The sequence below is a fragment of the Canis lupus genome, chromosome 12 (genome assembly GCF_011100685.1).
Source record: "Canis lupus familiaris isolate Mischka breed German Shepherd chromosome 12, alternate assembly UU_Cfam_GSD_1.0, whole genome shotgun sequence".
In the NCBI taxonomy this organism is placed as follows: Eukaryota; Metazoa; Chordata; class Mammalia; order Carnivora; family Canidae; genus Canis; species Canis lupus.
In genome coordinates this window covers 5,039,172-5,090,668 of record NC_049233.1, presented here as the reverse complement: position 1 = coordinate 5,090,668, position 51,497 = coordinate 5,039,172, and the positions used below count along the sequence as shown (strand labels likewise).

At 49.1% G+C, this 51,497-nt stretch overlaps 3 protein-coding genes and 1 long non-coding RNA gene across 5 annotated transcripts in view; 2 read left to right on the top strand and 2 right to left on the bottom strand.

Annotated features, from left to right (window-relative positions):
- Nucleotides 1–1,888, top strand: part of CLPS (colipase) — a 2,065-nt gene extending 177 nt beyond the window's left edge. The window contains exons 2-3 of the mRNA NM_001003287.1: nt 1,109–1,231; nt 1,644–1,888. Coding sequence (NP_001003287.1) covers nt 1,109–1,231; nt 1,644–1,775 — 255 coding nt within the window. The 3' untranslated portion in view covers nt 1,776–1,888. The remainder of the gene's footprint in view (nt 1–1,108; nt 1,232–1,643) is intronic.
- Nucleotides 1,889–13,782: 11,894 nt separating this feature from the next.
- On the bottom strand, nt 13,783–16,445 carry CLPSL2 (colipase like 2). Its single transcript, XM_038553322.1, has 3 exons — nt 16,138–16,445; nt 15,408–15,530; nt 13,783–13,993 (listed from the first exon to the last, which is right to left on the bottom strand). The coding sequence occupies exons 1-3, from the start codon at nt 16,219–16,221 to the stop codon at nt 13,898–13,900; spliced, it is 303 nt and encodes a 100-aa protein (XP_038409250.1). The 5' UTR covers nt 16,222–16,445; the 3' UTR covers nt 13,783–13,897.
- A 17,034-nt stretch (nt 16,446–33,479) lies between these two features.
- ARMC12 (armadillo repeat containing 12) lies at nt 33,480–44,648 on the bottom strand. Of its 2 annotated transcripts, none has more exons than XM_038553846.1 (6): nt 43,382–44,648; nt 42,620–42,765; nt 42,258–42,392; nt 35,655–35,828; nt 35,435–35,506; nt 33,480–33,855 (listed from the first exon to the last, which is right to left on the bottom strand). In XM_038553846.1, the coding sequence occupies exons 1-6, from the start codon at nt 43,623–43,625 to the stop codon at nt 33,523–33,525; spliced, it is 1,104 nt and encodes a 367-aa protein (XP_038409774.1). In that variant the 5' UTR covers nt 43,626–44,648; the 3' UTR covers nt 33,480–33,522. The 2 variants fall into 2 exon arrangements, with proteins under 2 accessions (XP_038409774.1, XP_038409775.1); XM_038553847.1 differs by having other exon boundaries at nt 43,463–44,634.
- Nucleotides 44,649–47,885: 3,237 nt separating this feature from the next.
- Nucleotides 47,886–50,868, top strand: LOC119874152. The gene is made up of 3 exons (XR_005367606.1): nt 47,886–48,058; nt 48,208–48,318; nt 50,592–50,868. It is a non-coding gene; the product is annotated as an uncharacterized LOC119874152 (long non-coding RNA).
- Nucleotides 50,869–51,497: the final 629 nt, after the last annotated feature.

Here is a 51,497-nt window from a genome sequence, read left to right as displayed (position 1 = left end):
AAGTAGGGACTTTTTTTTTTTTAAGATTTTATTTATTTATTCATAGAGATGCAGAGAGAGAGAGAGGCAGAGACACAGGCAGGGGGAGAAGCAGGCTCCATGCAGGGAGCCTGACGTGGGACTCGATCCTGGGTCTCCATGATCATGCCCTGGGCTGCAGGCGGCGCTAAACCGCTGCGCCACCAGGGCTGCCCCAGGTGGGGACTTTTTAAGCTTAGATCTTTACCTCTCACGTCTCCACCTGGGGCTGCCCGGAGGCTGAGAGGTGAGGCATCTTCTGCTTTACTGTCCATGCCCACCCTGCGCCTCCTACCGGGTTGGGGGAGGGGGGCTCAGACAAGGCTGATCGGCACGGAGCATGCGCAGAGCAGGGGTTTGACCTGGCTGAGGGACAGTCCCAGGCTCCTGCCCCGGAAGCCCTGGCTCAGAAGGTCCAGTAGTTCAGAAAGCTCCCCCGGTGATTCTGGCTTCCGACCTAGAGTGACACACGGACACGGTTCTCAATGCCTCAGGACCGTTTACTCATTTAGTCCCCATACTGACCGCATGAGGCAGGGACCTAGTATCAAACCCGTTTTCAGATGGAAAGCAGTTCTAGAGAAAGGTGAAGCCACCTGCCTGAGGTCGCGCAGCTGGAAGCTCTCAGCGGATCAGAGGCCGCAGGGCGGATGGTCCCCCCCCCCGCCCCCCCGTGCTGCGTCTCTACCCAAAATTTCTGAACTCGCGGCCTTGCAGGGCTCAGAGGGGCCAGGATCCCCCTGAGGTCATATGCCTTCCTGGGGGATGGTCCTCAACCTTCACAGGCTTCTCAGTGGACTGCAGGACCCAGGGAAGTCTGGACACCCTGTTTTGGGTCACATGTGCAGATTCCAAGGGGACACTGAGGCACGGGGGGGGCAGGGTCTTGCCCGGATCACCCCGGGAGTCGGTAGCGTGGCGGGGTCCTGTCTCGCAGCTTCTCCCGCGGGTGGGGCTGGGGGTGGGCAGACTGGCCGCCAGCCCCGCGGGTTGGGTCCTTTACCCGCGCCCCCGCGGGGGACGCGCTGTGGGCGGTGGCGGTGGCGAAGGGACAAAGGGCGAGGGCCCTCGCTAACTGGCCGCCCGGCAGGAAGACGGCGAGCTCTGTCTGAACAGCGTCCAGTGCAAGAGCAAGTGCTGCCACCGGGCCACCGGGCTGAGCCTGGCCCGCTGCGCACCCAAGGCCAGCGAGAACAGCGAGTGCTCTGCCAAGGTGGGTGCCGCGGGCCGTGCGGTGCTGGGGCACGAGGCACAGCTGGGGGGCGGGTCAGGGAGGGGGTCAGCAGGCTCCAGGCACTGCCCCATCCGCTCGGCCCTTTCGAACCTCACGACTGACCAGTGAGGTGGGTGGGGGCGGAGATTTGTTATTCCCATTTCACGGATGGGTAACTGGAGGCTCCCCAGGGAGATCTAGTTAGTAAGCACCAAGGAAGCCGAGTGGGGGAACCTGGGCCGGGCGTCCTCCAGGCCCACAGCGCCCCCTGGCGTGGCAGTCAGGAGGGGACAGTCTGAAAAGAGCCTGGCCCGGGGTGAGGCGGGGAGCGAGGGGCAGGCTATGCCCAAAGTAGCCCCCCCACCCCACCCCCGCGACAGCCTGTGATTCCACTGTTTCTGTGTCTTTGAAGACGCTCTATGGGGTTTACTACAAGTGTCCCTGTGAGCGGGGCCTGACCTGTGAGGGTGACAAGTCCATCGTGGGCTCCATCACCAATACCAACTTTGGTGTCTGCCACGATGCTGGGCGCTCCAAGAAGTAAAGCCACTGAAGGATGCTCCTCATCCACCACCTCTCCCTGGCTGGCCACCCCCTTAACCAGCACCTCCCTTTTCTGATTGGATTCTCAGCAATTAAAGCTCTTCCTGCAACCTTCCCCGGGCTCCAGAATGTTCTTGAGTCAGTGTCTTCCTTGATGTCCCATCAAGCCTTCGCCTCGTCAAGGCAGGTGTCAAACAGGTCAGAGGAAGAACGGATGGGTCTGGGACCAGGCGGGATGAGGCTGGACAGACTGGAGACAAGGTTTTGAAGCAGCCATGCTGGGAACCTCTCCATTGGGGGACCAACCGCACCTCCCTGGGATGCCCCACTTGCCCCTCCAGTTCTCAGACAGGTGCACGTGTGTGTGCACACACATGCGCACCCTTCTAGTGGGGAGTTAGAATGGCCCATATTCCTGCCCTGCATCAAGCTTACCAGTCCCTGGCCTGGGCTCATACCTTCTTTCTGGGCCCAACTCTCAGATGTGCCAGCTAGTTGACACGACCCATGTGTTAACAGGACAGACCACTAACAATTGCTGTGGGCTTACTCTGTGCTAGCAAATCCTCAGAGTGACCCAGGAGGGAGAATTTATTGTCTCTAGATAAAAGAAACTAAAGTTCAGAGAGGTTCAGTAACTTGCTCAATGTCACATAAGTAGAAAATGTTAACACTACACCCATCTAACTCCACCCCTTACCCTTTCTACAACTCCCGGTTCTTTCCCAATTAGTCATACTAAGACAAATAGGTGGAATTGTAGGGAATTTGGTTTTGGTTTAATATAATAATTTTATGGGCAACCCTGGTGGCCCAGCAGTTTAGTGCTGCATGTGATCCTGGGGGCCCGGGATCGAGTCCCACATCAGGCTCCCTGTGTGCAGCCTGCTTCTCCCTCTGCCTGTGTTTCTGTGTGTGTGTGTGTGTGTGTGTGTGTGTGTGTGTCTCATGAATAAATAAATAAAATCTTTAAAAATTTTATATATATATATATAATTTTATATCCCCTGGAGCCATCAAACCTGGATTGCTTTGGGCAGGACTGAAGTCCCCATCACTGAGATAAGCAGGTGGACGTCCACTGCCCCTTAGTGGAGATGCAGGAGAGGAGATTCATGCAAAGAAGGAAGAGAGTGAATTAAAATCGAGATGCTCTCCCAGCCCAGGATTTTGTGGTTGGTGATCAATGCCTCCCTAGAGTAACCATTAGGTTTTTTTTTTTTTTTTTTTTTTTTTTTTTTTTTATTCATGATAGGCACACAGTGAGAGAGAGAGAGAGAGGCAGAGACACAGGCAGAGGGAGAAGCAGGCTCCATGCACCGGGAGCCCGATGTGGGATTCGATCCCGGGTCTCCAGGATCGCGCCCTGGGCCAAAGGCAGGCGCCAAACCGCTGCGCCACCCAGGGATCCCAACCATTAGGTTTCTGAGTTAGGACTGGATTTACCTGAATGTAACAAAAAACCATGTAATGATGGCTTAAATAACTAGGGACACACATTTCTCACGAATCAAGAAGTCTGGAGATAGCAAGTGCTGGCATTTGTTTGGCTGCTGGCAGACCTGCCGTTCTCGTGCCTCCTCTCAACTGGCAGCTGCCTTCCCAGCAGCTCCTGGGAGTGTCATCTTGTCTCCCCCTATTCTAAGTATTCTAAGGTAAGAAGCGTGGAGTAGAGGCTGGGCGCTTAGGGCAGGCCATCTTATCTTGCGAAAGCCTCCGGGCTTTTTTTTTTTTTTTTTTTTTTTAGTTTATTTTATTTATTCGTGAGAGACACACAGGCAGAGGGAGAAGCAGGCTCCACGCAGGGAGCCTGACGTGGGACTCGATCCCGGGACTCCAGGATCACGCCCTGGTTCAGCTGAAGGCGGCGCTAAACCTAAACCGCTGCGCCCCCCGGGCTGCCCCTCCAGGCTGACTCCTTATCCCAATGGCTCCAACCGGGTCATATGACCACCCACGGCCACAAGGGGGTCTGGGAAAGCAAGTGCTGGGCAAAGGGAATGGGACGGCCATGACCGGCTTGGACTAACGTGATCCTTCTCCTCGGGCTGGACACCTACTGTCCAAACAGTACTGGGGTTTGGTTCGCAAGGAAGGCGCGCAATGGCTGTTGGGGAGCTGGGCTCTGTGGAAGCCAGCAGCAAAGACCCCAACCCCCTGTTCCCTGTATTAAATCCTTTCTACTTGAACCCCCTGGAGTGGTTCTTGTTTTTCTGCACTGACACTAATACAAGACTGCCAGAAGGGGAGCATCTCTTGTTGTGTTGCTGTTGTTCAAAAGCACCTTCTCTCACTGTCTGTAGCCAAGACGGGTCATCATTTTCTTTCTTTTCCTTTTTAAGATTTTATTTATTTGAGAGAGAGAGAGAGAGCAAGAGAGAGCACGTGTGGGGGTTGGGGAGAGGGAGAAGCAGACTCCCCATTGAGCAGGGAGCCAGATGCCAGGGCTCGGTCCCAGGACCCTGAGATCATGACCTGAGCTAAAGGCAGACACTTAACCAGCTGAGACACCCAGGCGCCCCAGGAATCATCATTTTCTAATTCCCAAAGATGTCCTCTGCAGGGAGCACCTGGGTGGCTGGGTTAAGTGTCCTATTTAATTTTAGCTCATGTCATGATCTCAAGGTTGTGAGACTGAGCCCCAAGTCAGGCTCCACACTGGAGACTGCTTAAGGTTCTCTCTGTCCTCTCCCTCTGTCCCTCCCCACTCCCCACCCCATCCTCCACATGCACTTTTTCTCTATGAAAAAATGTCCTATAAGTTTTAGCTTTGCCAGTGACATGTGCCTCTTTAATATCCTAATCCCAGGGGCTCCCCACTTTCTGTGACTTTTTTTCTAGATCTGCTAGAAATAGAAGCAGGCAGGAGTATCTGCAGGCTTGAATCCATAAAAAATTCCTAATTCTGGACCTTGTAGACATATGCTGTCTAATATGGTATCGACTAGCCACATATTGAGCACTTGATGTGTGGCTGACTTGAATTGGGATAAGTGTAAAAATACAAATTGGGTTTGTAAAACCTATTACCAATAAAAAAGAATATGAAATATCTCAAGTATTTTCCATTTTGAAATAACTTTTTTTTAAAAGATTTTATTTATTCAGGAGAGACACACAGAGAGTCAGGGACACAGGCAGAGGGAGAAGCAGACTCCACGCAGGGAGCCCGACGTGGGACTCGATCCCAGGTTTCCAGGATCACATTCTGGGCCAAAGGCAGGTGCTAAACCGCTGAGCCACTCAGGCATCCTGAAATACCATTTTTGATTGGGTTACAAATAAAATATATTATGCTATGACTTAGCAATTGCACTACTGGGTATTCATCCAAAGGATACAAACATAGGGATTTTTAAAAAAGATTTTATTTATGTATTCATGGAGAGAGAGAGAGAGGCAGAGACACAAGCAGAGAAAGAAGCAGGCCCCATGCAGGGAGCCCGACGTGGGACTTGATTCCAGGACCCCCGGGATCACGCCCTGGTCTGAAGGTGGTGCTAAACCGCTGAACCACCACCAGGGCTGCCCCAAACATAGGGATTTGATGGGGCACCTGCACCCCCATGTTTATAGCAGCAATATCCACAATAGCCAAACTATGGAAAGAGTCCTGATGTCCACTGAAGACAAATGGATAAAGAAGATGTGGTATACACACACACACCACACACACACACACACACACACACACACACACAATGGAATATTACTCAACCATCAAAAAGAACGAAATCTTGCCATTTGTGACATGGATGGAATGAGAGGGTATTAGGCTAAGTGAAATAAGTCAGTCAGAGAAAGACAATATCACATGATTTCACTCGTGGAATTTTTTTTTAAAGTCTGTTACTATTTATTTATTTATTGATTTATGATAGACATAGAGAGAGAGAGAGGCAGAGACACAGGAGGAGGCAGAAGCAGGCTCCATACTGGGAGCCCAATGTAGGACTCGATCCTGGGACTTCAGGATCACACCCTGGGCCAAAGGCAGGCGCTAAACCGCTGAGCCACCCAGTGATCCCCATCACTCGTGGAATTTAAGAAACAAAATAGATGAACACAGAGGAAAGGAAGGAAAAATAAAATAAGATGAAAAGAGAGGAAGATAACCATAAAAGACTTAACTCTAGGAAACAACCTGAGGAAACTGGAAGGGAGGTGGGTGGGGGGATGGGATAACGGGGTGATGATCATTAAGGAGGGCACTTGATGGAATGAGCATTGGGTGCTACGTATAACTGATGAATCACTAAATTCGACCCCTGAAACTAATAATACAGTATATGTTAACTAAATTAAACTTAAAGAATTTTAAAAAATAAAATACATTATCAAATTTGAATTATGGCTAATAGAAAATTTAAAATTACTTATGTGTCTCATGTTTCACTTCCACTGAATAGTGCTGCTACTGTAAGCTGAAGGCATTTGAGAATTGGCTTTTTTCTAAAACTCCTTATCTGCCTAAAAGCAGAGCCTCCCCAAAGAATTCAACCATCATAAATTCCCTCCTGGGGAGGTTTCTTGCAACCAGGAAAGATTGACTCTTCTCACTGGAGTCTTACCATTGGTGGATGTCAGCACTACATTGTCACAAAACTATCACGTACTCTCCTAAGGACCCATCTACTCTCCTAAGGTCCCATTTAGCTTTCTTAAAAATAATTTGCTTTTTCCTACATGCCCCTTCTTCCCATCCCTCCCCCTATTAAGAAGCCATTTTCCAAAGTGTCGTCCTCCCATTCCCCTCCCCCAATTAAGGTGGCGTATATGCCCCAAATTCCAATTGCCTCATTGAGTCACCTTTTTCTGTGAATTCCCTCCACATATGTATGTGAATAAAAATCTGACTTGGGGCACCTGGGTGGTTCCGTTGCTTAAATGTCCAACTGTTGATTTTGGCTCAGGTCATAATCTCTGAATCCTAGGATATAGCCCCACATCAGGTTTCCTGCTCAGTGGAGAGTCTGCTTGTCTCCCTCCCCCTCCTCCCCCCCCCAAACAAACAAACTAATTAACTAATAAAACAACTGTCTTTTCTCTTGCCAAGCTATCTTGTGTCCGTTTAATTTGCAGACCCCAAAAACTGAACCTAAGAGAGTAGAGGAAAAGTTTTCCTCCCATCACATGAAGCCAGTTTAATTGTATCAGCAACATATCTTCCCCTCCCCTTCTAAATTTGAAGGCATCAGGTATTTTTGGAGGCTGGGTTTCCAGCCTGCAATCTCTCTTTCCAAGGGCATTTTGTAGACTTTCTCCAAATGAGGGGAGCTCCTGTACCACTATGGACTGTAACCCTGTATCTATCTTTCTTTCTTTCTTTTTCTTTCTTCTTTTTAATTTATTTATTTATGATAGTCACAGAGAGAGAGAGAGAGAGAGAGAGAGAGGCAGAGACACAGGCAGAGGGAGAAGCAGGCTCCATGCACCGGGAGCCCGATGTGGGATTCGATCCCGGGTCTCCAGGATCGCGCCCTGGGCCAAAGGCAGGCGTCAAACCGCTGCGCCACCCAGTGATCCCACCCTGTATCTTTCTGATGTGCATGTAACACCAAGTATCTGTCTGACACATTTAGTACAGAAGCAATTTCTACCAAGACATGGGTTACAGTGTCATTAAGACTTACAGGGGGTGCTCTAAGTAAACCTCAGCTTCTATCTCAACTCCTGAGCTCTTGCACAATAAGCCCGTCATCCTGGAGGGCACATTTGGCTCAGGACTGAGGGCTCACTTAATCAGAAGTATAGCTGAGTATGGAACTTTGGGTCCAAAATCTGAATTATTTATCTCCAAAATGTAATCCGATTATAGCAGGGCTGCCTTGAAACCTGCTTCTGCTGAAAACTCACGACACACAGCCAGTAAACTAGCATCTGGCTCTAAAAGCCTCCCAGCCTATGCACAACTTCCCAAAACTCCTCTTGATTCATGCTCTCCCCGGATTTCCCCCCAGCATAGGAGGTGCTGCATTCTTTCTTTTCCTTAAGCTCTTTCCTTCTGCCTCATACCTCCTTTCTCTTCTGGTGTCCCAGAAGAGCCCAATTCATCACTTTCAAGCTGTGTGACTAGGAGCAAATTGCTCAATCCATCTCAATTTTCCCTCTCTCAAATAGGGGTGATAATAGCTCTGACCCCTCATAAGGATTTTTGTAGGATTAAGTGAGATCATTCATGTAAAGCATCTAGTGCTGCCCCTGGCATATAGTAAATGCTCCATAACACTCTATTTATTTAAAATAATCTAAAAAATAATAAAAATAAATAAATAAATAAAATAATCTCTACATCTAATGTGGGGCTCATACTCATAACCTGGATGGAGCTCAAGCGTTGCACGCTCTATGGATTGAGACTGGCAACTGTTATACACATTTGTCTTCAACTTTTTTTAAAAAAAGATTTTATTTATTCATGAGAGACACAGAGAGACAGAGGCAGAGACACAGGCAGAGGGAGAAGCAGGTTCCACACAGGGAGCCTGATGCGGGACTTGATGCGGGACTGGATCCCAGGACCCCGGGGATCACGTCCAGGGCCGAAGGCAGGTGCCAAACCACTGAGCCACCTAGGTGTCCCTGTCTTGTACATTTTCTTTAACATTTCTGATATTTAAGGTCAGGGGAACCAAGAGTTCAGGTGCAAACTGAGCTTTTGGAGGGTGGATTATGGAATGGGCTGAAGCCCATCAGGGTGGGGAGGGGAGCACAAGTCTCTGGGAGACTTTCATTCATGCCCCAACAGAGGAAAGGCCCAAGCCTAAGCTTCCTGCCTCTCTGACCCTTCACACACACACCCACACACACACACACACACACACACACATGCCCCAGCAACCTGTGTACAGCCCATTTCAACCTGCATCTCCAGTGGGAGTGGATGGAGGAGGGGGAGGCAACAAAGAGAGAGCATTAGAAGAAAATGTTCTTAGCTGACTACTTCTCCTCCCCCTCCTCCTCCTCCCTCTCCTCCCCTCCCCTCCCCCTCCTCCTGTTTTCTTACAACAGCCACAGATGATTTTAAATGATTTCTCATTCTTCAGAAATACCCAAATCAGGTCCAGCAGACAGGAACAACTCGTTATCCAGGTGCAAGAATGTCTGGGAAAGACAGGACTTTGACCTTCCCCTTGGGGGTTGCTTTGCCCTCAGCCCTTAAGGGGCAGCCCCCACTCCCAGCCCAGTCTAGTTCTGGGGCCCATCTGCTTGCACACAGCAGAGGAGCCTGAGCTGAAGGGACCCCCTCAGACACAGTTCATTCTGGTTGCCTCCTCCAGGCTGCCCCCTAGGATTGTTGGTGCCCTCCTCCTAGTTTAATCTCTGGCATCACTTTTCACGTCCTGAACCCATGTGCCTATCCTGAGGGAATGAACACCCACTCCCAGGCGGCTTCCGCCTTTTCTCCTTAAGTCCTTCAGCGGGCAAACCAGCTCCCGTCTCCTGCGCACCCCCTGACCTGGAGCCACAGCCGAAGCCCTGGGGCTGCTGAGGAGGGAGGGCCGGGAACCACGCTGGGAGCCGACCCTCTAGCTGTGCCCACTTACAAGGCAACTTTCGAAGTTTGCTGAGATGACCTCTCGAGAGCCCGAGCCGGAACCCACATTCGAAAGAAAAGCCCCGCCCCCCGCCCCCCACCTGGGGTTCCCAGCCTTTGGGGGCGGTCCCCACCTTGGGCCGGTCCTCGGGCTCCCCCAGGCGTCTGGGACGTGCAGTCGCAGCGCGCATTCCGGCTCCGGGGCTGGCCGCTCCCCTCCCCTCCCCCTGCTCCGTCGGGTTCTGGGTCCCCCTCCCTCCTTCCTGGGGACCCCCTCCCCGGGCTGTGACACGTGCTGTCCTCGTGCGCCCGGCGGCAGCCCTGGCTCCTGCGCGGCTTGCGCTGGGGGCCGAGCTCCCGGGCGTCCTGCGGGGAGACGGCGCCCTGGTCCCGGCCCCTGCGGCTGCCCGCGCTCGCCGCGCTGCGCCCTCGCCCTCGCCCTCGCCCTCGCCCTCGCCCGGGCCGGGCGCTCGGGAGCTGGTGCCCGAGGGGACTAGAGAGATGTGGCAGGTTTGCCATTCGTGGCACCCAAACAGGTGACTTCTCTCGCACGCACCGGCCGAGCCAGGCCTTCCTGTCTACTCCCGGCGGTTCCCTCCGCGGCCCGACCCTGTCTCTGCAAACTCCTATTCACCTTAAAGCGGAGCCTGCTTGTCACCTCCGGGCTCCCTCCTCCCCGACACTCACACACGTCCTGATCCCCAATGCTGCGTCTTAGGAGGTCACACGATCTGTCACTGCCGCCATCGTCTCTGTCAGACGAGCCCAGTAGTCAGCAAGTAGCACCCGAGCACCCACTGAGTCCAGGCAGCGTTCCGGGCCCTGGGAACACAGCTGGGAGCAAAAGGAACAGAAATGCCCAGAAATGCCTGCCCTGCGGGAGCTGACATTCCAGAACAGCTGTCCCACAGGACTTGCACCAATGCAAAAATGTGCTTTTTCTGCATGTTCCCATTTGATGATCACTAGCCACATGTGGCAGCGGATCTCATTAGCTCTAGAATTCAAAGGTCTCCGAGTTCCAGGGATTTGAAAAGATTCTTTCGTGTAATTCGATTGTATGTTATTATTATTATTTTTAATAGAGCTCATTTTTTCCAAATATTTATTTATTTATCTATCTATTTATTTATTTATTTAGCGGGGGGGGAGAGAGAGAGAGAATGAGGGAGCACAAGCAGGGGCAGAGGGAGAGGGAGAAGCAGACTCCCCGCTGAGCAGGGAGCCCAATGCGGGGACTCCATCCCAGGACTCCAGGATCATGACCCAAGCGGAAGACTCAACCGACTGAGCCACCCAGGCTCCCCCTGATTGTATATTATGATTAATAAACAGCATCATGAATATTTTCTCAGATGAGGTGACTGAGCCCCAGAGAAGTTGCCAAACTTCCCCAAAAGTCACAGAGCTATCAAGTAACAATTAGGTTCTAGTTTTCATCTTTCCACTCTCTTTCCCCAGAGATCTTCAATTAGAATTTTTTTTCTTTTTCTTTTTCTTTTTCTTTGAGAAGGAGAGAGTGCATGCAGTGGGGGAGAGGGGTTAGGAGGAGGTACAGAATCAGGACACTCTCTGGGGTAAACCGTCCTTCATGGGTGACTCTAGTGATCCAGGCACCACCCAGCCACCCACCCACCACCTCATCTGACCGTCTGGCTGTGGCAAGAGAGAACTAGGAACTCAAAGCTTTTGTGGGTGCTTCATGGAGGGGGAAATCAACTCTCATCCAAAATTGGTTTGGGGGATGCCAGGGTGGCTCAGTGGTTGAGCGTCTGCCTTCAACTCAGGACGTGATCCCGGGATCCTGGGATCCTGAGTCCTGCATCGGGTTCCCTTCAGGGTGCCTGCTTCTCCCCCTGCCTGTGTCTTTGCCTCTCTCTGTGTGTCTCTCATCAATCAATCAATAAAATCTTAACCAACCAACCAACCAACCACCAAACAAAATTGGTTCAGATGTTGGGACTGATCATACACATAACAAGATGATATGAAAAGATTTATTAGTCGAACACAGGAACGTTCCCAGGACAGCAGGGCAGGTGCGAGGAGGTGTGAGTAGCAAGGATGAAGGGGTGTGTGGCTTTGGCTGTTTTTACTGTGGCTAAGCATTGGGGCCAGAGTGAGGGTTTCCCTGGGCAGGCTGGGGGCATGTGGTCTGCACAGCCCACCAGCACCAAGGAGAGTGTGTACCTTTATATGGACTTGCCTAGATGTGGCGCAGAAGGGGAGTGAGGGCTTAAAAGCTGTCATTGCCCAGTCACCAAAAATGGAGACTTCCTTTCCAATGTGTCACACTTGGGCTTCTCTGCTTAGGCCTAGAAGTCACACCTGTCACTTTGCTGGCTAGAAATATTCACACAGCCCAAGCTACCTGTAGGAAGGCAGGCCTTCTGGTGCCAATGGTGAAGAAAATGAAATGGGACTTGAACTCATAACATTGTCTGTTGTCTTGCATTGGAAAAAAAGGAGGAACCTATGGGGGTAGAGACCTCACCTTAGAAATAAGGCTTCTGAGAGATGAGAGCCGTGTCTGGGCAGAGAAAAGGCTGATCAGATGGGAAGAAAATGATTTGGTTAAATGAAGGTGACCTGGAGCTTTGGTCTTCTCAGCATTAGGATTATTCCTCTAAAACTTCCATGTGAGGAACATAGTAATATTTGAATGTCCAGATGCAGAAAAATAATGCCTCTGAATCTGCATATTAACTCCTGTAATGCAACAAAGAAACAAATGAGGAAGGAGGGGAGGACAGAGAAGGAGGATGGAGAGGAGAGCAGCAGATGGCTGAGCAGGAAGCTAGAAGGTGGTGAGCACAAGGACAACCTCAACCAGCAGAGCCCTCGTCCTGCCTCTTCCACCAGCAGGTGCAGGAGAAGTCATCTACTTTGTTTGAGCTATCTTTACAGCAGGTTTTTGTGTCCTTAGCCAAGAACTTGTATCTTGAATGGATGGTTTGGATTGGGAAATGTTCCTAATGGCTACCCATAGAGAAATGGTTGAGCAAGACATGGTCCACAATAAAATGAGGCAAAGACTTTGGGGACGCCTGGGGGGCTCAGCGGTTGAGCGTCTGCCTTTGGCTCAGGTCGTGATCCTGGGGTCCTGGGATCGAGTCCCCCTGCAGGGAGCCTGCTTCTCCCTCTGCGTGTGTCTCTGCCTCTCTCTCTGTGTGTCTCTCATAAGTAAATAAATAAAATCTTTAAAATAAATAATAAATAAATAAGATCCTGTCCTCTAGAACAAGACAGCCTGGGTTCAGATCCCAGCCCCATCCTTTATTCTGAAATCATGAGAAGGGTACTCAATACCCTATTTGTAAAATAGGTTTATTTGCTTATTTTGTTTAGTGATCTTTACACCCAACATGGGGCTCGAACTCATGGCCCTGATATGAAGGGTTGCATATTTTCCTGACTGAGCCAGCCAGGTGCCCCCCATTTGTAAAATAGGGATAATTATAGTACCTACTCTAAACTTGCTGTAACAATAACATGAATTAATATAGATAAGAAAGCATTTAGGGAATCTGTGGGTGGCTCAGCGGTTAAGCATCATGCCTAAGGCGTGACCTTGGGAGTCATGTAGCTCTCTGAGCCTCAGTTTCTTTTTTTTTAAGATTATTTATTTATTTATTTATTTATTCATGAGAGACACACAGAGAGAGAGAGAGAGAGAGAGAGAGGCAGAGACACAGGCAGAGGGAGAAGCAGGCTTCATGCAGGGAGCCCGACGTGGGATTTGATCCCTGGTGTCCAGGATCACGCCCTAGGCTGAAGGCGGCGCTAAACTGCTGAGCCACCCGGGCTGCCCGAGCCTCAGTTTCTTTACTCGTAAAATGGAACCGATAATATCTGAGAGAGTGGAGGGACATCTGGGTGGCTCAGTCAGTTAAGCGTCTACCTTTTGGCTCAGGTCATGATCTCAGGGTCCTGGGATCGAGCCCCACGTCAGGCTCCCTCCTCAGCGGGGAATCTGCTCTCCCTCTCCCTCTGTCCCTCCCCCTGCTCATGCTCTCTCTCTCAAATAAATAAAATCTTGAAAAAAAAATCTGGGAGAGTGGAGACCCGAAAGCACCAGGTCTTTCCCACCACAGGCTTGAACATTTTTGCATTTATACTTTACACACTTTACACACCTTCTCATAACATTCTCTCAATGATCTCCACCCTCTGCTCCCCTTGGAAAGCATTTCAATATTCCCTTCCAGTCCTTCCTACCATATAACCCATCCATGGGCACCCCAACATACACCTTCCAGCCATATTCCCCAACCCTACCCTTCCCATACAGCCAGCCCTCCACACCTTCCCGGGACCCAGCCTCTTCGCTCACTACCCTTATCCCATCCCCTTCCTGCAACTCGGTCCCAAGACCACCAGGCCTCTAGATAGAGCCAAACTTTCCACCCCGGACTAGAATAATCCCTCCCAGGTATCCTCTCCCAGAAAGTGCAAACAGAGGCCAGAGCCAGGAAGTGACTTTAATGTCTCAGGAGCTGGAATGTGAGCAAGACAGGGCTCTCCAGGCCTCTGGCCCCAAGGGACTGAGGGAGGGTGGGGTGGCAGCGACCAGCCTGGATCCTCCTCTAAATCAAATGGCAACGGCGGGAACAGATTGGGTCCTTGGATATGCAACTCAAGCCGCTTTGGCAGGGGCATATGACGTTGAGGGCTCCTTTGGTCTGTGGGAAATGTGAACGAGAGGTGGGAGTCACCAAGGTACAGGGAAGAAGGGGGTTTACACCTCTCGGGGAGCAGGAGCCTGGGGGCTCTCAGCTGTACAGTGGATAGCTCTATGACCTTAGGCAAGTTAGTGAGTTCTTGGTCTCAGTCTCCTCATCCGTCAAATGGGGGTGGCAATAGTAACCTGCCTCATGGGGTGACCATGAGGACTGAATAAAATAGATCCAGGGCCCATCATGAAAAGACCCTCTGGCCACCCCAGCTGTACAGTCAGGCCATCGGCAGCTCCCCAGACAAGGAAGTGGAGGCCGAGCCCATTCTTCCTAGAAAGGTTTGGGCCCAGGGCCAGATAAGAAAGGAAGAGGAGTAACGACCCGTACTATGCGTTCTGCATTTCTATCAGCTCAGAACCAAGCCCGGATGGGCACTGTCGTTGCCAGGACAATATTGGTGAGGTTGTCACTTTAGCACCATCTTACAGGTGAGGAAACTAAGGCTCAAAGAGCAGAAGTGACCTGGCTGAAGTCACAGAGACAGGGGATGGAAAATCCAGGATTTAAACTCAGGGCATTGGGATGCCTGGGTGGCTCAGCGATTGGGTGTCTGCCTTCAGCTCTGGGCATGATCCTGTTTCGGGGATCGAGTCCCGCATCGGGCTCCCTGAGGGGAGCCTGCTTCTCCCTCTGCCTGTGTCTCTGCCTCTCTGTGTTGCTCATGAATAAATAAATAAATAAAACCTTTAGGAAAAAACAAAAAAACCTCAGGTCCTACTCCCAAGCTCTGGTCCCTGCTGCCTCAGTGCCAGGCTCTTCTCAAAAAATTGGAGGTGGGTCACCTGGGTGGCTCAGTGGTTGAGCGTCTGTCATTGGCTCAGGATGTGATCCCGGGGTCCTGGGATCAGGTCCCACATCGGGGTCCACGAGGCGGCCTGCCTCTCCCTCTGTGTCTCTCATGAATAAATAAATAAAATCTTTAAAAAAAAGAGAGAGAGGGAGGTGGGGACTGGTAGGGAAAAGGTCTTTTCCCATCTCCTTTGCCTCAGTGATGTCAGGGTTGAGATATTCATTCAACAAACGTTCAGTGATCACCTACTGTGTGCAGATACTAAGTTGGAGGTAGGGGGTTCAAAGATGGCCATGCTGCAAGCCTGCCCTGGGCAAGCTCCAGCCAGCTCATGCTCTGGACGGCACCCACGGAAGACTGGGGCAATCCAGGCTGTGCTGAGAGTGGGAGCTGCAGGCTTCCCAGAAGAGGCAACCAGAATTGTGCTGCAAGATGAGTAGGAGTGGCCGGGTGAGGAAGGGGTGAGGGCACTCCAAGCAGAGGGTGAGAAAGCAGAGGGCAGCCCCAGAGGCCTGTTTAGCCTCCCCCACCCTTCAGGCCAGAGCTGGCTGCCCCAGCCCAGAGCCTCACCTGGAACAGGCACAACATGGCTATTCTGGCCTTGGGGGCACAGAAGGCGCCTCCGTGGTCCAGGTTCATTAGGCAGCAGTCACTGACGCACTCGGAGTGGTGGGAGCACTCCACTCCGTTCACCTGTGGGGACAACTCTGGTGCCACCAGCTCTCTGGCTGCATGGGAAGGGGAGGGAGGACCTGGGACGTTGCTAGGCCCCTGGGGTCCGGGAAGAGAGGCCATGAGATGGTGGCCACCAGGGGCCACCCCCTGCCCTGCACCTGACCCAGGAGAGGAAGGGGGGGGGTCAGTACTTTGCCTGTGTCTCTCCTTTTCCTGGGCTCCCTCTATGCTCTATACCCCCAGTTCACACTTGGTAGGAGGGGTGGGAAGAAAGGGAGGGACAGAAAGATGGGGAAGGGAATGAAGAGCGATTGCTCAGGAGAGGGGGAAGAGAGATTAGGGCAGGTTGGTAAGGCCGGGCTGGGGGGCAGGTCTGAGACAGCCTGGGGTGGGCTCGGCTCAGGGGAGGGGGGGCTTGGTGCTGGTCATAAGGCCACTTTCTTTCACCTCCGGGGCCACCAGGCAGGTGAAGCAGCAGGGCTCTGAAGCCCTTTGGGGGACTCAGTAAGCTTCCAGCCCTGGGAACAAGTCCCCACCCCCTACTCAGCTCTCCAAACCCAACCAGTGCCTCCTGGCTGGTCTAAGGCGACTACAGTGGAAGGTTCGAAATGCTCTTTTGGCTCACCTTCATGAACCTCTTTTTAAAGGGCAGGAACTCGCCTGGGCAAGGGAGCAGAACCCCCGCGAGGAGCACAAGGGCCATGGCCATGAGCCTGGGCACCGAGGATCCTGGCTCTGGTGGGGCCGGAGGGGCCCCAGGGACAAACCCCTTGCCTGGCACGTGACCCGGGGCCCCAGGTGCCCGCCCTGGGCCGGGGGTGGAGGGTGAAGAAGTTAATGGTCACAGGCTGCTCTGCAGCGCAGGCAGCAGACAGGATTCTCCCAGGCCCTGGAAGCAATGGCATAAGGAGGGCAGCTCCCGTGATACCCTGATTCAAGCCTTGGACAGGCTGGATCACACATTTTAGGGGGCCCCAAATGCATTACTTTCAAATTAGGGGGGAAAACCACTCGTGGAATAAAATTTTGTTTTGAAAAATTATGTGAAGTCGATATACTGAAATGAAAGTCAGCTTCGTCCTTAATAGTCTGATCCTCTCCTGTCTCTCTGTCCCTGGTGCCCCAGACTGCCCCCTACCCCTTATCTTTTGGAGAAGCCAGCCCCGGCGTCTGGTGCTTCTGAGGCCTGGTGCTTCCAGGTCCAGTCTTGTCAGTGGGAAGAATCAGGAGGAGAGGGACCCTGGGTGGCTCAGTAGTTGAGCATCTGCCTTAGGTTCAGGGCATGATCCCCAGGTCCCAGAATCAAGTCCCGCATTGGGCTCCCTGCATGGAGCCTGCTTCTCCCTCTGCCTGTGTCTCTGCCTCTCTCTCTGTGTCTCCCATGAATAACTAAATAAAATCTTTAAAAAAAAAAAAAAAAAAAGAATCAGGAGGTGAAACAAGATGGCCTTGAAGACCTAGGAATTGTCTAGTCTTGATGAGTCAATTAATTGTCTAAGGGTTTGTCTGTGAATCTTATGAAAGTCAGGATGTGCAGACAATGGAAGAAAGGAAAAAAGACTCAGAGGGAAACGGGGTTTAAGGGACTGCGTCATGAGGCTAACAGTGGAATGGTGGGGGAGGCAGCCTTCCTCAGGATGTCCCTCTCCATGAAAACTTCACCTCACCTCGCCCTTGCCTGCCTCTGCTTTTTACAAAAATTTGCTCTTGGGGGCAGCTGGGGTGGCAGAGCGGTTTAGCGCCACCTTCAGCCCAGGGCGTGATCCTGGAGACCCTGGATCAAGTCCCACGTCGGGCTCCCTGCATGGGGCCTGCCTCTCCCTCTGCCTGTGTCTCTGCCTCTCTCTCTCCTCTCTGTGTTTCTCATGAATAAATAAATAAAATCTTAAAAGAAAAAAATTGCTCCTGGGGCGCCTGGGTGGCTCCGTGGTTTAGGTGTCCCACTCTTGATTCTGGCTCAGGTCATGATCTCAGGGTGGTGAGATTGAGCCCTGCATGGGACTCCCTGCTCAGTGTGGGGTCCATTTGAGATTCTCTCTCCCCATCTCCCTCTGTCCCTCCCCCTTCTTGTTCTCTCTCCCTCTCTAAAATAAATATATCTTTTAAAAAAATTTTGCTCTTAAGAGGAGATGTGAGAAACCCTGGGTTAAGGGGGTATTACAGACTTAATTGTACCCCCTACCAAATTCAGATGTTGAGGCCCTGCCCTGCAATGTGATGATACATATGGAGATGGGAACTTTGGGAACTTTAGGTTTAGATGAGGTCATGAGGGTTCTCTCCTAAGGGGTTTAGTGCCCTCATAGGAGGAGACACCAGAGGGACACCTGGCTGGCTCACTTGGTGGACCATGCTGCTCTTGATCTCAGGGTTGTGAGTTTGAGCCCCACCCTGGGTGTAGAAATTACTTAAAAGAGAGATAGAGAGACCAGAGAGCTTGCTGTCTCTTTCTCTCTGCCATATGAGGGCAAAGCACAAAATGCAGCCATCTACAAGCCAAGAAGAGGGCTCTCACCAGAACCCAATCATGCTGACACCCTGATTTTGGGGTTCCAGGTTTCAGAACTCTGAGAAATACATCTCTCTCATTTAAGCTACTCAATCCGTGATATTTTGTTATGGCAGCCGGGCTGACTAATATAGGAGTCTTAAGTCTTTTCTCTGAGAATAACACCTCCACTGTACTCAGAGGGCTTGGGATCCATCATCTCAATCAGCTCTCTCTATATTAGGGTAATTAATACTAGCTGTCACAACAGAGAGCTCCTGAAATTTTGGCAGTTTGGCAAAATAAAATCTTATTTACTACTCATGTAAAATCTGATACGAAACAGAAGACCTTTCTTCCATCTTGTAGTCACACCATCTGGAAGACTGGCCTCCAGGGTCATTCTGGAAGATGGAGGAGACAGATGGAGGAAGTACACAGACACATTAATGCCTCAGCCAGGAGGGACACATGCCTCTTCCACTCACAGACCATTAGCCACAACTAGTCACATGACCCAACCTTCTGCGAGGGAGGCTGGAAAATTCAAGGGAGTCCCAGAACATTCAGTATGTTCTATCATTTCTGCTGCATGACATTTTTTTTAAAGCTTTTATTTATTTATTTGAGAAAGAGAGAGTACACGAGAGAGAGCAGAAGCAGGATGGGGAACAGAGGGAGAAGCAGACCACCCCCCACCCACCTTGAGCAGAGAGCCTGATGTGGGGCTCCATCCTGGGACTCCAGGATCATGACTCAAGCCAAAGGCAGACGCTTAACCAACTGAGCCACCCATGTGCCCCTCTGCTGCATAACCCATATCCTCATTTTAACAGATGAGGACCCCCAAAACTCAAGGCACAGTAACCTGTCCAAATAACACAATTAGGTCGCAGAGCCACATATAAATGCAGGACATTCTAGCTATTGAGCCCAAGCTCTTACCACTGTCCCACACTGCTGTGGTGGCCAGGGGCCTTGCTCTCAGGGAAGGACTCCTGTTATCACTGTGTCCTCTCCTTCCAGGAGCCATGGTCTACAGCTCTCTTCACATCGGTGGTCTGCTGCTCTGGGCAGCAACCCATCCACAAAGCTCACCGTCTCTCCCAGCTCCACCATGCACTAGAGGGGATGCCCAGGCACTAATAATTCTTCCTACAGAGTTCCCTCCTTCCCTGACATATTTGCTTGTGCCCTTGTGGGTATTAGATAACTGGAAAATACTGTTAACTGCACAGGAAAGGGCAGATTTGGAGGCAAGAGGTCGGCAGCTGTGTGTCAAGACTGGCAAGGTGGGATTCTTCATCTGGGGTCCGAGGGCCCCTGGGAAGTTCGTGGAAGGCCTGGAGGGGAGGGTGGAGCCCCTGAAATTCAAGTCATAATGTGCACGACTTAAAAAAAATTTTTTTTAAAGTCTTCCTCAGAAATGACTTAAGACTGATTCAGAACCTTCATTTTAAGGTGAGGACACGGAGGCCCAGAAAAGGCAGACGTCCACAAGTGATGCAACAGAGCCAGGCCAAGACGCCAGGCTCTTGACTACAGGTCCCGCACTGTTTCTCCTGTTCCAGGGGCTTGTCTCCCCAATCCAGCTGGTGCTGGTCACAGGCATGCATCCAGGACACCTGTGCAGCATGAAGGGGGTGGGAACCCGATCACCAGGGTGGCCAGGGCCAGGGGTGTGGGAGTGGTCGCTGGGCACCTGACCAGTGAATGTGGCCACAGCCTTGTGTATTGGCCAGGGCCCAAACACAGCCGCCCCAGAGGAGAATACGAGTCAGTTCAGGGCAGGGGAATACTTCACTGGGGGACCTCTGTGATCTCCCCCCTGGCCCCTATTCCCTGCCCCTCATCTTCCCTCCTCTGACATTCTCCAGTCTCTTCTGCACCTTTCTGGTGGTTTCCATGACAATGTTCTCACTGGTCTATTTTTGCTATAAAAATTAAGGGTAATGTAGGGTTTTTTAAAGATAAATTTAAAGAATGATTCTTTGTTCTGAAATTATGCCCTTCCTATTTTTTTTTGGTGTTCAAATATATTTTTATGAAACAATGGCAATAATACAATGGTAGTTTTGTTCAGTTTGCCCTGTTGTTACGTGGCTGTTATACACATGTTGTTAATATGTAAATGCTGTCAGTCCCCACAGTTTTTTGGAAGCCTTTTTCCTTTTAAAGATTTTATTTATGGGCAGCCCTGGTGGCACAGCGGTTTAGCGCCGCCTGCAGCCAAGGGTGTGATCCTGGAGACCCTGGATCAGGTCCCGCGTCAGGCTCTCTGCGTGGAGCCTGCTTCTCCCTCTGCCTGTGTCTCTGCCCCTCTCTCTCTCTCTCTGCATCTCTATGAATAAATAAAAATAAAATCTTTTTTTTTTAAAAAAGATTTCATTTATTTGAGAGAGACAGCTGGAGGGAGAGGGAGAGAAAAATCTGAAGCAGACTCTGTGCTGAGCGCAGAGCCTGGTGTGAGGCTTGATCTCATGACCACAAGATCATGACCTGAGCTGAAACCAAGAGTCGGAGGCTCAACTGACTGAACCACTGAGGTGCCCCAGAAGTTATATCAGCTTGTGAAAATACAAAATAAAGTTCTGGAGAAAACTCATGTGGTAGAAACTGTCTGTTACTCAATTCATTCCTGAAGGGATTCCTCTCAAAGTAATCTGGGGAGATTGATGAGTAAGTAGGTGCCTGAAAGAGTTTGAGATGTGGAGACACCATAGCTTCCTAGAGAAGATGGGCAGCAGGAAATATTTGGAGGTGAAGGGGTGGAGACACCAAGGTCCTATGTAGAATGCCCAGCACAGCCCTGGATGCCAGCAGGAGGGGGCAGTGCTCTTTTTCAAAGTCTTGAAGAGAGACTAAGATTCAGGCAAGCTGCGAATAAAGACCTTCCAAGTAAGAGTCCAGAGTGAGCAAAGATTTGGAGGTAACAATGAGCAGAGCACAATGAGGACAGGCTGTCTGCTTGTGGAAGGACATAGTGGAGTCAGAGCAGTCAATGCTATGGGAAACTTGCAGGGTCATGAGGGTAAGCCAGTTGAGGTGGCTCCTTAATGGACAGCTGGGCTGGTGGTGGCAGTGGGGAGATGGGGGATTGCTGGTTCCTGACAAATGAAGATGGATGTTGGTGGGCAGAAACACAGCTATCTAGAATATCCCAAGTTATGACACATGAGGATTGCTCTAGATCCAGGAAAGGCTCCCCTGGGGGCAGGAGTGAGTCATGGACATGTTTCTTTGGCCAGGGACAATGCCAAAGGAAGGGTGCTTAGAAATATGTGCTCACTGCCTCCCATCCTCTAAAAGCATTAAGCTACAACGGACCAAAGAATTTCACTTTTTTCAACTAAAAGAGATACATTTTTTAAAGATTTTATTTATTTATTCATGAGACACACACACACACACACAGAGGTAGAGACACAGGCAGAGGGAGAAGCAGGCTCCATGCAGGGAGCCCGACGCGGAACTTGATCCCAGGATTCCAGGATCAGGCCCTGGGCCGAAGGCAGGTGTTAAACCGCTGAGCCACCCGGGCTGCCCAGAGATACACTTTATATTGGTATTCAGACAACCAGTAGATATTGTTGGCATCCATTCCAATCAGTTGATGTCTGTGTCATGCTGATGGTTGAATATTTGGATTACCACCACTGTGAATGTGCGTGTGCATGTACACATTCATAATGTGTGTTTGTGTGTGCAACTAAAGTTTCACAAAATAATACTTACATATACTACATGCAACCTGTTCTGAGATTATTTATTGTATTCCATCTTTTAAGAATGTTGGTTAGGGGGCACCTGGGTGGCTCAGTCAGCTAAGTATTCTACTCTTGGTTTCAGCTCAAGGTTGTGAGATGGAGCCCCACATCAGGCTCTGTACTCAGTGTGGAGTCCACTTGGGATTCTTTCTCTCTCCTGGTCCTTTACCCTCTGCCCCTTCCCCCACTCAGGTGCGCACTCTCTCTCTCTCTCAAATAAGTAAAATAAATACAATCTTTAAAAATGTTAGTTAGAATCCACCAAATTGCTTTCACCATTCTATTGAGTCACACTGAATTCTATTGAGTCCCAACTCATTGCAGACCAGTCTCAGTCCCCATTTGCCCACCGATTCATTCATTCAACAAACATTTGCCCATTAATTCACTCTTAGTCTCTATTTGTCCATCAATGCATTTTCAGTCTTCATTTGCCCATTGATTCGTTCATTCAACAAACATTTTGTGACACTTGTTCTATGTATGTTAGGCAGTTTATCACCAGGCTGCAGTTGCAGATAACAGACACCACTGTACTTATTCTAAGCAGAAAGGAATGTAATACAGATAGTTTGGGGCTTACGAAGTCACTGAAAGGACTGGAGGAGAGGAATGAGATCCAGCCTGAACCTCCAGGAATGAAACCCTAAAAACGGGGATCCCTGCGTGGCTCAGCAGTTTAGTGCATGCCATTGGCTCAGGGCATGATCCTGGAGTCCCGGGATCAAGTCCCACATCGGGCTCCCTGCATGAAGCCTGCTTCTCGCTCTGCCTGTCTCTCTCTCTCTCTCTCTCCCTTTCTCGCTCTCTCTCATGAATAAATAAATAAATTAAATCTTTAAAAAAAAAAAAAGAAAGAAACCCTAAAAACCCTGCAGAACTGAGCTGCCAGGGAAGCTACTGCCTCAGTCAGTATCCGGAAGGTAGGAGTCAGGAGGCCATCACTGCAACCTTTGGCACCAAGAACACACACTTTAGCTGTGATCTCAGGATCAGGGAGCTGCTATCAAAATTATTGTCTGTGTCTGCTATATCTTCTCTAGCCTAAAAAAAGAATGCCTCTCACACAAATTCCTCTGCTCCACTTAACTCCATTCACATCACTTCTTGGGCAGTGCATATGATCAGTGATACCTAAATCACATCTGGAGTCCTGAGTGTGACCGTCTAACATTTCGTTTTCCAGCCCAGCTATACAAGAAGGCACATCAGAGGACAGCACAGAAGCTAAACAAGCCAATCGACAGCAAACCCCCTAACAGCGACAAAATGTCTGAAAGTGGCACAGGTTACCTGGATGGTGTGAAGGTAGGTTTCTACTCCCTGTCTGAATGGAAAAAGTCTGAAAACTTTTCCATTTTTACAGCTGCACATCACTTTGAATGCCAACATAATGCCTTTTATTTCTATACTTCTCTCTCATATATATTTAATATGTCAGGTTTTTAAAAATCATCAATTTGATGGTCAGGGTTTTTCCTCTCTGGCAATTTGGTGGGGAAGTTCCACGCCCCACAGCCTGCCCGCTTACCAACTGCACTATTTTTATGCACCCATCCTGGTTCACTCTCAGAAAGGGCAGTGGAAGCTGCTTTGTCACTTTGTTCTAGCAACAATCAAAAGTGATTGCTCCCTCTGCTCTGTGCCATTAACCGCCTTGCTCACTGTAACCTGAACTTGCTCATTGCCTGCAGACTTCCATGGTAATCATAGTTCCTCTCCCTAAAACCAGTTGCTTCACAGACAAAAGATGTAATCTGCCATTTGCGGAAACCAAGGCAAGAGATGGTTCTGGGAAAGACAGGCAGATAGATGAGCTCACCTCCCCTTTCTGTATTCCATGATGGACCAAACTCACTCTCTCCTCTGGTAGCTGGCTCTGTGCTCACCTGTCACCTCTTATTTAAGAGGCTACAATAAGAACACTCAAAGTTCAATAACTGTCTATTTAATAAGTAAATTGTAAAACAAATCACTAATAGTGTAATCTCATTTAGCAAGACAGGGCTACAGGACATACAAATAGGTATAGCCTATTTTTTAAAAAAGATTTTATTTATTTATTCATAAGAGGCACAGAGAGAGAGAGAGAGAGAGAGAGAGAGCGGCAGAGAGAGAATCAGGCTCCATGCAGGGAGCCTGATGTGGGACTCAATCCAGGGTCTCCAGGACCAGGTCCTGGGCCGAAGGCGGCGCTAAACCGCTAAGCCACCCGGGCTGCCCAAGGATACTGGTTCTTTATCAGGTATGTGTTCTGCAAAGCTTGTGCTTTGTCTTTTCATCTCTTAACAGTGTCTGTCACAGAGCACAAGTTTTTAATTTTCAGTTTTCCAATTTTTTCTTGTTCATCATGCTTTCGGTGTTCTGTTTTTTTTTTTTTTTTTTATTCATGAGAAACACAGAGAGGCAGAGACACAGGCAGAGGGAGAAGCAGGCAAGGAGCCTGATGTGGGACTCGATCCCGAGTCTCCAGGATCACACCCTGGGCTGAAGGCAGTGCTCAACCGCTGAACAACCCAGGCTGCCCTGTATAGCCTATTTTTTTATTTTTTTATTTTTATTTTTTTAAATTTATTTATTTACGATAGTCACACTCAGAGAGAGAGAGAGAGAGAGAGAGGCAGAGACACAGGCAGAGAGAGAAGCAGGCTCCATGCACTGGGAGCCTGACGTGGGATTCGATCCCGGGTCTCCAGGATCGCGGCCTGAGCCAAAGGCAGGCGCCAAACCGCTGCGCCACCCAGGGATCCCAGCCTATTTTTTTAAACTGCAAAATAAACGGCTTAATATAAGACAGAGGTTTATTTTTCTTTCATGTAACATTCCAAGCATACATAGTCCAGGGCTGATAGGGCAGCTCCAAGCCTCAGTGGCCCAGGCTGGTCTGGCATCTACAGGTATTGTTGTAATCAGCAAGGTCCCAGATTGCTTACCAAGCTGTTCCTGTTTCAGGCAGCATAATGGAAGATGGGGAAAGAAAGGGTCTGAATTTTCCTTTAAGAACTCTTCCATTCCAGGCAGCCTGGGTGGCTCAGCGGTTTAGTGCCGACTTCAGTCCAGGGCGTGATCCCGGAGACCCAGGATCAAGTCCCACGTCAGGCTCCCTGCATGGAGCCTGCTTCTCCCTCTGCCCGTGTCTCTGCCTCTCTCTCTCTCTCTCTATCTCTATGAATAAGTGAATAAAATCTTAAAAAAAAAAAAAAAAGAACTCTTTCATTCCATTGGCCAGTCATAGTCACATGGCCAAGCCTAGCTGGCCATGTAGTGGCCATGTAGAAGCTGGGAAATGTAGTGTCTATTCTAGGCAGCTATGTGACCCACAAAAAAAAAAAAAAAAAAAATTGAGGCACAGTGTGTTTGCCTAGGTGTATGCTTTCTAATTCCACGAGGTGCTTTCCCATTTGTGTCCAAGAGTCCTATCTGTAATCTCCTTAATCATGCAATCTCTATACCACACCCTCTCTGCCTCCTGGACTCACATTTGACTCCAGCATCCCCCAGAATACAAGTACCCAGGGTGATATGAGAATGGAGAGGCTCTACAGTGAGGATTCATTTACCTTTGCCATTCTTTGTCATCTCAGACTGACAGGGCTGGGCCAAACACACTGCCCACATTTACGCACCTTGGAAACAATAAATATTTGCCAGCCTTGTGATCAGAAGATGTCACCAGAGCACTGCAGTTAGCCTGGATGGTTTCCAGCCTTAGAAAACAGGATTCATTACATAGCACCTCTTTCCCACCTTCCAATAATGTGATCTGGGGTACCTACAGCCTCAGGGAATTTCTCCTGAGGTTCCATCCTGGGGTCAATTTTAGTATATGTGCTGCTGAAGCGAGCATAATCCTGGGGTCAAATCTGAGGAATTTGTTCACTCCCTTGGAAGTAGCTGAGGTTCTCACACTTGCTCTGGCCACTTGGACCTTCTCGTGCTCTCTATAGAACACCAGGAAATGGCAAAAGATGTAATCCAAGTTCATGAACTCTGCTCTCTTTCTCTGCCTTCCTTCCCTCTTCTCACTCTATTGTATGTATCTAGGTCACTGCTTCTCAGACAACAATACATAAACTATTTTAAGAAATCATATTTCTGCTTTTCTATTATTATTTGTTTGCTCTGTTCACATTCATTTTGAAATCTCTTACTCATCAGCAGATAAGCTGTAGCAAATGCCAAACACTTAGGAGAAAAATATCTATTCACTTAAGTTTTTCCTTTAAGGAAAGACATGCATCACGTAATTTTGGCTATGGGACTCCCTGGCCCAACTCAAGGAAAAGAGGTGTTTTAAGGTGGTAATGACTGAGAAGCCCTGAGGCAGAGGGTTGAGAGGAGAGGAAGACAGCAGAGAGTAAAGGGGACCTCCCAGGCTGGGGTGTTGATTTATCTTTTGACTTAGGAGGGTCAGGTGTCATGGCAGAGGAAAGCTCTCTCTCCACTCACTTCTTATTCCTCTCAAAGGAAACTGTATCATGTTCCAGGACATTCAAATGGCTATAGTTTCTTGTGGGCAGGGATCAGGGACATTAAGCTCCCACACTTGAGTGTAGTGTTGCAGATTTTTTGTTCTCATTCTGAAAGAAGAGAACAGACCCAGTGACTGGACCATGCAACAGTCATTTGTTGTATCTGTTACTTACTGTGGCATAACGAAGTACCCCAAATCTTAGTGGCTTCACATCATTTCTTATTTTACAGTCTCTGCATGTCAGGAATCCAGTCACATTGTAACTGGGTCCTCTGGCTCTGGGTTTCTCACAAGGCTGCAGTCAAGGTGTTAGCTTGGGCCTCGGTCATCTTCAGGCTTGAACAGGGTGGATCTGCTTCCAAGCTTCCTCAGGTGGTGGGTGGCAGGTTTTGGTTCTTTGAAGGCTGTTAGACTGATTATCTCAGTTCTTCACAGGCTTTGGCCTGAGTCCTGCCTGGGTTCCTGGCCACATAGATCTCTCCATAGGACAGATTGTGGCATGGCAGCTGTCTCCATGAGCATGAGCACGTGAAAGGCAAAAGAAAATGGAAGCAAGATGGAAGTCATAGTTTTTTGTAATCTACCCTTAAAATTAACAGTCTCAGGGCATCTGGGTGGCTCAGTTGGTTAAGCACCTAAGGCTTTGGCTAAGGTCATGATCCCAGGACCCTGGGATCAAGTCCTGCATCAGGCTCCCTGCTCAGCAAGGAATCTGCTTCTCCCTTTCCCTCTGCCCTTCCCTCTGTTAGTGCTTTCTCTCTCTCTCTCTTACTCTCAAATAAAATCTTTAAAAAAAATAAAAACAATCTCTTCCTTTGCCATCTTCTATTGGTAGAAGCAAGTCCCTAGGTCCAGGTCACATTCAAGGGGGGGTGCAGATTACACAAGGTATATTTAGGAAGTGGGAGTCATGGGGTCATTTTAGAATGCTGTCTACCAGAGGCACCGGGGTTGCTCAGTGGTGAGCATCTGCCTTCGACTCAGGTTGTGATCCTACGGTCCTGGGATCGAGTCCCACATCAGGCTCCCTGCATGGAGCCTGCTTCTCTCTCTGCCTGTGTCTCTGCCTCTCCCTCTGTGTCTCCCATGAATAGATACATAAAAATCTTTAAAAAAAGAGAAGGTGGCTGTCTACCACACTTGCCATCTATTATTATTAGAGAGGCATAAAAGTCATATTTGCTGATGATAAGAGGATTCCTATTTCACAAAAGATAAATCGATTTCTCTCTTCTGTTTCTTCACTCATAACAGCAACTCTGAAGTTATTGCTTTGGGCTCAGGGAGCAGTTGGTGGTGAGTTGAGAGAGAAGGAAAGGCTCTGTTTTAAGTCTTAGGACAAATCCATGGCCTCCAGGCCCTTTTGCTCAGTTGAGAATACTGTGCTGGGATCCTGCTGGAAGTCATCTTGCGGGGACAGCTGAAGTTCTCATCTTGTAATTAGGGGTCTGGCTAAAGTCACCTACCAGCAAGCCAGCCTCTACCATAGTCCCATCTGAGAGAAACTGATTGGTATCCCTTTTGGTTAAATTCTCTGCTTTCCTTCCCCCATCTTACTCTATTGTATGTATCTAGGCCACTGCTTCTCAAACAACAATACATAAACTATTTTAAGAAACCACATTTCTCTTTTTTTATTATTATTTGTTTGCTTCTTGCTCATTCATTTTGAAATCTCTTACTCATCAGCAGAGAAACTGTAGCAAGTGCCAAACGTTTCCCACCCTGGAGAGTTCCTCCCTCTCTTTCCTCTCCCCTCCTCTCCTCTTCAGAGATCCAATGAAGCCCCTCTCTTCTAAGAAGACTTCTTGGAATCAACTGAAGAGATGGAAATTTCCTTGGAAATGTAATTGCCTGAAGGCAAAAGAAGGAAACAAGCTGACTATCTGAAAGAAGCCTGAGTGAAGAGAGATGATGGCAACCATCAGTTATGAAATTTCTCTTCTCCTTGAAAGAGAACCTCTGTAGGGAGAGACAGATGCATCTAGCTGCTGAGCACACAGAAGGTGTTCCATTAGTCCTTGTTGACCAATGCCACCTGTGGAGGTTCCTAAATGTTCACAAATTCTTTGTCACTCTTCCTTCAAAAGGTAGAGCCTGGAGCACTTGGGTGGCTCAGTCAGTTAAGTGTCTGACTCTTTTTTTTTTTTATTTTAAAGATTTTATTTATTTATTCATAGAGACACGGAGAGAGAATGAGAGGCAGAGACACAGGCAGAGGGAGAAGCAGGCTCCATGCAGACAGCCTGACACGGGACTCGATCCAGGGTCTCTAAGATCACACCCTGGGCTGCAGGAGGCACTAAACCACTGCGCCACCAGGGCTGCCCTAAGTGTCTGACTCTTGATCTCAGCTCATGTCTTTTTTTTTTTTTTTTAAGATTTTATTTATTTATTCATGAGAGACAGAGAGATGGGGGGAAGAGACACAGGCAGAGGGAGAAGCAGGCTCCATGCAGGGAGACTGACATGGGACTCGATTCCAGGTCTCCAGGATCACACCCTGGGCTGAAGGTGGAACTAAACTGCTGAGCCACCCAGGCTGCCCCTCAGCTCATGTCCTAAACTCAGGGTCGTGAGATCAAGCCCCATATTGGGCTCACATTAGCCATGGAGCCTACCTATAAAGAAAATAATATTTTAAAAATTGGGCGGGGGGGGGGCACCTGGATGGCTCAGTGGTTGAGCATCTGCCTTTGGCTCAAGTCGTGACCCTGGGGTCCTGGGATTGAGTCCTGCACGTCTCCCTCTGCACGTCTCTCATGAATAAATAAATAAAATCTTTAAAAAAATTTTTAGGGATCCCTGGGTGGCGCAGCGGTTTGGCGCCTGCCTTTGGCCCAGGGCGCGATCCTGGAGACCCGGGATCGAATCCCACGTCGGGCTCCCGGTGCATGGAGCCTGCTTCTCTCTCTGCCTGTGTCTCTGCCCCTCTCTCTCTCTCTGTGACTATCATGAATAAATAAATAAAAAAAAAAATAAAAAAAAAAAAAAAAAAAAAAAAAAAAAAAATAAAAAAATTTTTAATGTAAGGAAAGGTGGAGCCTAAGTCTTCCTTCCTTACATGTGGGCTGGATCAGTGAATCATTTCTAATGAATAGGATGTAGTGGACTGATAATGTTCAACTTCTGAAGTTAAATCAGAAGAATTATTGCAGCTTTTGCCTTGCTTTCTCTTGGATGACCCACTCTAGAGGAAGCCAGCTGCTATGTCAGGAGGGCTCTCAAGCATCCCTGTGGAGATGCCCATACTAGAGAAACTGAGGCCTCTTGCCAACAGCCAGCACCAACTTGTCAGCCAAATAAAAGAGCCATCTTGAAAGTGGATCCTTCAGCCCCAGTCAGGCCTTTGGATAACTGCAGCCTTGGCCAAAAGTTTGACCATAACCATAGCTTGACCGAATCAGAACCCCCCAACTAATAGGCTTCTGAATTCCTGTGAGAGATAAATGCTTACTGGTGTTTTAAATTGTTAAGAGGGAGAGAGCTGGAGAAACACTGAAGGAGGGAAAGGTTTTGCTTCCTGGTTCTAGTATGTTCAGTTGGCAAGCTCCTGCAGTGCAAGCATCTTCCCCAGTGCCCAGTGCCTGGAATGACCAGCAGCACAAGCAGCTAGCAGCTTCTCCTGGCACTGCCCACCTTGGGCAGTAGTGTAAACAGAGTGCTTCCACCTCCTGCAGGTTTTGCAGCTTCTCTAGCACCCAGCACCTTGGCTTCTCCAGCATGAGGCTCCTGCAGCATCACGAGTTCTCTAGCATCTAGCCTTCTCTAGCAGGCTTCTGCAGTACTTAGAGGCCAGGAGCACCCAGTGGGCAGTGGTTTCCCCTGCTCAGGCAGTTTTCTAGCTTTTGGTTAGGCACCTCCATGTGAAGAACTTTCCCTGGCATCCTAGAGAGCAGATTTCTGGCAAGTTCCACTCTCATGACAGTACAATGACTTTTCTGCCATCTGGTGAGCCATAGGATGTGTTTTCAACAAGGTCTGGATTTCAGCTTTAGTGGGGGCTAGGGATGTCTCTTCCTCGGGTGTTCTATCTTAAGCCACAGCCCTAGAAGTAGGGGCTGCTCCTACATCTACTATTCATGTATTCTTTATTCCTTACTAAAAGGTCCTTTTGTTACTTTAATCCCCTGTTGTAATAAGTTAGGATATTAAAATTTCCCTGTTCAAATTACTGTACGATTTCTCTCTCTTGATTGGACCCAGGCTGATACACTAAGTTTGGTCATAGATTGTTACACAGCAACACGTAACCCATACAACACTCCCCATCTCATTGTCCGCTGCCAACTCCCCTTTCTTTACCATCAGCCAATTGTTATCTTGTGCCTATGCAGAGCAGGTTCTCCCTTCAAGGCTTTATAAGGAGTAAGGTATGACCTACTGCTAAAAGAACAAAATTTATAAGATCAAAGATTTAATTTGCCAAATGCCAAATGAAAGGTTCAGATATGAAGTGCTATAGGAAGGAGCAAAGGCTGGTTGAAGAAATCTCTAGGCTGCAGTAGGACATAATTCAACTCTGATGACACTACAGGACACAGACCAGTAAAAACAAGAGAAGGGCATTATAGGCAGAGGGAACACTGTATCAAAAGCTTAGAGGCAAGACCACATGTGACAGGATTAGGTCAGCAGTAACCACTATTCACTTCAGTTTGGCTGGAGAAGAGATCTGACCTGATAGGCTAGTGACAAGCAATATGATCTTGCTCCTGGCAAGATCACAAAGGGTCTTAAATATAAAGCTAATTCATTTGGTGCTATAATGTAAAAAAAAAAAAAAAAAAAAAAAAAAAGGTGGGGGGGGGTGAGTGACCATGACTTTGAGGATAAAACTCAACCTACTTTCGCTTTAAGTACAATTATACTTGTCAGATCATGAGACTTAGCTTTGGGGCTGAGAAAAAAGTTGACCATGACAGTAGGGAAACCCTGAATGTTCTCGAGGATGATCAACTCCTGGCTCTGAGATTAGCCTGGAGTGTGTAGGCCTAGAGAAAATGAAGACAGAAGTAGAAAGTGATACCCCAAAAGTCCTGAAGCAGGGAATAGGGTAGCAGTAGTGGTAAGTGAAGAACTTGGGTAGATGTGGGATGTTTGGAATGGCTGGTTGGCTGTAGTGAAGTTGAAGGTGATGCCCAATACTTAGGTGGTGACATGGGAACTTGAGGAGCTGGTTGAGAAGTGGATAGGTGATGTTGGCTTTTGATAGGTTCCACTGGAGTGACTGCGGTATATCTAAGAAACAGGAAGGAGCACTCTCAGGCCTGAACTCAGGAGAGAGATAAGGGCTGATGATTCAGATCTGGTAGTGGTGTCCACTCAGAGGAGACAAGTCAAACTTTGGGTGATGGTGATAAGGATGGCTTTCTGATCAGCCCATCCTTATTAACAACCCTCCCCCCACCTCACCTCTGACCCAAATGATGACATCCTGAGTCAGGAATTCAGTGGGGACAAATTTCCTCAAGTACTTCAGGCCTAAAAGGACAGCCAGAGGTGCTGTCTCTCTCAACTGCCACCGATTCTGGCTTAGAATCCATGGTCAACCCCCATGGGGTTCAGGCCAAAGACTATGAAAACAAAAAGCCCAAGACTAGGAGATTCTAACCCTGTTTTTGCCCCAAATCAGTCTTGTAACCTTGAGCAAGTCACTTTCCCTCTTTGGGTGTTTTCTCCTTCAGCAAAATGCCAGGGTTGGCCTTGGACTGGACTGTGGTTTTTAAATCCTGCCACTGAAGAACAATGGGGTTCCATAGCTGGGCCAACATGTTCTTCCTCCTCAATCAGGTAGTAGCAGATGGAACAGCTCCAATTTTAGGGTTTTCTCCCATAACATTTTCTTAAACCATTTGCAATCACTACTGTTTGTTTTCCAGCAAGGGCTCACAAATAACACAATGAATGAACAAGTGGGAAATGCAATGAATGGGGAAATCTGAAAATAGGTGACCATATTTGGTTTGACAGTCTCCTTGTTTCTGGAGAATTCATGGTTATGGTTTGTATTACCCACACAATCTGGTTTCTAAAGCTAAATTCCAGTGGCATTTCCGGGTGCTTCATAGAGGGTTCTGGGACTCCTCAGTGCCTGTAATCCAAAGAGACTAGATTCATTGCTCTCTAAGGACCTTTCCAATGCTAAGCTTTCACTCTTTCAATCTTGATCTTTGATGCATACCCTCTGCATGCAGAACATTGTGCCTTATATTAATTCATATAATCCCCACATAATCTTCCCAACAGCCTCATGAGATAAGTTACTATTATTATTTTCATTTTATAGGTGAGGGGAAGACTAAGGCTCAAATAGGGTAAATGGTTTGGCCAAGGTCACAGAGCTAGTAAGTGACAGAGCTGGGGTTTGAACCTGAGATTCTGATTCCAGAGGTCTCACTCTTCCAATACGCCTGCAGTCTCTGTCATTAATGCTGTCACCAAATATTTCCAGTTCTTCCTTACACATGGTAAGACTGATCTTCCATACCCCCTTTGGCTAACACAATGTGAACAGAAGTGGTGAGCATCATTGCTGGTGTGACTTTTAAGGACCAGTGATCAGGGACGCCTGGGTGGCTCAGCAGTTGGGCATCTGCTCAGGGTATGATCCCAGAGTTCCAGGATCCAGTCCTGCATTGGGCTCCCTGCGAGGATCCTGTTTCTCCCTCTGCCTATGTCTCTGCCTTCTCTCTGTGTCTCTCGTGAATAAATAAATAAAATCTTAAAAAAAAAAAAAGAGCCAGTGATCACTGTCACATTCTCCTTTCCTTCTCCAGGAGTTATAGATACACAGTAAGAGCCACTCTCAGCCTTGGTCACTGAGAGAAGATGATTTGGAAAAGACAGCTGCCCCTACACCCCTCCCCCCCCAGCTGACCTGCTAGGGGCATGTAGGATGACAAAGAAACAACCCTGTCATTTTTTTAAGCCACTAAGATTTGGAGGTTGTTTGTTACTGCAGCACAGCCTAGCCCACCCTAGGAATCCATGCAATACTATCTCCTGTTGATTACCTTTGGCCTCAGTCCCTAAACATGCCTTCTCTCTGAAACTCCCCTACAGCATTGGCTCCACACTCAAATTTGAAAAGCAGCAAGAGAAAAAGGGAATCTGTCCCCTAAACAGGGCAGTGGGGACGTGTTTCAGAGATGCACCAGTTCCCTCACACCCAGAGAAGGGATCGTGCTGGATAAAACCACACCCAGTCCCTGGATGGCCTCAGATAGAAAGTGCCCTTCAAGCTTTTCTCCCATAGTCATTTATTGGCTCTCCTTAACTTTATTCCCCGCTATTGAAGTAGGAATGACTGGGCCGGCAGGAGGAGGGCCGGACTCCCACATCCTGGGAGCACTGCAGGCTGACTATGACCTTGCAGGCCTGGATCTGAACCTCCTCCTCAGGGTGGATGACCAGGGCAAGCAGCCGGTCTGCCAGTCGTGACTCATCCCCAAAAAGAGCTTCATGCAGAGATTGTTCATTGTAATGCCACTTCACAGCACGGTAGTGGGGTGAATTCCGGCCCTCACTTAGCCGCTCAGCAAACACCAGTACCTCGAACAGCAGACTCCCTGGCTGTGTGGTCTGAAACAGGTTCAGGAAGTTGGAATGCACCTATAACGGGCGTAGAGAGACAATGGCAAAGAAATCCAAGACAAGTTCTGAAGTTCTTCAATTTTCCTATTGCCTCAATTCTCCAGTATACCTAAGTTTCAGATTCAACTGTATAGGAATTTTTTAGTTTTCCTTTCATTATCACTAACATAATTGCACAATGGTCATAAAACATGAGAGATATGATCATAATATTGATTCTGAGAAATCTGTTGAGTCAAACTTTAAAGCTTTGCATGTGGCTAATTTTTATAAATATTGTGTGTGCTTGAGAGGAATATACACTTATTAATTGTAAAATGTTCTAGGTGTGTCTAATAGCTCAAGCTTATTTATGGTATTCACAGCAAATTCACCCTTACTGGTTTTAGATTTTTATCTATTAATTGCTGAAAAAACAAACCTCCTAAATCTTCCATTGTGATGGTAGATGTGTCAATTTTTCCTTACAATTATTCAGCCATGAGAAAGAAGGAAATCCTGCTGTTTGTGACAACATGAATGAAGTTTGAGGACATTATGCTAAGTCAGATAAGTAGACAGAGAAAAACAAATACTGCATGGTATCACTTATTGGTGGAATCTAAAGAAAAAAAGTCATACTCAAAAACAGAGTAGAAAAGTGGTTGTTAGGAGCTGGTGGTGTAGAAGAAATAGGGAGACATTGGTACAAAGGTATATAAACTTTCAGCTATAAGATGAATAAGATCTGGGGGTACCTGGGTGGCTCAGTCAGTTGAGCATCTGACTCTTGATTTCAGCTCAGGTCATGATTTTAGGGTTGTGAGATTGAGCCCTGTGTTGGGCACCATGCTAGAGAGATTCTCTCTCCTTCTCCCTTTGCCCCTTCCCTTGCCATGTGTGTGTTCTCTCTTAAAAAAAAAAAAGCCTATAAATGTAATGTAAAACATGGTGATTATAGTTAATAACACTGTACTATATGATTGAAATTTGCTGAAAGAGTAGAACTTAAATGTTCTCACACATACAAAAAGATAAATATGTGAAGTGGTGGATGTATTAATCAACTAGATGGTGAGAATCCTTTCACAATGTATATGTGTATATCAAATCATCACTATATACACTTTAAATATTTTACAATTTAGTCTATTATACCTCACTAAAACTGAAAAAAGAGAAAAAAAATTCCTTGTAATTCTATCAAGTTTTGCCATATAAATATGAGGTTATGTTATTAGGTTCACGTAAGTTTAGAGTTCCTTTGGCCTCTGAACCACTGTTATGTAGTGACCCTCTTTATTCCTAATATTGGTTTTTGTTATAAGTACTTTTTCTCTAATATGAAAACACCTATATTTCCTTTTGTTTTGTCACTGGATACCTGGCTCTCAATGTTCAGAAAGCCCCTTAAAGGAGAATCTCTCTCTCAATAAAACAAATTCTCATTCTATTCAGAGAATGGAAGAGGAGATAGTTTTTAATATACACAGTACAAAAGTAGGAAGAGAAATAAAATGATCTTGTTAAGGCTAAGTATGTCTAGGGAAATCCATGATTCTTCCTTCCCCAATACCTGAGTTGGTATCTATTAACACTTCTTCAGTTCCTTTCTCACCTGGCAGTTGAGAATATCATAGAGAAGGTCGTTTTTCTGTGCCAAGTAGCTCAGCAATCGTATAGCTTGCACCTGAATAAAAGAAAGAGTAAAGCATGAGAAGGCAGGTGAATGTGGGCCTCAGCAGGGAAAGCACAAATCTCTCTCCCTCTCCCTCCCTCTAGGTGCTGTGCCAGGGCTGGTCAAGGAGGGCAGGGCATGGGCCATGGTCCTCAGGCACCTGTGCCAGGATATAGTCTGACTGCAGGATCTCCATCAAGGCAGGCATCACCCGTCGCAGCTGTGGATGTACATAGTCGGGCAGTGAGAGGCTGTTGAGAAGTCTGAGGCCTGCAATGTGCAGCTCCGAATCCCAGATGGTGGAGATCAGTTCCAGTACCTTGATGGAGTGTTCCTGGGGGTGGAGCAGATGAGGGGAAAAGGAACTGCTTTTATGTAGTGATTCCCCAACACTATGCCCCACTCTTCCCTGCTTGCGCCCAAGCCCTGTAGACAATTCCCTCTAACTTACACTCTCAACGTGACTTGACCTAGTTGGCCATGCCTATCCCCTTTCTGCCCTGGGCTTCTCCCCCACAGACTTCTTTCCTGGTTCTTCTGCCCAATCTTTTCTTCTCTATCTTGATCACTCCCTCAGTGATATCATCCAGACTCACAGTTTTAAAAATACTGTTGATGCTAATGCCTTTCAACTTCCCGACTCCAGCCCAGACCTCACCCTGAACACCAGATTCATATATTCAGGTGCCAATTCCACTCCTTCCCCAGAACGCTTTTTTTCCCCCAAGATTTTATTTTTATGTCATCTCTACACCCAACGTGGGACTCAAACTCACAACTCCGAGATCAAGACACACACTCCACCGACTAAGCCAGCCAGGTGCCCCTTCTCAGAATTCTGCTTAATAGACCTCTCAGAGTTAACACATACTCAGCACCCAAACTGTTTTTTTCCACCAACTTCTCTGTCTCTGCTTTGGGTTGCACCTCCCTTCCAGTTACTCAGGTCAAAAATCTGTGGTCCTCTTTAACTACTTTGTTTTTCCTCACATTGCTTTTTGAATCCTTCAGAAAATTGTTAGCTCTACCTTCAAAATCTATCAACAGTCAAGCTGCTTCTACCAACGTGTTCCAAGCCACCAACATTTCTCACTTGGATTTCTGCAATAGCTTCCTGTCTCCCTGCTTCCATCCTCTCCCCCTAAACCTACTTTTAGGACAACAGACATATTAGACATGTCACTCTTCTGCTCAGCTCCCTAGTTCATTCAGCATAAGAGATAAAGCCCTTACAGTGGCTTACAAGGTCCAATATATTCTGCCTCGCTCCCTCCACAATTTCTTTGACCTCATCTCCTCTTCTCCTCTTTGCTCCCATGGTTGCCATAATGGACTCTTAGCCATTCTTTGAGCATGCCAAGTACACACTTATCTTGTTTTTGCGCAAGTTGTTTTCTCTACTTAGAATGCTCTCCCTCCAGATAGTCATAGCTCACTCTCTTACACCTCCAAGACTTTTCTTTAATGTCACCTTCTCAGTGAGGCCTTCCCTAACCACTCACTTCTTTAAGACTGCAACCATTCCCACCCTAGCCTTCCTTACCCTCCATCTTTATTTCATTCTTCTCCACAGCACTGTCACATGCAACACTTTTTATTTTTGAAGATGATAACTCTCAGGAAGTTGCCAAAAGTAGCCCAGAGACATCCTGTGTGCTCTTCACCCAGTTTCCCTCAATGGTTACACCTTATGTAATTATAAACAATATCAAACCTAGGAAATCAGGATTGGTACAAATTCGGATTCCTCATTTTATTACATATGTAGTTTCATGTAACCACCACTGCTATTGACAGATTATTCCATCATAGTTTTCCCATCTCCCTTGTGGGACTCCATTATAGTCATATTTACCTCTCCCCACCCAAACCAGCCCTAACCATTGATAACCATGCAACTGTTTTCCATCTCTATAATTTTGTCACTTTGAGAATGTTGCATACATTGAATCATACTTTGTGACCTTCTGAGATTGATTTTTCACTTAGTATAATGCCCTTGAGATCCAAGCTGTTGTATCAATAGATTACTCCCCTTTATTTCTGAGGAGTGTTCCATGGTACAGATTACCACAGTTTATAACCATTTACCTGTTGAGAGGCATTTGGGTTGTTTCCAGTTCTACGGCAAACGAGGTGCATACAAATAATTGTGTATAGGTTTTTGTGCAGATATTAATTTTCATTTCTCTAGGATAAATGCATAGGAGTGCAACTACTGAGTAAATGTATCACTTATTTTTTGTTTGTTTTTCAGTAGTCTCTGTACCCAGCGTGGAGCGCAACGCAGGGCTTGAACTCATGACCTTGAGATCAAGGCCAGAGTTGAGATTAAGAGTTGGACTTTCAACCAACTGAGCCACCTAGGTGCCCTGATGGTTTGTTTTTTAAAGAAATTGCCAAACTATTTTCCAGAGTGGGTGCTGTACCATTGTATATTCCCACCAGCAACATATGAGAAAGCCCATTCCTCTCTATTTTCACCAGTATTTGGTGTTGTCACAGATTTTGAGTTTGGACTACCTAATAGGTGTATAGTGATATCTCATTGTGGTGTTAATTTGCATTTCCCTAGTGCCTACTGATGTTAAACATATTTTCATGGGCTTATTTGCAACTCCTAGATCTTCTTCAGTGCAATATCTCCAAGTCTTTTGCCCATTTTCTAATTGGAATTTTTAAAAGACTGAGTTTTGAGAGTTCTATATGATCTACATATGATCATCTACATATGATCCTTTGTCAGCTATGTGCTTTGCAAGTATTTCCTTCCTGTCTGCAGCTTGTCTTTTCATCCTCGTAACAGAGTACCCCACAGGGCAAATGTTTTTAGTTTTGATGAAGTCCAATGTATCCATTTCTTCCTCTTATAGATCACACTTTTGGTGTTATTTCTAAGAACTGTTCATCAAGCTCTAAGTCCCGAAGATTTTCTTTGAAACTGTACCATCACCCCCTTACTAGCTTCTTTATAACCCTTCTTCTGCCGCACTTGTTACATGAAACATACTATATATTTCACTAATTTATATATTGCTTGCCTTGCCCTTCTAGAATATGTCTCACTGGGACGACGATCTTTCCTGCTCTGCTCACTGCTGCATGTCCAACGCCTAAACACAAAGTTAGCGCTCAATATACATCTGTTGAATGAACAAAAGGATCTTGGCTTCTGAGATGCAAGATGCTTAGACTGAGATATTTTTTTTAAGATTTTATTTATTTATTCATGAGAGACACACAGAGAGGCACAGAGACACAGACGAAGAACCAGGCTCCTCACAGGGAGCCCGATGTAGGACTCGATCCTGGGATCACACCCTGAGCCTAAGGCAGAGGCGCAATCCCTGAGCCATCCAGGCATCCCTGGACTGAGAGATATTACCAAAGACAGATAACTCCACATGCTACACTTCTGTGAACCATGTAAGAGGATGGCAAGAATCCTGGAATGAGGATCACAGCATTCCCATTAGTACCAGTTTCTCCCTGCCCCAACCCTTTGTTGTCCACTAAGACCTGAAGGACAGGTAAGAGTTACTCTGGGGTAGTGTTTAAGGCAGAAGGAACAGCAGGTGCAAGGGCCAGCGAGCGAGTAGGAGAGCATGAAACATACACTGTGAATGGCTAGGACTGGGGCAAGGAGGTGGAGGATCATGCTCTTCATGATGAGTCTTGAGGAATACCAAGCAGAGGGTTGATGGGATCAGATCCCTCTGGACAAAATGGTCTTACTTAGGGAATGAGGGCAAGGCCCATTTTGGACAGGCTGGGTTAGGGAGCCACTAGGATGTCTCAGTGGAGCAGCTGGCTGGGTCTAGGGGTTTGGGGGAATTCCCAGGCTATGGACAGAGATGCAGGAAAGCACATCTAGATGAAAACTGAGGCTAGGGAGTGGCTGCTTTTACCCAGAGAGAACAGGGATCAGGTCCCCACAATACCCCGGGCAAAGTGTTACCCAAGCCAGCTGCATCAGAATTTCTGGGTAGGCTTGTGAAAAACATAGCTTCCCTCCTAAACTAGACTCTCTAGGTATGGGGTCCTGAAATCTTCATAATTAACCAGCTCTGCAAGCAATTCTGATATGCTTGAGAATTACAGACTTAGGAAAACTCAGAGGGCCAAATAAAGGTGGCGAGCAAGCGAAGACCTAGAGACCTTTTTTTCTCTTTTTTCCAAAAAGAGGTGTTTTTTTTTTTTTCTTTCTTTCTTTTTAAGTAGGCTTCATGCTCAACATGGGGCTTGAACTCATGACTCTGAGATCAAGAGCACATGCTCTACTGACTGAGGCAGCCAGGTGCCCCTCTCCAAAAAAGTTTGATACAAAAAATTTAAATGAAAATACCAAGTTTTGGGGAGGAACTACAATGCAATGGGAACACTCAAGGTAGAGGGTGTAAATTGATACAACCCTTTTTGAAAAGTTGGGCATACCTTTTCACCTAGTCATTCCACTCCTGTATATAGGTCCTAGAGAAAGCTACCTATATTCTCAAGGGCGATTTATACAAAAACACTCATGGCACAACGTGGAAACAATTTTAATACCTACCGATGGGCAAATGGATAAATAAAATTGCAGGATATTCATGAACGAGAACACTATACAGCAGTGGAAAACAAGGAAACCAAGCTATCCACACAAATAAAGGTGAATCTTTCGATGTTGTGGGGAAAAGGCAAACCACAGCATACAAACTACATACTTCCAGATACATGAAGCTTAAAAACATCCCAAACTACATTTTGTCTATTCATTTATTATCTGCCTTGCCTTGCTAGAATTTGATACCTGCATATATAGCAAACCATACAAAAAAATCAAGGAATTGACGCACAAAATGCAGGAAATAATTGCATCTGTTTGGGGAAGAGATCAGATTGGGGAGGGGCATCTGGAGCATCTTACCTATTGGTCGTATTCTATCTCTCAGCCGTGTGTTTTGCTTTATAGTTCTTTCTATTGCACACATATAAAATGTTTGTAAGTTTTCAATATTTTACTTATGTTTTGATTCAGAAGAAACCATTTGCTAGAGAGAAATTTGGAAGTCAAGGAAGAGGAGTTGTTTTTTTAAGATTGGAAGGATTACAGCATGTTGAATACTACTGGAAAGGAGTAGGGGGGGATCCCTGGGTGGCGCAGCGGTTTGGCGCCTGCCTTTGGCCCGGGGCGCGATCCTGGAGACCCGGGATCAAGTCCCACATCGGGCTCCCGGTGCATGGAGCCTGCTTCTCCCTCTGCCTGTGTCTCTGCCTCTCTCTCTCTCTCTCTGTGACTATCATAAATAAATAAAAATTAAAAAAAAAAAAAAAGAAAGGAGTAGGGGAAGGTCATATGAGACGAAGAAACTAATTAAGGAGAGGCCATTACAGAAGGGAATGGGATCCAGGACTGAGACTGATGTTGACCATAGACAGGAAAAAAACCATTTTTTTACAGCATCAGCCAGGAAAGATGGGTGTGGAAACAGATAAGCGGGGGAACAGTTTGTGGCTTATATTTTCTCTACATGGTAGTAGTGAAGGCATCAGGGGCCCAGCCACCAGCATCAGACCAACACAGCACAGGGTGGGGTAGTATAATATATCTGATCTTTGTCCCTGGTTCTAGGCACAGAGCTCCTAAAATCTAAAATCTTTGCATTTGCTGGGCGCCTGGGTGGCAGTCAGTTGGGCATCCGACTCTTGGTTTCAGCTCTTTTCAGCTCGAATGAGATGGAGTCCTGTGTTGGAGCCCTGTGTTGGGCTCCATGCTCAGCACAGAGCCTGCTTGAGATTCTCTGCCTCTTCTCCTTCTGCCCCTCCCCATGTGCACGCTCTCTCTAAAATAAATAAAATCTTAAAAAAAAAAAAATCCTTGCAATTGCTGGATAGAAGGGCCTTTTGTTATTCGTAACAAGCTCCTCTCAGCTATCCCAGAGCTTATGCTGATTAGGTGACTCAAGGTGGGTGGTAGACAGCTTCTGGATGGGGAGGGGAGCTAGTGGCCTGAAAGGCCAAGCTACAATTAGGAGGTTGGAGAAGGAAGGGAGGGGTTAGAGATTGAGTTCACTCACCAATGACCAATGATTGATCAATCACTCCTACATAAAGAAACCTCCATAAGTACCCCTAAAGAACAGGGCTCAGAGAACTTCCAAGGCTGGTGAACAGGTTAAGATGCTAACAGGGTGGCATGCCTAGAGAAGACACAGAAGCTCTGCACACTCCCCCCCCCCCATACTTTGCCATATAGGTCTCTTCCATTTGACTGCTCAATTGCATCTTTTAAAATAAACTGGTAAATGTAAGTAAAGTGTCTCCCTGAGTTCTGGAAGTCATTCTAGTGAATTATGAAACCAGAGGAGGAAGTACTGGCATGTGAAATGTACTGGCTTGTGAAGTGGGGGGGGGGGGAGGGCAATCTTGTGGGACTGAGCCCTTTACCTGTGGGGTCTGCACTAACCCCAGGTAGACAGCGTCAGAATTAAGTCGAACTGTAGCACACCCCATTGGTGTTGAATTAGCTGGTACCAGAAAGAATCTCGGTGCTTTCTGCTGTTTGGGGCTCCAAGCATCCCTGCTCAGTTTCAGCATGAGATTCAAAGATTCATGGCCCTTGAGGAGGGTCTTACTTAATTACAAGGAAAAGCATATTTCTGGATTACAAACTCAGACCCAAACAACTTCTGGAACATGACCAATTATCCAATGCTCATTAAAGAGCCCATGGACTACAGATATTCTGTGTTCTCCATCCCACCACTTGCCTCTGACTCACCTGGATTTTAAGCCTGAATTTTCTGATGCCAGAGAAAGCTTTAAGTGTGTTCAGAGCTTGGATTTTGACACTGTTGTCGTTGTCATCCAGCATGGAGCCCACCAACCTGATATCATCATTAGTACAAGCAGAGGCCTAGAGTGTGCCAGGAGAGACAGAAGAGGCGGGGAGAAGCAGGTGTCCTGGGCTCCCTGCCTGCCCCACATGTCACCAAGGCCCCTCAGCAAACCCCTCCCGCCATCAGCCAGAAAGACAGGTCCCAGGGCACAAGTCTGGCCAACCAAGGGGGGTGGGGTGGGGATCAGCTGTAGCCCCCAGGGGCCAGGCTGGCTGGGAGGGACCTCCTGCTTTCTTTCCCTCACCTCAGCCTCCAGCAAGTACACACAGCGCGTGATACTGTGCAGGATCATGCTCTTGGCGTACTCATCCTGTTTGCACTCCAAAGAGTTGAGGAGCCTCCGGAGCTCACCTGAGTCTCGCCCGTGCCGCTCTCGTTCGACTGCCAGGCCTAGACAGCCACCCCAGCCCAGTTCAGGCTGTGGACTCAGATGTGATCAAAGAATGGGGTTGGGAAGAGGGGGAGAGGGACCTGGGGACAAGGCTGCCTTGCCTTTTCTGAAGAGGCCTTCTTGCTCTATGCAGGACCGCCAGATACAGCTGAGCTGCGTGTACTGCACGAGGGTACTACATCTAATGATGTATCATTCAGATCATACATGTCCTGGTTTTGTATATTTACTATAACAATGTTCTGGCCTACAGCAGTCCTATGTGGCATCTTGTCATAATCAGTACATGGCAGGGATATCCCAACAGATGGCAATCAAGAGCCTTGCAGAAGGGTGCCTTTTTCTACTTTGCACAAAGTTGTGTGGACTAGAGGAGGCTCTGTGCATCCAGGTAGCCCAATTTTCCCTTAGGTAGAATTGCTAACGCCAAGTTTCCAAGCAGTAGCATCCTGGCAGCTGGAGTGAAGGTAGAATTTGGAGACCCGCCAGGTGAACCCTGAGGAGTCACTTGAGTACCATCTACTACCTGGGGCCTCTGAGCTAGCATCTCGAGGACGGGTTTGAGGAAGATGGTGAAGAGGAAGGAAGGGGGAGAGAGGAACCTGGAGGAGTCACCTTTGGGCCCTCCCACACTGGAAGCCTCGAGAGCCGGTGCCTCCTGGGGCAGAGCCCTCTCCCCAGGGCCCGTACACTCACGGGCGATGCAGATGGGTGAGGCAGTGCAGAGCGGCGGCTGGCATTTTATGCCCGCCCTGATGGCCTTGTAGAGCAGATAGACGAACCCAGCACCTGTGGCCAAGCCCACGACACCCTTGCGGATGTCCAGATGCCCCAGGCACCGGGGGATGCTCATGCCCATGTCTTCAGTGCGGCCTCGCACCCGGGTGGGAGCTAGGCCCAAGGCACCTGGTGAGGGCCTTCTGGAACCAGAACTCTAGCAGGGCCAGGAACCAGGGTGCCAGAATCAGAACCCTGGGCAACAAAGGAAACTGGGGAAACAGGACAGAGAGTGGGTATAGGAAAATGGAGCTGCCAGGAGTGCTTGGGAGGAGGGAGGGATCAGCTTCAGAGGCTGTAGGAAATCAATCTCAAGACTGTAGGGGAGTAAAAAGTCTGAAGGCAGGAAGGTCCACCACATCCCCTCTTCTTTAGGGGATCAGGTTGGTTGGGCCCCAGCAGGCTGCTCCGGAGGCTGCTTTCCTCCATTAGGGGGCAGCAGAGGCCCAACTTCTGGGCTGGTTCCTTTGGAAGTTTCTGGGAGGGACATTTGGGATGAGCCCATTAGGTACCAGCAAGGCTGGTCTCTCACTCTCTGGCCTCCTATCTTTTATTTCTTCACCATGGATTCACTGCTGGATCTCGAGATGTTTCTACAGGCAGGGCTCCCTTCCATCAAGGGGAGCACTTTATAAAGTGTTGCAGTCCACAGGCAAACCCATCATCTTCCAGAAACTGTAGTTCCCCTGTAGTGGGTAGTATCTACTGGTCTGTCTAGAAACTCTTGAAGGCAGCTCTCTTTCCCTGCATCTCCAACATTTGGGAGAGTCCTGCACTTAGTAGGTGCTCAAATCATCACATCTGTCATTCTTTGAGGACTTGAGTGCACAACAGTGACAGAGGATCTGGTTACAGGGGCTCCAGGCCCATTTAAGCAGTGTGACACTGGAGAAGAAAGGGATGGACTGCCTTGGCCTAGGTCAGTCTGTGCACTTGCGATCTGAGGGGATCCAGAATTACCACTCTAGAACTCCAGGAATAAAATTGGGTAGGTTTGTACCTTTACATGATGGGGCCTATATCGGAGTAGCATGGTCCAGTCCCAGCACCCTGCCCCACCCCATTCCTATAAGATAAGATGAGGCTTGGGATCCCTGGGTGGCACAGTGGTTTAGCGCCTGCCTTTGGCCCAGGGCACGATCCTGGAGACCTGGGATCGAGTCCCACGTCGGGCTCCCGGTGCATGGAGCCTGCTTCTCCCTCTGCCTATGTCTCTGCCTCTCTCTCTCTCTCTATCATTAAAAAAAAAAAAAAAAAAAAAGGTGAGACTTGAGGCCTCCCGTGGAGACAGAAAATGCCACCATCCCAGAAACATGAGAGTCCAACTTTAGGGGATTTGATGTCCACCAATAAGATGTGGCAAGTGAGACCAGACCCTTCCCCACTTGTCCCCTTACCCTCTGGCCTCACCTCCTGGGACAGAAAAGGGAGGGGATAAGCTCCAAGACAGGCTCAGGCCCAGAGCCAGCACTGAGCATGTACTAGAATAGGGCTTTGAGCTCCCATTGGAAAGTTCTAGGTCCTGCTCTACACTTGGGCTTTCAGGAAACAGGGAGAGAAATAACATTCCCAAGGCTGCTGCAGCCAGCCAGGCCTGTCTGCTCAGAGCCTGCACCCATCATACACCAGACTGTAGGCAACACTCCCAGGTGGCTGTTCTCTTCCCTTCCTGTTTTCTGTCCTCAGCCCTCCTCAAGGGTCATTCGTAGCACTTTACCAAGCTCCAAGGTGGGTGACTACATGGACTCTGTGCTGAGGGGTGACAGAGGCCCCTGGAGGCCTCCCTGCTGCCATGGAACCACCTGTCATGCCCCATGAACTTCAGGCAGGAAATGGCTGCTGGATGGGACTGCTTTAGTTTCCAAGGCTACCCTAGTGGATCTGAGGAGAGACCCTTCAGAACAAAGTTCTGGGGAGGACCCAGAGCTCCTGGCTTCTCCAGTCCATGGACTTGATTCTGCAACCCTCATTTCCTAAGCAAATGCAGTGCTCCCCTGTTCTTTAAGGATTTCCAAAGAAGAAAAGTTCCTTCTTGGCTTTAACCTGACTCCTTCCTACTACACCTAAAGCCCACTTTTGGTTCTGCTTTGAAATGAAGCAGAGGGATTAAGAGGCAGAGGCCATCCCCAGAGTGACAGTTTCACTAATCCACAGCACAATGAAACACACACACACACACACAGGAATGTCCATTTGTTGGTGTAAAGCCAATGACTATCCATTCTTGGGAAGAGCTGATTTTGATTCAGATGAGGTCTTTCTTACTTTGAGAATTAAAATCCACTTGCCCTTATGAAATAATGGTGGTAACAGATGGTAGTTGTGTTCTGAATGTTCTTAGGGTACATGAATTAAAGCTGCAACTTTGTAAGGACTTGGCTGTTGTTTTCTTGTTTTGTCTCTTCTGTCAAATCCAAAGATCTGGAACCACTGATGAGAGAGATCTGAGATTCCATGTACACACTGCCAGCCCCCAAGTTTCTTACCTGTCCTTACCAGGGCAAAAAGACGTGGGCTGCCATAGCACACACCTCTCTGTCATCTGCACTGGCTTTCTACTTTCAAAGCCCATATTCCCATCATGGTAGGTGCAGTTTCGCTTAGTGAAGGAGTGTGGGCTCTGGCCAGACTGCCAGGGTTCGAAACTAGTTCAGTCACTGACTTAGCTTTGTGCTCTCTTTGTAGCTGACTTCCCTCCCTGTAAAATGGGAATAGTAATGTCTGCATGGGGTTGCTTGTGAAGATGAAGTACCCATCAAATGTCAACTGTAATCATTACTATTACAAGCAGGTTTCACCTGGACCAAAATGTTGGGTGTGGGAAGGCAGTGAGCACACAGATGGTGGGCCTGAATGACACCTCTAAGACACATTATTCATCCCCTCTACCCCTCCCACCCTGCTCTTCTTCGGGCTAATCAACCTCAACTCCCCTAACCCATTTAATTGCCTGGAACAACTCTGGAGCACTCTTTGAAGCCCTCCCCCCAAATACTTAAACCAGAAGTGCTATTCCCCCCAGCCCATTCCCCACCTATGAAACCCCAGACTACTGGGCTCTGGTAATGAGTGTTTCAGCCTAGTTAATTAGAAAAGCTCTTGGAGGGGCTACTGTGCAAGACACAGTGTTAGACCATTTCGGTGGGTGACTCTGGAGAGGACCGGAGCTTGTATGGACAGGGGAAGCCAAGGGGAATCAGCCTACTCTACAATGAAAAGCTCACTGCAGACCCATGGGCTTGGGTTTGGGCAAACTCCATAATCCGGGCCTCAGTTTCCTCCTCCGGAATACGGGTCTACGGAAACTTACCTACTACCAGGAAGTGCTGTTGTCAGACTGAATGAGAGAACGTATGTTGTGACTCTCGGTGAACAGGGGGCAAAGCCTACGTGCGAGTTGCCCCCCCACCCGCGTCAGAAAGCCAGAAATAGGGAGGCGAGACGCTGGGGGTGCCGCCCGCGCCCCGCCGCGGACCCCACATCGCCGAGACCGTCCCGCCCCAGCTGGCGCTTACCCCGGCCCAGGCACCAGATCGGGGGCCTCACGGCAGCTCGTTACTCCAGAGAAAGCGTGGGCCCCGCGAGAGACGCGGCGAAAGCGCCGGGAGCGGCGCCCCCAGAGGAGGAGGGCCGCGGAGGGGGGCGGAGGCCGCGCCTGTCCCCGCCCCGGGCCCCCCAGCAGCCCCCCCGGACTACCTCCTCCCCAGGCGCGCATCCGGCGGCGGGCACAGGATGTTCTTTCGCTCCCGTCCCCCCGCCCCCCGCCCCCGCTCTCACTTTCCCTTCGCTCCCTCCCCCCACTCCCGCCGCGCCCGGCGCCGGCACCTAGTTTAACTCCTTCTCTCCCGTGCTCCGCGGCTCCGCGGCGCCCCCCGGGCTCCCGCCCCTCCCGCCTGCCCCCAGGACGCGAAGCGCGCCCCAGGGCTGCCCGGCTAGGGCGGGATCCCTTGGCCCGTCGGTGGGGAAGGGACGGAGAGGGATCCCGGGGGCTGAGGCCGGCATCTCCGGACCCCCGCTAGCTCGCTGGCGCCGGGTGGGCTGGCGGGGGGCTGGCCGCCCCCGAGCGAACCCCTGGCCCGCGGGGGATGGCCGGGCCGGAGCTGGGCGGTAGGGTCCAGGACCCCAACCTCATCCGCTCCCCCGGTGGGAGAGGAAGGGGCCAGGGGCTCCCGGAGAGGATGGAGAGGCCACGCCCCTCGCGCCTACGTCACTGTTTCCACGGCAACGAAGGGCGGGGAACCGGGCTGGAGGAGAGATCTTAGAGAAAGGAGGCTCCAGGCTCCGGGCTCCGGGCTCCGGGCGGGGCCGGGGCCGGGGGTGGGGGTGGGGAGGCGGCGGGGGCGGGCTTTTCAATCTGCGGCTTCACTCGCTGCTGCTGCTGCTGCTGCGAGAACTGAGGGAGGATCGGCTCTGTTCATTCAACAAACGTTCATTGAGCTTGAGCTCTGCTCGGCTCCCTGCTTAGGCGCGGGGTTCTGGTGGCTTGGGATCCGAACCCTGTCCTCACTCGTTATTGTGAGTTAGGGTAGCCTGGCCTTGCGCCCCGGGTCACGTCTGTAGAACCGGTGTAATGATTAATAGTGTCCTTTTTCACGCTCAAGTGTTCCAGTGGGTGGGTGGGTGGGTGGGTGGGGCTAGTTAAGGAAATCTGTCCCCCAATGCAGGGAAGAATTCCAACCAAACAAGGAAGAAGACGAGCCGTCGTCTGATCACTATGCAAAGGCACTTTCTTGGCCCTTTGTAGTCTCTCTGACCTTTGCCCCTCATTCTGCAAGGTAAGTATCACCAGCAACTTCCACAGATGAACAAACAGGCTCAGAGAGGTTGAGAGACTTGCCCAAGGCCAAACAGCTAAGTATTGGAATCCAGATTCAGGTTTATACAGCCTCCAGAGTTGCAGTGTCCTATCCCACGCTTCCTTCTCAAAATAAGTAGATTATATTAAATAAATAAATGAAAGATAACTATCCCTGACATAAAGGAGCTTATAATCTATGGAGTTGAAAAAATTACAGGACATAACTAAGCAATAAAATAGATTAGAGATTGAAGGCAGATCATAAGGCTCAGAGAGAAGTTGACCAAATGATCAAAGTTGGGTGGACATTATCAGAGCCTTCCTGCAGGAGGTATTTTGAAGTGCTGAGGCCAAGATCACCAGGAGTGTGTGTGTGTGTGTGTGTGTGTGTGTATGAAATGCAGTGCCAAGAAAGAGAACAATCTAAGGACATCAGGGACCAGAGCTAGGCAAGCTGGAATCTCCCAATTGTGAAAAGATCCCTCTGTAAACCCACAGTCACCAACTGTACCCACTCACCTTTTAGCCTTCCACCCTCCTCAGTGGTTTTATGTGTCTTAGGGAAGCAGAGATTCCCAACAGGCAGCTGCACTCATTCCACTCTGCACTCAAGGTCTCTGCAGTTGGCATTTGGCACAGATTCATTGATGTTAACTTGAGTATCAGCTTCTCCCTTCCCCACCCGACTCAGAAGATTTGGTAGATTAAAAAATAGTCACTCTTCAAAACAAAAGGGCCTGAGCCCTGAGTACCAGGAACCAATAGGCTCTATGGGAATGGGGAGACTGAGTCGAGAGAGAAAAATGAGAAAACAGCACACCAAGTGGATTGATCCCTTGACTAACATTTGCTGCCCTTCTGCTATGTACCAGGCCCAGGGCTAGGCTCTGTGATCTAGGCACACCACGAATGAGCCCAGGTCCCTTCATACGGAACACACAGGTTAGAAGTCGGTATACCCAGTACACCCGGTTGAGGAGTCTGAAGCTAAAAGCATACAACATAAACAGCATCTGAGAAAAACTATCCAGGAAAAACCTATGTAGGAGAAAGGAAAAACATAGGTCAGAAAGGACAGTGTGGCAGAGGCTGTGGGAATTTGAGCCAAAGGTGGAACCTATGGGGATAGAGAGGAAGAGGTGAATGAGAAAAATAAAGAACAATACATCTTGTAATAAAAGCAACAAAGGGAGGAATTTGGTAGTCGGTCAGATACGGGATGGCGAAGGAGAGAAAATAGTTAAAAATTAACCCATCTTCCCGGTGAGTGTGGGGGATGGGAGAGTCACAGTGGGCAGTGGGGAAGAGCTGGTGTGAGACAGGAGGACAAGTTCAGTCACTTCCAGGTCATGTGAGGGCAGATGTTCTGTAGGTGACTGGACTTGGAGACAGGGGAGTCCAGAAGGGCAGTGGGCTGCCTTGTCAGAGTGTCCCTGTCACAATAGATATGCAGACAGGTTCAGAACAATTACTGACCTGGGATACCACAGACAGATTTCATTCATCAGATAGAAGCTTGGAGTTGATGACAGTTAAGTTACCTTCTGGTTGGGACATTCGGTGAACACTGGCTGGGTGAGCACATTTGTGGGAAATAGGACTGTATGTGTGGGAAGGGGATCCACGGCCCAGGCCTGCATTGGCATCCATCTCCTCAGAGGGTGCCAGAGATGCCATCAGATGGCCCAGGGGCATGGGGCCCAGGTGAGGCACTTCAGCTGCCTGGGGTCCCTCCCCCAGCCCCACCCTCCAAGGCCCTGGAGCTCAGGCCTATGCTGGCTGCCAGGGCCTTTCCTGGAACTCAGCAGAGGACCGAGCCCCTCCCTGCCAGCCCTGGCACACTCCAGGCACAGCGTGTCCCCTGGGGCACCTTGCAGACACCCCAGGAGGCTAGGGTGTGGGACAGGTCTCCGCCTCCAGGAAAAGTCCTGCCCTGGGCTGTCATCCTCATAGTGGCCCCACCAGGACAGCAGGCACAGAGGAGGAAGAAGCTTTGTGGCTGGATGGCAGGATTCATGAGTCTTTGTTGTGGCTTTGGGTGGGAGGGTGGGTAAGGCAGAAAAGCAAGGTCTCAGGCTTCAAAGCACCTCCCCACCTGCTTCTCCCTCCCTCTGAGGAAATCTTCAGGGGCCTGGTGGTTTTGAAGGGAGGGGACAGGAAGAGACTCTAAACTCTGGGTCAGCCGAGGACAGAGGTGGGGGACATCTTCTTGCCCTATATCCCACTTCTCTCAGCATCCTTTTCCTGCAGCGCTTCACCACCCCAGAACAGATTTCTACCTCCATCTGCAGCGATGAGTTACATCCCACACACCAAGACCTCCGGAGGCCTCCCAGGATGGTGGGCTTTGGGGGAAACTGGGACTTGTACACAGAAGCTGCAGGCCGGGCCACACCTGGCGGGTGGCAGGCGGAGAGCGCAGCGCCCCTCCCGGTGGGGATGGGGCCGAGCCTGCTCCGCCGGGCTGGGGGCCGTGAGACACCGGAACGCAGGGGCGAGAGGGCAGAGGGATGCGCAAACGCGCCACGTGGAGGTCCCGCGCGGCAGGCAGGGGCGGGAGCCCGGGAGCCGGCCGCGCGCCCGCCCTCCCCCCGCCCCCCCGCCCGCCCCCCGCTCGAGGGAGCCTCCGAGAGTCGGGTCGTCGCTGACCGCAGGCTGCAAGAGCGGTTGATCTGGTGAGCGAGCACACCCACTTACCCAGCTGCTGAGTCAGGCTGTTCTCGCTCCCCGCTCGCCCGCCCGCTCGGGACATTGTGTTCCAGCCCCGGCGCGCTGGCACCGGGCCCAGGCGCTCACACCAGCCTCCTCGCCCTGTTTGTGCTCGCGGCTTGCGCTCGGCGCGCAGCCTCCCCGCCGCCGCAGCCCTGAGAGCGCGCGCTGGGGCCCGGCCAGGGGCGGCCGGGGGCCGGTGCCGAGCCCCGGAGACGCGCGCCGGGCCGGGGGCGGGGGGTTCCTCGCCGCCTCTAGCCCGGGCTCCGGGCTGCCAGCACCCAGACGTCTCCATCCCCCACCTGAGCCCGCAGTGGAATCCCGGGCGTGTGCGGGACCCGAGCACAGTTGGGAGGGGTGCAGGTGTTCGTAGCTCCTCGAGGGAGAAGCAGCCACCCCGGCCGCCACCCGAGCCCCAGAAGCGCACGGTCCGGTCTGGAGGAGGAT

Bases quoted from the DNA above. Each gene is read 5' to 3' on its own strand.
- CLPSL2 (XM_038553322.1), bottom strand. From the start codon at position 16,221: ATGGCCATGGCCCTTGTGCTCCTCGCGGGGGTTCTGCTCCCTTGCCCA. The intron at 15,531-16,137 runs GTGAGCCAAAAG...TTGTCCCCACAG, and splicing joins TTAAAAAGAGGTTCATGAAG to GTGAACGGAGTGGAGTGCTC. The intron at 13,994-15,407 runs GTGAGGCTCTGG...CATTTCCCACAG, and splicing joins CCATGTTGTGCCTGTTCCAG to ACCAAAGGAGCCCTCAACGT.
- ARMC12 (XM_038553846.1), bottom strand. From the start codon at position 43,625: ATGGGCATGAGCATCCCCCGGTGCCTGGGGCATCTGGACATCCGCAAG. The intron at 42,393-42,619 runs GTGAGGGAAAGA...GGCACACTCTAG, and splicing joins TGTACTTGCTGGAGGCTGAG to GCCTCTGCTTGTACTAATGA. The intron at 35,507-35,654 runs GTGCCTGAGGAC...TCTTTTATTCAG, and splicing joins CAGACTATATCCTGGCACAG to GTGCAAGCTATACGATTGCT.